This window comes from Leptinotarsa decemlineata, unplaced genomic scaffold (genome assembly GCF_025532065.1).
Source record: "Leptinotarsa decemlineata unplaced genomic scaffold, Ldec_3_MD MMD2_tig00003902_RagTag_RagTag, whole genome shotgun sequence".
In the NCBI taxonomy this organism is placed as follows: domain Eukaryota; kingdom Metazoa; phylum Arthropoda; class Insecta; order Coleoptera; family Chrysomelidae; genus Leptinotarsa; species Leptinotarsa decemlineata.
The window spans coordinates 1,675,747-1,742,202 of NW_027412598.1; the positions used below are offsets into that span (position 1 = coordinate 1,675,747).

The 66,456-nt window shown below is 34.1% G+C and overlaps 1 protein-coding gene and 1 long non-coding RNA gene across 3 annotated transcripts; one reads left to right on the forward strand and one right to left on the reverse strand.

Moving 5' to 3' along the window:
* Positions 1-1,367: 1,367 nt before the first annotated feature.
* Positions 1,368-46,373, reverse strand: LOC111514219 (sorting and assembly machinery component 50 homolog). Of its 2 annotated transcripts, XM_074178505.1 has the most exons (9): positions 46,170-46,372; positions 46,015-46,116; positions 29,809-29,931; positions 29,661-29,756; positions 10,987-11,198; positions 10,826-10,931; positions 10,504-10,773; positions 2,242-2,530; positions 1,368-1,704 (listed from the first exon to the last, which is right to left on the reverse strand). In XM_074178505.1, the coding sequence occupies exons 1-9, from the start codon at positions 46,188-46,190 to the stop codon at positions 1,520-1,522; spliced, it is 1,404 nt and encodes a 467-aa protein (XP_074034606.1). In that variant the 5' UTR covers positions 46,191-46,372; the 3' UTR covers positions 1,368-1,519. The 2 variants fall into 2 exon arrangements, with proteins under 2 accessions (XP_074034606.1, XP_074034607.1); XM_074178506.1 differs by lacking the exons at positions 29,661-29,756; positions 29,809-29,931 and having other exon boundaries at positions 46,170-46,373.
* Positions 46,374-46,890: 517 nt separating this feature from the next.
* Positions 46,891-48,799, forward strand: LOC141483708 (uncharacterized). The gene is made up of 2 exons (XR_012466237.1): positions 46,891-47,394; positions 47,456-48,799. It is a non-coding gene; the product is annotated as an uncharacterized lncRNA (long non-coding RNA).
* Positions 48,800-66,456: the final 17,657 nt, after the last annotated feature.

Consider the following 66,456-nt stretch of genomic DNA (forward strand, 5'->3'; position numbering starts at 1 on the left):
CAGGGATTGGCTCAGAACAATTATAGAGCTACTGACTGTACACTATCCATTGAGAGAACACCTCAACAAAATAGAGTTGTACAACAGAGACCTGTAGGGAATGTAACAAAGGGACAAAAACAGTTCGCCATATTTGTGAGGCACTGGCTCACAGGAGGCAAACAAAGTATAAGACAACCCAAATCAAGTCCAGAAGAATATGACATACATCCAGTCCGGGAGCTGTACAAAATTGCACAGGGTGCAAGATTGTTGGAATGGGTGTCTTAAACACAGTAAGGTCACATATTAAATATTTAATCTGTGGTAAGGTCATGAAGCAGCAGTGTTTATCGAAGACTTGGGAGAAATGGACAAGTCAGGCGGCTCCCAGCTAGTAGAAAATAAAAGACCTTTTTGAATACGAGACCTGTTTCATCAAAACTAGAGAACAGTGTAACACTTTATAGTCCCGATATCAGTAGTTTCCTGTTTGGGGTAAAAGCTAAGGAGACAGAACGCTATTTGCTAATTGAAGGTCAATGTGGAAGCTCAGATAACGCTATTTGCCAATTGAAGGTTAATGTGGAAGCTCAGAAAACCACCGCCGTTTAAAATTATTTTTAAGCGAGGTTTGAGTTTTCTACTCATCACATAGATAGTTCATAGGTCATTTTATCTCCTTCTTGCTAAGATTGTAAAGAAAAACTACATATGGGTAAAAAAATTACGTCATTTTTTCGGATGGCTTCTCAGTTTACTAATGAACAGTGAGAAGGAGCGATAATAGTCAGTATTATCACCTAATCTTAGTTGAGTTTGAGGTATTTTCTCATTATATTTAATGGAGTGGCTGTATACTTTTTTATACACTTCGAGTAACTTTGAAAAATTAGAAAGTAATGAAAAAGAGCCAAAAAGTTTATTTTAGGTGCCTATACTGATAAACACCTAAAATAATCATTTTGGCTTACAGAGAAATGACCCAGTTTCCGAATAAGGAGAAATATAATACCCTCTCAACATTAAATATTATTGGACGAAATCATGAACAATAAAAACATTCCTTTGGTAATTTATTTTTTCTTCGATTTTAAGTTAATTTTGGTAGACTTATGTTATTACCTGGATTTTGAACATTGGCTTCTCTGAATAGAAGAAAAGCTACATTTTTAGTCATCTCCTGATGATGCTAACTTGGTTAGTTTCAGTTCTGGTGTGGAAAAAGTGTTTTCATTGGAAATAATTATGATACAATGTCTCGGTATTAGGCCATTGACAGTTAATGTCATATTATTAAGTAGGGTGTGATATTTTTAGTTTGTAAAAGGAACCATTTCATAATTATGCCAAAGATTCCAGAAACTTAAATATTGAAACGCAACATGTAACAATAATAATTTATTAAAAACATGATTCATAATCTATGACAATGATATTTATTGAAAAATATGCACTGAAAATACTACCGCTTTTAACAAGGAACTTGAGGTCAGTGAGTTGGAAAGGCCTTAATTTTCTTTGATATTGGCAGTTTTACTTACAAAAAGTGGACGCCAATACCAAATTGTATTCCTGGATGTATTTGATCTCCTTTATCAAAAATGTATGGAAAACAGTAGTTCACTTCTAATCTTGCCATATTTCCAAGCCTCAAGGCTACTCCTAATCCATAGGATATTCTGAGATTTTTTTTAAGATTATCCAGAAGGTTACTGTTCTTTGCTAAAACACGTATCAAATACAAATTTTTAAGTCAATATAAATAGTTTCGTTAAAAAAAAAAGAAATTACTGTTCACAAATACAAGAGGAATATTTTTCAACATATCATATTCAAAAAATTATATCATTAAAAATTTCCCAAGTTACATTTCCACAAAAAGTTCTGCATCATAAGAAACATGAATAAAACACTTAAATTTGACGAAAAATTTAAAATTGTTTAATGTTCATTTTATTTCATTCACAGTACTCAAAAAAGTCGTCAAATCGCATATGAAGTTGTAGAAAGCATTCAAAACTCTTTTTATTTTTACCCTGTTCAAGATGATGAAAAAAAGTTTATGACCAATATTGATGTACATCTCTATCTGTGGATGAATCATTATATGGAGGATTATACAAAATTGAGTATTTAATAAAAACACTGAAATTGTAATCATTTGAATGATATGTGAGAAAAAACACCATTAAAATATCAATTACAAAACACAATTAAAATATCAATTACTTTTTATCAAGAAATCTAATTTTTCCCTACCTAGCTGAAAATTGCCTATATTTCCAGCATTCATAAAAAAATGTGTCCTAAACAGATCTCCAAAACCACCTTTCCCAGGCCTGAAAGGTAAAGGTGTGAACAAATGTAGCCCTGCTGCCCAAAATGCCATAGATCCTAAGGCATCACCATCGGAATGAGGCCCAACTCCTCTCATTTCGAAACCTCGAATCGAAAGAGGTCCTCCAAGAAAGTACTTGTCTGGTATGCTTACTTTCATATTTTTATTTAAATTTGCCATGTAGCCGGCTGAAAAACAACCTTGAAGAACCTGAAATTGAAAAATTACATTTTTCTGTTGAGATATAACATCTATCAAATTAAATCAACTGGTCATATATGAAAAATAAACCAATGTGATGAACATTACACTTTCATAAAAATGTATATATACCTAAGAAATAACATTGACATTATCAACAATTGTAACAAATAACATTTAATTTCGGGGTCTCTTATTACTCTCTATTTATTTATTCATTCATGTGTACAGGTATTTTATTAAAACAACGATAAAAATAAAATAAAAACAACAATAAGAATTAATTGGCGCTCCGGGGCGACTTCATTGATTCCAGTGGCGCATTTGCTTTTTCAGCTGCAGGAAAACCCGGAAAAACCTGCAGCACCACATCATCTGAAGATTTTGATCTAACAATGTCCTCTCTCTTATAAAACAAAATGTAGGGTGTCCAGGTACAGGTAATCCCCATAAGGAAAAAGAAATATACAAATACAGTAATTACCTATTAGACACAAATGTTAATATATGAAATTGAAATAATATAAACCTAAAATCAACATCCCAGGTGGTCAAATATTAAATTCTATTGGTAGACTGTTTTAAAAGTATTCAGTGAAATTGCTGTAAAGTTACAATTGAGACGGATGTCTTCTTGCATAAACCTTGACATGGGTAAGAAGTATCCATAGTTAATAAGATGATTAGGGATAGTGAAAAGATCATTGTTTCTGGTCGAACGAACAGGTAATCGGAAAAGACTTCACGTAATACTTCATTACAATTAATGTCACCTGATATAATTTTGAATAAGGTAACGATATCTGTATTTGTTTTACGAAAAGAAAGATTGTTAAGATTCGCAATATCAAGTATTTCCTAATAATTATATTCTCCAAATGTGAGATCATTAGAAGGTTATAAGTCTGGTGACGCATACTCTAAAACAGATCTAGGTAAATAATTCTGGTGGTAACCAACTGTTACATCCATACAATTTCAGAAAACGAAACCAAGAAACTCAAGAGCTTTATTGTTATTGTCTTTATCATCCCAAGAAACATTAGTTGTTTATGACTATTGATTGACTGAATAAACTAAAGATACAAATTCAATAAAATAATGAAATATCAAACAATTGATGGTGGTGTTGAGGTGGGTGGTGAATGAAAGGTTCGCATCAAATATTATAGCCAAATCCCTTGTTTCATTGAGTCGATTTGAACTGACATTGTCAAGAACATAGTTGACGGAGATTTTATTTGTTCTAGAAAACGTTATACAGAAGCAAATATTCCATTTGTTGAGGTGGTATGAAAATTAGCAACTAGAATATGAATCAAAGAGCATAAAAACGACGGAGTGTCATCTGCAATTTATGCAAATGACACTTCTATTCTATATTCTAACAAAGCAAATGCAGCATTAGAAACACAGTCTAATAATATATTGCCAAATTTCTATCAGTGGTTTTGCTGGAATTCTCTTTATCTCAAGGCAAAAAAACACATACAGTATCCTTTCATAATGAACAAAAACAGGTAGCTAATATAGACATAAAAATTGTCAATTATCAAATTGACAAAGTATTGTAACGAATTAAAGAATTAACTGTCTTGAACAAATTTATTTTCAACAATATTTCACTATCACAACTAATTCATATACAACACTTAGCATCTAACGCTTAATTTATCTTCACGGTTAGAATTCTTTCTTTAAACGCACAATTCACTTTCTAAGATTTTCAGACATCCTCTCTGAGCGAGGACCCGACCTTGGTAACGAACGTTCTAGATACCTCAGCGGTTTTGGTACTCATCTATTATTTTCGTGGCGGTTCGTTGATCGCATTCCTTTCGCGGTGAGTCATATGTTTGGTGTCTGAGATAACGGTCAGGGCCGGCTTCAGATTCATTACATTGCCCCCTTCTTAAAGACGTTTCATCCCGAAATGTCATCCTTGGCGTGTGTCGATACCTGTAGGACTCCCCATGGCTGCACTGTGAAGTTCGATGGAAGTAACACTCCACAGTCTTCATGCACGGTCGTGGAAGATGGTTACCGAACACCAAAATCTGGATGCCGCTGGATCTGAAGATCGTTTCCAACATGCTTCTCACAATTCTCCAGTCCAGCCTGCCGAGCCCAGAGGCTAATTACCAATTACTAATTGCCAAGTCCACGAGATTCTGGTCGAGCATCGTCTCCTTCAGTCTAGTAAGACTCCTCCAGACATCTTCATAGGACGGTTTGTCTCAAGAATGCTTTTTGGTCACCAAGTAGAAGATGTTTCTCTGACCCTTCTTCAACTGTAGCACTCCTCCGACTTCTGGATTCTGTTCTCGTAATGTTTGGAGCTGACTGAATTTCTTGTTGAATACGACAGCGATACCTTTGGACATTTGGAGATCCTCTGGCATGTGGTGAGCTAGTGCTTAATCAACTGGAACCTTGAAAAGGTCTCGGGGCTCTTCTCGAGTTACATCATGTACGACCTTCTGTCTGATCGAGTATAAGGACATGAATTACTGGAACGCCATTCCATCCTCTGGTGGTCTGAGGTCGCGAACTTGATCGTGATTTCCAGCATAAGGAGCCAATCTATTAAAATGGACGACCCTAGGCTTTCCTCGAGGTGGCTTATGGATTCAGTAGACGAGGTCATTAATCTTTTTCATGATTTTGTACGGACCTTCCCACGAGTTCCGCAACTTCGGTGATAAACCACGGCGTCGCTTAGGGTTGTACAGCCAAACTAGGGCACCGGTTTCGAATTTTCCAGCATTCGCCTTAATGTCATAGACCTTCTTCATTCTATCGCTGGCACTCCGGATGTTCAGACGGACTCGTTCATGGATGTCGTCCATTCTCTGCCGAAGCTTGCTGACATAGTCTTTCCCCGCAGTGTCTTGTTCTGGCGGCGTCCCAAACTTCAAACTTCAGGTCGTAAGGAAGCCGCAGCTCTCGGCCCATTATAATACTGGCAGAGGTTTGGCCGGTTGACTCGTGCACTGCTGAACGATAAGCCAACAGGAACAGGTGGACGTATTGGTCCCAGTCTCTTTGATGGTCAGAGACTACCTTGGACAAGTGGCGGTTTATGGTCTTATTCATTTATGCAGCTCCAATGAGACACACAATCGACATATCCATTCCTTTACCAGGACGTCAGCGAAGGTAAAGGCTTCCTGGTTGGGCAGGGCATAGGCTTCTGCCCATTTGCTGAAGTAGTCCATGGCTACTAGGATGTATTTGTTCCCATGGTCGGACTCTGGAAACGGGCCGGCGATGTCGATGGCGATTCTGTCAAATGGACTACCCACGTTATACTGACGAGAAAATTGTGGAGCCGGCTAGCGTGCCTAGGGTGTCATCGATTCTTGGAAGAGGGTAGCTGTAATTCTTCGTCACGTGATTTAGTTGGCGATAATCCATGCAGAACCTTGTCAAGCCGTCCTTCTTCACTAACACGACTGGGGAAGACCAGGGGCTGTCAGAAGGTTCGATGACTCCTTCTTTTCCCATATCGCTGACTATCTTGTCTGCCTCTTCTCTCTTGGCAAGAGGGAGTCTTCTAGCTGATTGTCGGATTGGTCGGGCATTCCCAGTGTCGATTCTATGCTAAACCACAATTGTTCTGCCGCCTTTTCCTTCTCTAATATCGAAGATCTCTTGGTACTTCTTGACTAACTCCCTCAGTTTTGATCGGTGAGTTGGTGGTATATCCTTGGAGGAAATGTCAATCAACTTCTCCAACTCTTTAGGCAAGTTGTTGGCTTGGCTAACAGAACACTCCGTATCACAGAGGAAATGGACGAACAGTGTCCCAGCATGGTTCCTTTCTTCAAGGTCACGGAAAGGTAGTTGACATTAATGACCCTGACTGGCACAACTTTATCAACACGCAACATGGTCTTCGCTAGTGCGATTCCTCGTCCAATTTTCTCATCGTGTATCTTGGGCTCGAACATTACCACCTTGCCGCTGCTCGCACTTCCGTCCAAGCGAGCCTCAAGATTCAGCCCTTTCAGGTACGCACACGTCTTCAGCCAACAGGAACCTGATCGTCTCTTCGCTTCTTCCATGAAGCACCAGCTCTTCTCCGCCGACACCTAGGATGCCGTCTTGGAAATTCAGCTCGAACCCTCTGGGAATTCATTATGTCCATTCCAATGATTGCATCGTCCTCGATGTTCGCCACCAATGCACGATGTTTCAATTTTGTGCTGCTCAACACCAATTCAATTGGTATTTCTCCAAGTACATTGACTGGCTCCCCTGTTGCAATGCGTAACTTCCAGCTTGACGGTTCAATTCTTGCCGGTGTTTTGGCAAAGGTTGGCCCAAGAATGGTTCTCGTCGCACCTATATCTAGCAGCATGGTGCAAGGCTCCTTGTTGATGAGGCCGTCTACGAAAACACCTTTGTCTTGTCTTCGGAGAACGGCAACATATGCGTTTTTTACGGGGGCTTGCTGGGTACAGGCCGACGATTGCCCCTCTTATCGACCCCCTCTAGTTTTCCTGATTTGGGAAAACTGGACATTTGCTACGCACATGTCCAATTTTCCCACAGTTACAGCATCTTATTTGTTTCCTCTCAGGCAACACTTCTTTCATTACTTTCCTGAAGGTGGCCTCAATATCAGCAGGCACTTGTCCATCTTCCTCGATAGCTCGAACTTTGCTCTGTTTTGCAGCCTCAAACTCCAGAGCGTTTGTCAGTGCATCCACGAGATGTTTGGGATGAGCTAGTGTCAAGGCCTGCCTCATTTCTTGGTCGCTAAGTCCATCCAAGAATGCCTGAACTGCTAACCGCTCCATTACATTTTCGGGTGTAGCAGGATATGCCAGACGGACCAATCGAGCTATGTCTGCTTCAAACTCCTGTAGGGATTCTCCTGATTTCTGCCAGCGGTTCTTCAGCTGTGAATGGTAAACGTGCTCTAGGTGGGCCTGTCCATACCAAGATGCTTTGCAGAATATTCGTTGCTTCTCCACGCAACGCCAATGTTAATGCTACCACCTTTTCTCCTGCATTCCATCCATTCGCTCTGGCCGCAACTTCAAATTGTCGGCGGAAAATTTGCCCAAGAAGTTTTTCCGTCGAACTGGGGCGGCTTCATGGAGAGCTTTCCTGGTTCAGAACTGGCTTTGAACTCTTTCACTTCCGGAATTGTATTTTCGGTAACCGTTTCTGTGGGGTGGGCAGAATTAACGATTTGGTTTCGCAACTTGCTAATTGTTTCCTTTATCTAGCTGATTTCTACCTCAAATTCGCCTTTGATTTCATCGCCTAATTTTTCTTTCATTCTCTTGATTTCTGCCCCGATTTCATCTTTGATCTCCCCTTTGATTTCCTCTCTGATTTTGTCTATCTCTGTTTCGATGATACCTATTCTTTCTTCGAGTAGACTCGCCACACCACAAAGTTCTTTCTTTAAGCCATCCGCATTTTCTAGAAGCTTCTCCTCCAGACTTACCGAATTTTGTTGAAGTTCATCTTTCAGCGATTTGGTGTTCTCATCGAGTTTGCTCATTATTGAACTCGAATCACCCCCAGAAACTTCGAATAAATATGCTTCCGGATCTTCTCCTGATTCAATCAAGTTATCCCATAGTCTCTTCTGGAGTACTCATAGTACCCATAGTCTCTTCTGGAGAATCTATCTCTCTCTCCTCCAATTCTTGCTTCAATTCAGCGACTTTCAAGTCCACTAGGCGCACTTTCCTCGAACACATTTTGTCTCTTATTGTCTATTTTCCACAAAACTGAAAATGTCCACTTATTTTAATAGAGTCCGAAACACTTATTTATTTTCACAAGTCTATTTTTCGCGAGAAAGGTCTATCAGTTTATGTTTCCGTAGTCCGGTACTGTCCACTTCGCGAAACACAATGAGTCAACAGTCTCTACGCAAACAAATAAGTCTTATAGTCAAGTTCACTGTAATACAAAGAGTGTCCACCAAGCGCTCACAAATTTATTTTTAAAATTAATTTCTGATCACCAATTGTAACGAATTAAAGAATTAACTGTCTTAAACAAATTTATTTTTAACAATATTTCACTATCACAACTAATTTATATACAACACTTAGCACCTAACGCTTAATTTATCTTCACGGTTAGAATTCTTTCTTTAAACGCACGATTCACTTTCTAGATACAGACTCCCTCTCTGAGCGAGGACCCGACCTTTTATATTGGTAACGAACGTTCAGATACCTCTAGGGGTTTCGGTACTCATCTATTCTTTTCGTGGCGGTTCGTCGATCGCATTCCTTTCGCGGTGAGTCATATGTTTGGTGTCTGAGATAACGGTCAGGGCCGGCTTCAGGTTCATTACAGTATTATGTGTGAAATTTTTAGGTGTATGAGTGTCTTGACTGGAGGAGACATTGTGAGGCAGTCGTTTCAAATACGAATTATGTGATTTATATGCTTTGTAATTTTGGATATGTTCTTACTCATGACCAGTTGATTATGCTGTACTTTGCTCGGGCAGAATCTCACTTGAGATATGGCATTGTATTTTGGACAATGACATCTCCCAGAAAAAAAATCGTCGTATTGCTGGTGTATCGAGTACAACCAGTTTTAAAATGTCAACTCTGCCATGTCTGTTTATTTTTGAAGTCTGAATATTTGTATCGTGCAATTTGAAATATTTTAAAACTAATGCTCAAGTGCATTCAGTCAATACAAAACAACATAATGATCTACATATACCTTTTTCAAAAAAAAAAGGTCCTTTTCAATTCTCCATCAATAATTGGCTAAAGGATTTTTATTAAATCACCATTGACTGACTATGAAATCTATTCCTGAACTGAAATTATTCAAATCAGCATTGAAAGAAGTTTTATTGAATCAAGTTTTTTATTCTGTAGATGCGCTGATTTCAGACTTTTTAGATATATATATGTTCCCATTTTGTGATATGAATGTTGTAGACTTAGATATATAGGCTAGGTATTATTTTAATTTTAGGACATTGACTAATCCTATACAAATTATTTTGTCATAAAAAACAGCTTGTATGTTTTTCAATTTTTCAATGAATACGAATTGCAAAAGAGATTGACGAAAATATTTAAAATTTTACAATTTCCACAAGTTGGGATATTATTACTAAAAATGTTTTCATGTTCCTGTAAGAGATGGTTTTAATATACACATTTTTTTTACTATGGGGTATTTATTGTTGACCTCTTTTTATAAATGTTTGTATAGAATCATATTCTGAAAACAATATGCCTGCTGTATTTAATAGTAGATGACATTAGAATATAGTTAACTCACGAATAGATTTCCAGAATCTTTGCAGTCGATTATTTCATGAGGAGTGATAAGGCAACGGACTCTGTTACAGATAAATAGTATGTCCAGAATATAACAGCTCTATAAAGGGAACATTTATACAAAAAAAAATTGGGTACCGTTGTTTCTGATATTGTCAAGATTCAATAGTCTCTCAACATTATTTCTTTTTTTATATTTTTGACACTTAAACTGCGTTTTCCTGAGGCTTGTATTTTGACTCAATATTTATTATTCCCTCTCTATCTTTTCTTTGCTTAGAGGTTTGAAGATTGAGTCACAGTAAGAATTTGTGCAGACTAGTGAACTTTCAATATTTAAAATTCCACTAGAGAATTTATAGAACTTCAAAACTCAACTTACATAATATACTATAATTTACTAAGAGGAAGATTAATCTTCCTCTCGAAGATGATCACTTGGTGATCGAAACACGTGTCGAGGTGTTAAAAATAATGATTTGGTGTTGGGAAAACACTCCAGTAAAATTTAAGTGAAATTATGTCCAATATATTTATACTTGACCTAGTCATAAATTACTTTAATTTTTTATGAAACTTAACTAAGAGAAACTAATGAGTTTTTAAACTTTAGAAAAGAAAATCAATATACCATGATAAATCAGGGAATTTTACAATATCAATTAACAATTTAAAAAATGTGACTGAACTACTCACTATATCCTCCAATATGGCATAGTTTTCTTGTAAGAAAAATTCATTTTTCAAAAAACCCACATCTCCTCCCAGTCCTGCTACCTCTGAGGTAAGCTGGAATAGGGAACCTTCTGATGGAAAAATTATATCATCTCTCAAATCGAGTGATAAAATATGTTTCAATGCCGATTTCAAACTGAGTCCAGATTCTTTTCTAACATCAAAAGAAGCCGTTCTAGTAAGTACGCTTAAGTCCCTAATATTTGCTTCCCATTGAATATTGTGCTTCAGCTGAAAAAAAAAACAATAATAAAAGTATTTCAACTTGTCGAGTACCAATTACCCAAGGAGTTGAGTAGAAACCTATGTCAAAAAGCAGTCCTCTCTCAAGTTGTTTATATCCGGATGTGGGCCATTCAGATTGGGATTGGAACATGCTTGTGGTGATACTACAAAAACATTTATTTCTCAAATTGATAAGGATATAGCTAAAATTCAAATTACGTTGGACGATGCTTTCCTCTTAGTGGTTTTACAAATGCTACGTTGAAGTTACTGGTTTTTTTCGAGCCATGGCTGTATTCTACTTGAACACGTTCCCCTCGACCAAAGAGATTAGGGGCACGCATGCCTATAAGTAAGGCACCTTCATTATTTCCAATGTGAGTGCTGACACCACCTGTTATCCTCTTGTATTCTTTTACATTAAATGTGACCTGAAACAGTTCTCTATTTTTATTGCGTCATACGTTGACTGAAAGAAAGAAAGGAAGGTCAATAAAAATCTATATGAAGTTTAGACAACAGAATTTTTTTGGTAATCTTCATATTCCTCAAAATTGAAGACAGGCTAGTGAAGGAAATTAAATTTGATCAACTCACATTTGATTAAATAATAATTTTCAGTTTTATTTGAATTGAAGGGGTTATATTTTTAGGAGTGATTAATTCTTGGGAAAGAAAGTTTTTGGCTTTCTACTACTCCATCTTGATACAAAAAAATGTGGGATTCTTCCAAAGAATAATCAATGTCTAAATTTATAAGGAAGTAATCAATTTGAAAATAGGTAACTCTATACATGGATGTGTAGTTCATCCAAAGAAGCAACTTTCAGACACAAACTGAAAGAAAGCCCTCCTGAAACAGCTACTTTCATATAAACATTGAATTACACGAAAGAAAAAAATTCTTTCGAAACAAAAACTTTAACATGAACACTGAATGATACAGAAGATACTTTTTTCTACTCAGTTTGTATTCCAAACATTCGTTATGAAATGAAATCCAGATATCATTCACAGGAGTTCTACTTTAAATGAATGGTAATAAATTGCACTTACATGGAACACCATCAATTTTAGTTATTTCAATACATTTACCTCATTGATTTTGACTATTTTATCATTTCTGTAGTTTCTTATTCGGAACCATTAATTGAAAATCGGACTTGGGTTGAAATTCGGTATGTAGGGTCAAAATTGATTTCTAAGCAATTTTTTCAAAAAACTTATTTCGGTATCTCCATCGCGAAGTAGAATATCGCGGGATCGTAGTAGGCTGGGTATAAGGCTGTCACTCGGGCTAAGTATTGCGAAAAAGTGCGGCCCATGAAGGTCTACGCTATTCCAAAAATCAAATCTCTGCTTTCAAAAATGATTAAAATACACCTTAAGTGGGCCACACTGTATATCACCCTATCTTTATAATAAATACAAAGCGATGTTATGATTAAAATTTCCAAGATCTTCGACCATGTCTTGACACCCCAGTTTTGATAATGCATGGTTAGGCAGGATAAGTACACCCACCACGTCAGCGAAATTAAAAACACTTAAAATCAGTGAGTCAAACGATGCTATCAAGGTTTTTTTACTTGGTTAATTTTCATTTCCATTTTTTTTCAAGATTATACCTTTTTTATTCAACTGCCCACATGTGGAAAAAATTTTAGATGACAGTCAATATGCAGCACTGAATTACAAGGACAACCTGTGAATTTAATAACCAACTACTTTCTTTAATTAACAAGACGGGTCTTCGCCTCACAACACTGCAATTGTCACCAATTTTTTGGCTGCAAATTTTGGTAATAATTGGATAGCCAACCGAGGACCAAACCGTTGGCCGGCCAGGTCACCGAACTTAATGCCTGTGGACTTTTACCTCTGGGGAAGGTTGAAAAATCTTATTTTTGAATTGCTGGCCAAATCTAGATACGAATCAGAAGCGGCAGTGATGCAAAATTTTGCTTCTCTCACTCCTATTGAACTAATTAATTCAGCAAAAACATTCAGAAAAGGTGTCGCAGGTGTATAAGAGAAGCTGGTAGATATTTCGAACACCTCCTCTGAAGAAATATATAGTACATATTATGGTTAAGGCCTTGAGCTTAAGGAAGCTATGTAGGCCATAAAAAAGATACATATATAAATCAATTAGAAGAAAATGAATATGAGAATCAATTATTATAAAGCTACTCAAATTTTTAAAAAAATATTTTTTCTAGATATATAAAATTTGAAAAGAAGATAAAGAAAACTATCACAGCATCAATCTCACAGTAATGTTAATACTACTGAAGAGGAGAAAACAGAAAAATATATATACATATATACATTCATACATAAGTAGATGAACAAGGCGGATTCTGGCTCAAAATCCTATGTATTTTCTTATGGAGCTAAACTTTTTGCAATTTTTGGTTCAAACAGGAGTGGGGGGAAACGTGTGACGTCATCGGCGCAGGATGGAACGAGTATCGTAGCGATTTAAGCGTGGAACTCTGCCCCTCGGTACTCCACCTAACCTATCGGCCCCCTTTGGATTCCGCTTCAGCGCTCAGGCCCCCTTGTCACGTGATTTTAATTAAAAAAAGTTTGTAGTTATGAGATTCGAACATGACATTGTTCTTAGCCTCAACACCAACGTAAGATATTGAAGTTAACTGCGAATGTTGGGTATTTACAGTGTTAGTTTTATCGGGACCGAAATTGACTCATTCATTATACTCGACAGCATTTTTTTTTGATTTCCGTAGATTGTAATCGTCATTGTCATATTGAAGATAGGAAAATATACTTAGATTTGGGAAATGATTAATATTTCATGTAAAGATGTGTATGTGTGTGTAAGAGCCCCCATGGTGTTCCGTATGAATTTACGTGGCTTTGCGTATAGGATATTGAGAGATTCATTTGAATAATTTATCGTACAGAATTGTTTCATGTCCTGTTATCAGTAACCACACAAAGATAAGCGCTCGATTCATCGATACACAAGTATATGAAAACAACAAAAGTTATAGAACACACAGAGTCATCTATGAGTCACTAGCTGAACTATCTATTGGTTGAAGAAGGACACTGTAAACACTAGACTCATAAGACTGCATCTGTCAAATGTCAATACATGCCAGCATGGCAGGTTCGGCGTTGCCAGTTGTACAATAAATCATTGTATATGGGGCAATGTAGCGTTGCCGGTTTTGGAATTAATCGTAAACGACTCGATGAAAATTGGAAGCGCGAAAGTGATATATTAATAATAATGAATCAGATTTAAGAAAAAACATTACAGATTAATGAGACTGCATCGTTTCAAAGTGTGATCCCTCAATGTTACAAGGTATTTCAAAATACATCATTGAAAACAAACATGGCGTCGAAGTGTACAGGGTGCGTCAAAATACATCATTTAAGAAAAAACATAACAGTTCCACGAGGCTGTAAGTTTTCAACGTGCGATCCCTCAATGTGTACAAGGTATCTCAAAATACATCATTGAAAAACAAATATGACGTCGAAGTGTACAGGGTGCGTCAAAATATATCATTTAAGGAAAAAAACATGTCGATTTGAAATATGATATTAATGTGTATACAGGGCGTTTCAAAATACATCATTTAAGAAAAAAACATGTCGATTCAACAGAAGTCTAGCGTTCCAACGTGTCGGAAGTCTCGTGTCTTTGTTAACCAAGTGAGCATCATCAGGAGAAGAAGGAGATGACACCAAAGGTTACGTATTGAGGAGTTAACTTTCGAAAATGGGGAAAGCGACCGTTTTACAAACGTCTCGGCTGTTTTCCGTGCGACCGTTTTCCGTGCGTTTTCGATCGTTATTCGTACGTTTTCGATCGTTTTTCGTACGTTTTCGATCGTTTTTCGTGCGTTTTCGACCGTTTTCCGTGCGTTTATTCGTTATCGTTTCATCGTTATTGTCGTAACGGTTTTTCGTGTTTCAATATGACAGTCATTTATCATTTAACGCGTTCCGCTAACCAAGTAAGCATCATCAGGAAATGACTAAAGTCCATGCTCTGTCATATGAAGATTCATTTTGCGAATTTTCAGACTCTTGAACGGAACCTTGTGGAACACTCAACCTAACTTCTGTTACAGAGTAGTGTCGGCCAGCTAATCAGAATGGAGAAATCAAATATCGCTCGATTGATTGTGCTAGATGAAATTGAACTGGAGAATGTGGGTCGAGTAATAATAGTGATAAAACATTGAAACCTTGAAAGTGACGTAGTCAGCGTGGGAGGTGATGGCGTGTGTGATAATTTGTGACAGCACAACTGTCAGAAGGGCTCTAAGTGGTATATTCGCTAATAATGATCGGATCGTCGCGTACAGCACGTCAAATGAAAGGATAAGAAATGCAGAAGTCAACGACGAAGAAAAATCGAAGATGGCGCAACATGTCATAAGGGCACTAAGTCAAATCTTTGTTAATGATAGTTGAATCTCAACGTGCAGTACATCAAATGGAAGGGAAACGAATACAGGCTGATTCACGGTGGATGGCACATTAGACGTTTCTGGTGAACCAGACAACGGATCACTTTCAAAATTTAATGGAGGGCATATTCGGACATTCTCTAGACAACTAAAATATTTTCGACAATGCGGTGTTGCCGCTTCTATTAGAAAGCAGTAGCAACTTTGATTTTTCAAATGGAACACTCTGTATATAATATTATTTTTGGAATCTCCAACAATTGCCCGACAACTTTTCTTGATATTTCCCTATACCTATCTGTTACCGTTTTCGAAATAAAAATTAATTTCAATTTTTTTCTTCGAAAATCATGACTTCTAAAAATGCCGATATCTTTTAGTTAAGAAGTACTATGATATCGAAATTTGGTTTGGAGTTAGGTGATACTTGGACACTTCCCACACGTCAGCCTAATCTCCATTACTTCAATACAGGGTGGTAAAAAAATACAGTTTTTTCGTTTGCTTGAAAAAGTTGCTGAAATTTGATTATTTTAAATGGAACACCCTGTATATTATTGAAAATTCGGAAAGCTGCTGAAATTTGCTTTCTTTCTATGTATATCATACCTATACCTAACTAGTCAAGTTTCGGAATTATGAACATTTATTTGTGAAAATGTCCCTTCAGAATGGTATTTCCATTCGGTATTTGGTAAGCAGGCCATGATTACTATTTGACAGTAGCGTTGTGACATTCTCCTAATAATATCGACATTTTCGTCACTTCAGAAGTTGCAAATATCTTCAAAATGATGGAACAAAACTATTCAAACGAATTTCTTATGAATTTGTTCATTATTTTTGGACAGTGTGACAAAATTATCAGCAGAACATGTAGAAAGTTCAATGAAATGTATACGAATCTACCGCCAATGAACCTCAAGAAATTTATACGAATTCAGAACAATTTCAATATGTTTGGATAAACTTAAAAAAAGCACCAAGAAACTTGAAATTGGAAATATTGATATGAATAATTATAAAAAAGTAAAACAATCATGTGGAATATTTCAAAATATGTTCGAATCGCTGGCCGTTCACTTCCAAGCACTTTAAAATGCGGGTGTTGACTGCTTTCATGGTGGCAGATCTGATTTCATTGGGATCCAAATCTTCAAATGTTTGGGCAATCCTTTCTAACAATTCATCTCTCGAACGCACGGGTATTTTGTAAACTTTTTCTTTAAACATTCCCCACAAATAAAAATCTAATGGATTAAGATCGGGTGATCTCGCTGGCCAATTCCATGGTCCCAAGCGCCTCATCCACCGATCGTCAAATAGTCTATCCAGTTCTGCGCTCACTTCTCTTGTGCAATGTGCAGGAGCTCCGTCTAGTTGGTACCAACAGTTTCGATAATCTTCGAGTGGCAGATTATCCATGAAACTGTCTACAGTATTCTCCAAAATATTCAGGTAGCTTCTGGATGTTAATGACTTCTCGTATATCACGTACCTCAATTTGTTGTCCATCAACATGCAGAAGACATTAAAACTAATTTTTTTTTGAAATCCGGCTTCTTTTGTGACGTGAGGATTTTCACTGGACCAATAATGACGATTTTTTCTATTGAAAATCCCTTCTCTCGAAAATTTCGATTCATCAGTCCAAATAATTTTATTTAAAAAAAGTGGATCTTCTTGAATGCGTGTCAACAACATTTCACAAAATTCTACTCTCTGTTGAGGATCTTGAGGCTTCATTGCTTGAATTTTGGTGAATTTATAATCATGCATTTTATGTCTTCGCAAGATTCTTCGAACCGATGAATATTTTATACCCAAATCTTCTTCAGCACTTCTTATCGATGACTCGAGAAATGCGTGAAAATATGCTAAGACATTAATCTGGTTGTCTTCGAAAGTTACGGGTCGAGGCAAGTTTCTTGGTGCTTTTAAAGTTGATCCAAATGCATTGAAATTGTTCTGAATTCGTATAAATTTCTTGAGGTTCATTGGCGGTAGATTCGGATACATTTCATTGAACTTTCTACATGTTCTGCTGATAATTTTGTCACACTGTCCAAAAATAATAAACAAATTCATAAGAACTTCGTTTGAATAGTTTTGTTCCATCGTTTTGAAGGTATTTGCAACTTCTGAAGTGACGAAAATGTCGATATTATTAGGAGAATGTCACAACGCTACTGTCAAATAGTAATCATGGCCTGCTTACCAAATACCGAATGGAAATACCATTCTGAAGGGACATTTTCACAAATAAATGTTCATAAGTCCGAAACTTGACTAGTTAGGTATAGGTATGATATGCATAGAAAGAAAGCAAATTTCAGCAGCTTTCCGAATTTTCAATAATATACAGGGTGTTCCATTTAAAATAATCAAATTTCAGTAACTTTTTCAACCAAACGAAAAAACTGTATTTTTTTACCGCCCTGTATTGAAGTAACGGAGATTAGGCTGACGTGTGGGAAGTGTCCAAGTATCACCTAACTCCAAACCAAATTTCGATATCATAGTACTTCTTAACTAAAAGATATCGGCATTTTTAGAAGTCATGATTTTCGAAAAAAAAAAATTGAAATTAATTTTTATTTCGAAAACGGTAACAGATAGGTATAGGGAAATATCAAGAAAAGTTGTCGGGCAATTGTTGGAGATTCCAAAAATAATATTATATACAGAGTGTTCCATTTGAAAAATCAAAGTTGCTACTGCTTTCTAATAGAAGCGGCAACACCGCATTGTCGAAAATATTTTAGTTGGCTAGAGAATGTCCGAATATGCCCTCCATTAAATTTTCAAAGTGATCCGTTGTCTGGTTCACCAGAAACGTCTAATGTGCCATCCACCGTAAATCAGCCTGTATAGAGTGTACCGACAGATAAAACAAAGATGGTGTAACGAATATAATATCCAACGCCTAATGTGAAATAGCATAGGAAGAATTGCAAATTCAACAAAAATCACTGAAAAAACTTGGAATTGAAAAATGTTGGGTTATGAACAACTATAAGTTTATTCCAATTGCAGAAGCTTGATGCAAAACGCAGAATTTATTGAATGAAAAAATCATTGTATACTGAAACATATGATATATTTGGATTCCTTAGGGTGAGAAGGATTCGAATCCATCAAAAAACGACCACTTCCGGTCGTCCGATTCCGATGATTTTGACATCAATGCATTCGTTTAGATGTCAAAAAACATAATTAATCATTTTACGAAGTCAAAAGGACCGTATAACCTATTTTCATTATACTAGCAGCAACAGATCGATGTGGGTACTCATTTCAAATGATTTCATTTGTATATTATGAAAAGTATAATATACAGCGTCCAATGTGAAATAGCATAGAAAGAATTGCACATTTAAAGAAAATCATTGAACATATTTGAAATTAAAAGTTGTTGGGTTATGAACAACTACGAGTGTAATGTAATTACAAAAATTTTATTCAAAACACATGATTTGTTGACAAAAAAATGAAAAAATCATCGTATACTGAAACAAATGGTATTTTTGGATTCCTTAGGGTGAAAAGGTTTCGAATCCGTCAAAAACAGGTCACTTTCGGTCGTCCGATTCCGATGATTTTAACATCAATGGATTCGTTTAGATGTCAAAAAACATAGTTAATCATTTTACGAAGCCAAAAGGACCTCATAACCTATTTTCGCTATACTAGTCGCAACAGGTCGATGCGGGTACTTATTTCAAATGATTTAATGTGTAGACTATGAAAAATATAATATCGAGCGCCTAATGTCAAACAGCATAAGAAGAATTGCAAAGAGAATCATTGAAAAAACTTCGGATCGTCACGTACATCATGTCAAATGAAAGAAGAAGAATTGCAGAATTCATCGACAACTAAAAAACAAATATGGTGCAACATGTCATTACATGTCATGGTGCAACATGTCAGAAGGGCACTAACCCACATCTTCATTAATGATAGTTAAATCTCAACCTGTAGCACATCAAATTAAAGGGAAACGAATGCAGAATTCATCGACAGAGAAAAAGCAAACCTGACGCAACATGTCAGAAGGGCACAAAGCCACATTTTCGTTAATAATTGTCGAATCGTCACGTACAGCACGTCAAATGAAAGGAAAAGAAATGCAAAATTCTTCGACAGAGGAAAAACAAAGATGGCGCAGTATGTCAGAGTGACACTAAGCAACATCTTTGTTAATGATAGTTGGATCTCAACGTGCAGCACATCAAATGAAAGGGAAACGAATGCAGAATTCATCGACAGAAAAAAAAACGGAGACGATGCCAAGAGGGCACAAAGTTGTATCTTCACTAATAATAGTCGCATCATCACATCTAGTACTTCAAATAAAATGGGAAAAAAAGCAGAATTCATGTGTTTGTTGCGCTATTCAAATCCAAGGTGACATGGATCAATGTCAACGCTGAATAGGCATCTAACAAAGACTCTTTGATTTTCTTTTGTTTCATTTCAGAATATATCATCACTAATTTTTATATTCATACCCAAGGTGACATTGATCACTGCCAATGTCAAATCTGCATCCGGAGATACGCAGTTCTCAAAGCGACGAAATAAAGGCTCTTTGTTTCATTTTGAAATATGTAATCACTTATAAATATTCACTTTTTTTAGCTGCCCGAGCTTTCGCTAATGTTTATTAGCTTTATCGAGGGCTGTAATATAAAAAGGACATAATATATATATATATATATATATATATATATATATATATATATATATATATATATATATATATATGCTGAACTGGTTTTTCCGGGTATTTGATCCGTGTATGTGATATTATCTCTAATTTCACCGACGTTTCGACAAAATCTCATTTGTCATTATCAAGGTGTGCTGTTACGTGTTCAGAAATTTGTTGACCTTGCTCAACTCACTTCTTACTATAATGGTAAAATGGTATTCGTTATGTGTTCAGAAATAGATTAGTCCATAAACCCTCTACTACCTACTATTTAAACGTTGTTGAGTTTTACCTGCGTTCTTCTTCTTCTTAGTTGACCTCATCTCCCCGTTAAGGTATTGAATATGAAATCTGAAGTTTTCACGGATAGGAATATGCTGAACAAGGTGTGCACACCTTGATAATGACAAATGAGATTTTGTCGAAACGTCGGTGAAATTAGAGATAATATCACATACACGGATCAAATACCCGGAAAAACCAGTTCAGCATATTCCTATCCGTGAAAACTTCAGATTTCATATTCAATACCTTAACGGGGAGATGAGGTCAACTAAGAAGAAGAAGAACGCAGGTAAAACTCAACAACGTTTAAATAGTAGGTAGTAGAGGGTTTATGGACTAATCTATTTCTGAACACATAACGAATACCATTTTACCATTATAGTAAGAAGTGAGTTGAGCAAGGTCAACAAATTTCTGAACACGTAACAGCACACCTTGATAATGACAAATGAGATTTTGTCGAAACGTCGGTGAAATTAGAGATAATATCACATACACGGATCAAATACCCGGAAAAACCAGTTCAGCATATATATATATATATATATATATATATATATATATATATAAAACATAATAAATGATAAAACAGAATACCTATTGGTGTCGCACCAATAGGTGGTTTTCACTTATGTTTCGCTTGCGTTTACGCAGCTATTTTTATCAAGTACTTTCTTGGTTTTTTCTCATTTTGTCTTCAATCGAGGACCGCCTGCCCGGTACTGACGATGCCCAATAGGCTGAAACAGCTGTATAGCGGTGGCTCTTAAATTGAAATCAATATGGGAATGATCAAAGAGTACTTATCTAATCATTTTATATATATATATATATATATATATATATATATATATATATATATATATATATATATATATATATATATATATATATATGCAAGTTCGATCGTGAAGAGAAAGCCAAGTATCAAAGTAGCAGATTTGCCTGTGGAGATGCCGCAGAGGATATTCACTGTCAAAATCGTGAAAGGAAAATTTGGTGAGGCGGTCTTGTTAGATTTGGGAGATAAAGTATCATTTCTGCCCCACCGAGTGACGAAGGCGTATCGCCCTCACTTACAAGAATTTTCATCAGGACAATACGCTATTGTGTTCAAAGGGTTAATGGACATTGGGAAACCGAATCTTGTCGTTTCATTTGAGATTGTACAAAATTAAGGTTAGTATTGTTTCCAATTTTTTCTTTGTTTTATAGGCAAAGAGTTTTTGGGTGTATACAATATTTTTCATTCGGCTCAAAAATTCTTATTCACAGATATGATCCGCATAAAGTAGTGTTTCCGTACAATATTTTTCCTTCACTTAGTGCAGAATATGTGTTTTAAATTCGTTATTTTGAATGACACTTGATTTTTTATTTTCATTATAAGTGTAACAATTACTTAATGAAAGACATTACCCTCTCTGTTGACAAAAATATTTTTAGTGTATGTTTTTATTGAAAAATCGAATTTATTTCAGAATAATACATCAACGTGTGCAGTATCAGTCAGAGTCATCTCAACAACAACATTCAAAATCGTCGCAGCAACCTTTCCAGAACGAGTTTAAAATCCCAACAGTTTCCATTTTTTTCAGTATATAGTTGCACATTATGAGGCTAGAATTCATCGATATTCAGCGATTTGTTGGACAGACTGCGTCTATTCAATATATACACAACCGTAGTGAATTCGGAAGACTTTGAAGATTCATGGTGGTGTATTCCAAAATTGGAGAAATACACGCCGTTCTGTATGGGTGATTCCAAAGGAAATTTGTTCAGCTGCAGTCTCAATAACGTTGATATTTTATATAAATGGCTTTATAATATACTACCAAAATAAATAAAATACATATCACACACATCTTTTTTTGAAACAGGGAAAGTTGTCAAAAATATGTAAAAACAAAAAATTATATATCAGATTTTATAGAGATGAATAAACATCATATTGAAAGATACAAAGTTGACAAAAACAGGACATTTTAGAAATAAAGAAAATAAGTTTGTCTGTCATTTTAAATTCTGATTCGTAAGGTCGATATAACAAAAAGTGGCATTTTATATCTTGAATTTTATTATTTTATTCAGGACATTATTATAGATTATTGACATTTGACATTAAATTTCAATTGTGATATTTGGAAATTCATTTCGTATCGAGGTTTTTTCGAAATTCCCATTCAAAATAGCATCCTTTGATATAGATACCGGACGAGTCTATTATGTGTAGATAACCTGAGTTTCATTTGTTCGGAGTTCTGAGTTCTTGGACATATAAACATAACAAACTAACGATACAGACAAATATGAAAAATCGTCATGAAATAATTCAAATCCATTCAAGTGAATACATGAATTGAAAGATATTTTAACCTCAACTTCGATATTCTGAAACAAAAACACACAGTATTCACAATTCCATCTTTCGTTATTCCAAGTTCATAGTCATCAAAACTGATACGATTATAATATATATAGGAATATAAAACTATCTTCAAATACAGTTGCATGAATGCACATCAAGCATTTTGTCGTAGTACGGTGACCAGGGGCAAAGTTACAACTTCAGCATAATATGAATGTTTATAAATATTAGGAAAGGTCAAGATCATCAACAGGTATTCAAGAAATTCATTCGGTGTGCATTGATCACTAGTAAGAAACGGTTCCAAAGCTTTCGGAATACAATGTAAATAATTTTCTTCATGACTATTCGTTCAATATTAAATATTATTATTTCAAAATATATCGAAATCATAACACGTTTGCGACTGATATATCAGTTACATTTGGAAAGTGAGTTTCAGTTTGGAGAAATAATAGCCCACACATGTTGGAAATTTTGACATAGTGTGGTGAAAATCGTATTGAAAATTCTACGAAAAATAAGCGCATATATACAGAGTGAATCAATATTTGAAATACGTCGGTTGGAATCCCTCAAAACTATTCTCTCTCGAAATTTGGCAGAAATAATGCTGAGCCGTATTGTGGAGTTAACGTTCGAAATTGGGGAAAGTGAAGTATTCAACAGTTTTGCGTGCGACGGTTTTGCGTGCCTTTTCGACCAGTTTACGTGCCTTTATTCGTTATCGTTTCATCGTGATTGTCGTTTTTTTTTCCTATTTCAATATGACAGTCATTTATCACCTAACGCGTTTCGCTAACCAAGTAAGCATCATCAGGAGATGACTAAAGTTCACGCTTTGTCGTATGAAGGTTCGTTTTGCGAATTTTCAGACTCCTGAACGGAACCTTGTGGAACACTCAGCCTAACTTCTGGTACAGAATGGTGTCGTCCGCCAATCAGAATGATGGTGTTAAATGAAATTGAACTGAAGAATGTGGGTCGAATAATAATAATAGTGATAAAATAATAAAACTTAATTTGTATTACAGAGGGGTGTCGGTTAGCCAATCAGAATGGAGGAATCAAATATCGATCGATTAATTGTGTTATAGTCTATTTCAAAAGAGTGTAGAGTAATAAAATCTCATTAAGTATTCAAAAGCGCTACAGGGTGATCCGTCAATAAATTCTGTCACTTCCCTAGTCCGCATTGCAAAATTATGTCGTTTCATAAAGAGCAGGTAGGTATCACCCTGTTTTAAGGGATTTGTCCATTGTTATCGACGGATAAATACTGAGCCAGAGGCGCGCTAGTGGGATAATTGCCAAAAGAATATGCATTCATAAAAATTATATTAAAGGAAATAAAAATTTAATACAGCAGAACAGTGTTATTAAAAAAATATAAAATGTAACAATAAAATATATACGAACCGAAATCGGGAAATACTAACAAACACACACGAACGAACTTTACGTATTGAAACACTTGTGGGGACTTTAAATCAATTTATTCACAAAAACGACAAGAACTTTACTGGATACGTTATTACAATTTGACACTTGAACAATACTAAAACTGTGAACTTCCCTTAACGTTTAACAACACTCTATTTATACCCTAATTGAATGTTCTAGAGATTACTAGATACAATTTTCGAGAACCTTCCGAGAAAATAATTATTCAGACTACCCTTAATTCTAAACCCTAACCTATCACCTGTCACTGATACACTGGTCTCTGTCCAGATTGCTTATCCCGCTACAGTATATTTACAATTCAATTAAATTATTCTACATCAGTATAGTCTTCATCCGAAGAACTGTCATCATCCCCTGGTGTTATAATTATAGGGTCAACCACCTGATCGACCAAGTTGTCCAGTTCCCACATTTTATCTTCCTCTTTTAAAACATGCTGGATTGCTTTTTGCCAGTTTTCTGATGTGATTTCCATAATGGCTTGATCAAACAATACCTTGACATCTTTCATTTTAAATGTGGTATTGTGCCTTGCAACATATCCTTTAACTTGTGCCCATATAAGTTCTATAGGATTTAATTCGCAATGATATGGCGGTAGGCGCAGCACAGTTACTTTATACTTTTCTGCTACATCTTCTACGGCATATTTCATGAAGCGAGATTTATGTTGTTTTACTATGGCTAGTAGTTCCTTCTTTACTGAATTCGTCTCAAACTGAATACCTTTATTTGACAGCCAGTTAATAATTTCTTGCTTTCTCCAAGCTGAAGTTGGTACCTTCTCTAAGCGCCTTGAATGGTAGCTTGCATTATCCATAACCACGACCGAATCAGCTGAAAGAAATTTTAACATTTCCCCGAAGTAGTCTTCGAAGACATCCGAATTCATGTCCTCATGATAATCTCCCGTCCGGCACGACTCAAAGCTTAACAAACCTTCTTTTAAAAATCCGTCTTCGCTTCCAATGTGAGCAATTATAAGCCTCTTCCCTTTTCCCGAAGGCACTTTAATACCCGTCGAAAGGCCTTCTATGAAAGCTTGGCGAGAACTTGTTATATTTTTATCTTGCCACATTTTTTTGACTATATAACCTTCGTTTATCCACGTCTCATCAAGATAAAAAATTTTCTTTTGCTCTCTGCGGTACTGCTTTATAGTTGTCAAATATTTTCGTCTCCAGCAAACAATTTCATCACTTTCCAGTAATAGTGCCTTTCGATTGTGCTTTTCCCAGGCAAAATTCATACTTTTTAAAGTTTTCCATAAAAGTTTTCTGGATATCAAAGGAATATCGTTATCTTGGCTTATCTCGATAAATATTTTTTCAAGAGTGGGTATTTCCTTTTTAAAATAAAACGAATGAACTTTTCTTCGAATGTCACATTTGGTGTCTTCATCTAAGATTTTTATTGGTCTTCCTGGATTTCTCTTGCATGGACTTACCTGGCCTGATATCTTTCTTTCTCGCAATAATTTAAAAATCGTGGACTGTCCAATTCCAGTCATTCGGGCACATCGCTCAACACTTTCTTGCACAGACAAACTAGGGTGATCGTGTTTTATGCAATCATATACATTTAAAATTATAACTTTTTCGCAAACAGATAGCGGAGAATTTTTTACACTTCTTTTCTTTGGAGTAAATGTCCCCATTTTATAACTTTTTCACTATTTCTATATCACAATATCACTGTACGTTTAATTGGTGTAGTAACAATTACTATTATAACTCGAATGTTTAAGACACCATTACAATATATTTAAACCCTTTTTCTTAATTACCTGGGTTTAATAGGTATTGCATGATTGGTGGGCAGGGTCAAAAAGGGATTATTATAATGACATGGCACCTCGGAACTAAGTGTTAACCCTTTTTTGAGAAATCATGCTCAAGTATATGAACCCAAATTGCATATTAAATAAGTTTACAAGAACCACTAAAATTAATCTTAATCTTTTTTTAAGAAATTTTACTTACCTAAATACATGTAGGTACTTAGTTTTAGACCAAATTACTTCCCAAAAATGGCCTTTTATTATTATCTATGTCTGTAATTTTTAATTTACTTTAATTATTAAGTTTAATAATCCTAAGATTTGCCTACGCCCATGGACGACAACGAAATTCAGGCAAATTTTATGACACTTCATGATTTATTACTCTACACTCTTTTGAAATAGACTATAGACGATATTAAACTGGGGAATGTGGGTCGAAAAATAATAATAATAGTGATAAAACATCAAAACTTTGAAAGTGACGTAGTCAGCGTGGGATGTGGCGGCGTGGTAGAAAATGTGTGAGGATTTGTGGAAATGAATGAGTTATTAGAAAAAAAAATGGAGCAACTGTCAGAAGGGCACTAAGTTGTATATTCGCTGATAATAATCGAATCTTCGCGTACAGCACGTCAAATGAAAGGATAAAAAATGCAGAATTCATCGACGAGAGAATATAAAGATGGCGCAACATGTCAGAAAGGCATTAAGTCACAATTTCACTCATGATATTTGGATCTTAACGTGCAGCACATCAAATCAAAGAGAAACGAATGCAGAATGTTATCGACAAAGAAAAAACAAATATGACGCAACATGTCAGAAAGGAACTGAGCCACATCTCCGTTAATGATAATTAAATCTCAACGTGCAGTACATTGAATGAAAAGGAAACGAATGCAGAATTCATCGACAGAGAATAAAACAAAGACGACGTAACATGTGAGAAGGGCAATGAGGGCAAAAAATAGGAGATATAGTACACCAAGTCAGTGAAGAGCGGCATTTTTCTACAGAAAAATGTTTGAATTTCTTCAAATTTTCCAAATATCTGTAACAGAAAGACAAAACTCAGCTGCGGAACGCTTTTATCTACTAAAGTTAAGTATGTGTCGGAATCAACGAAATTGCACGCATCATTCGATACCTAACAAAGCATACCAGAACTTATAGTCACCGTAAGATCTCCGTTGGTATCTTCTAAACATTTCAGCCTTGAGAAAATGCGACGATCAGACTATTATTAACGAAAATATGGTTCAGTGCCCTTTTGGTTACCTCTTTTGTTTTTTATTTGTTGATAAATTCAACATAGCTCCTTTCATTTGATATGCTGTACGTGACGATGCGACTTTTATTAACGAAGACGCGGGTTCGTGCATTTCTGACATATTGCGCCATCTTTGTTTTTTCTTTGTCGACGAGTTTTGCATTCGTTTCCCTTTCATTTGACGTGTCATACATGACGATCCAAATATTATTAACGAAGAAGCAGGTTAGTGCACTTCTGACATGTTGCGCCATCTTTGTTTTTTCTCTGTCGATGAATTCTGCATTCGTTTCCATTTCATTTGATGTGCTGCACGTTGAGAACAAATCATTATTAACGAAAATACGGCTCATTGCCCTTCTCACATGTTACGTCGTCTTTGTTTTATTCTCTGTCGATGAATTCTGCATTCGTTTCCTTTTCATTCAATGTACTGCACGTTGAGATTCAATTATCATTAACGAAGATGTGGCTCAGTTCCTTTCTGACATGTTGCGTCATATTTGTTTTTTCTTTGTCGATACATTCTGCATTCGTTTCTCTTTGATTTGATGTGCTGCACGTTAAGATCCAAATATCATGAGTGAAATTGTGACTTAATGCCTTTCTGACATGTTGCGCCATCTTTATATTCTCTCGTCGATGAATTCTGCATTTTTTATCCTTTCATTTGACGTGCTGTACGCGAAGATTCGATTATTATCAGCGAATATACAACTTAGTGCCCTTCTGACAGTTGCTCCATTTTTTTTTCTAATAACTCATTCATTTCCACAAATTCTCACACATTTTCTACCACGCCGCCACCTCCCACGCTGACTACGTCACTTTCAAAGTTTTGATGTTTTATCACTATTATTATTTTTCGACCCACATTCCCCAGTTTAATATCATCTAACACAATTAATCGACCGATATTTGATTCCTCCATTCTGATTGGCTAACCACTCTGCGTAAACTATTGGTGTCACACCAATAGGTGGGTTTCACTTATGTTTCGCTTGCGTTTACGCAGCTATTTTTATCAAGTACTTTCTTGGTTTTTTCTCATTTTGTCTTCAATATATATATATATATATATATATATATATATATATATATATATATATATATATATATATATATATATATATATATATATATATATATATATATATATATATATATATATATATATATTACAATGTAGGTTTTCACGGATGGTAGAATATGAGTTACTGCTTCGCTTCGAGAGGTGTAACTATATATATATATATATATATATATATATATCATAGATATATCGGGCGGTAGCCAGGCGGTTCGACGTGGGTGCTTTGTTCACTCACTCGAATTGACTGCCGTGTTGGTCGGTGGTTCAAGCCCTAGTCTGAACGATCGATTTTCACTTGCTATCGTCCAACCCGTGTTAGGTTAAAAGGTAGGACCTCGTTAATCCTTGGCTCGCACAAGTTTCAACTTCTGAGGGTTGTCGTTCGTAGGAGTGCGACAGCTGGTTAACGGAAAAACAGATTTTAAACAGACAGACAGATCATCAGCACCAACAGCTTTATTTTTGATTGAGAACAATTGCTTTGATATTTGGTCTTGGATAACTATTCTGAAATTAAATTCATTGACTTGGGTTCTCTTATCATTTTTATAGAATTCAAGAGATACATTCTGGGCATTATTTATAAAGTAGTTATTTAATGTTGTTGATAGTTTCCAACTAATATGAAATTACAATTCTTTTTCAAGTATTTACATTAATGCCATTCAGGTCCTTCTATAGGGGGTTTCAGGATTATTTTGATTTATTTACTACTGGAGGTATGCTATTTTTCTCATTTTTCATTGCCTTATTACAATCGTTTAAGTTTCTACCATGAATTCAGCCTACTGTTCATTTTTACTTTTTATAATATATTATGCAACCCCATAATATATTAATTGTCAATCATCCATGGTGATTTTTATTTATTTATTTATAAACGGGTTACCCCATTACAGTTAAGAAATAACATATATGTTGCGACATTCAACTTATGCACTATATCACATTGAAGTCATATCAGAATACAAAAATATATTTTGTAATCAGGGCTATTCTAATTTCAATTTTTTCATTAATGTCTCTAGTATACAATATAGGATTGAAATCTATTTGCAGTCTGTTAAAAAATCATTATTGCTAATTTCTGAAGTCTCTGTAGACATAATAAAACGGCTGATCAGTCACACGTGTTGATACCACCCTACACATGACACAGAACAGCAAAAAATCCAATTAAGTCATTTTTGTAGCTCCAATTCTGGTTGGTTTCTTAATATCTTGTATGAGGTTGAAGCTGTCTAGTACATCATGCAGTTTATTTTATCAATATCAATATCACACAAAATATTTTCAAATTTAGACCCGAGAACTCCCAGTCTTCAAACGAGTCAAAAAAATCAACTACAGTACATAAGGCACATCCATAACCAAAACCAAAATGATTTGCTTCATTCAAAATTGGTTTTTTTTGGATAACAACCAATTTTCCATTGAAAAAAACTAATACCTCTAAACCATCAGGAGTTGATTTGGGACCTTTGCTTGTATCAACAAAAATGGAAATGTTTTTAAAACAGCCTAGTTCATCTAATTTCACTCGAGCCTGAAAATAAGGAGGAATTGAATAAAAATTTACTACTTTATGTAATACTGACCCTATGCGCCTTCAAAAGAACTTCTTGAAAATCTTTAGCTTTGAATAATTCTTTAATACAGTCCTCTACTATATCATTTCTAGTTCTTGACAATCCATCAATGTTGATTCTGTCTACTCTGGCCTAAGAAGAAAATTGTAAATATAGATAATTATAAATATTATAAATTTAAACTGAAAAGGTAATATTTTTAGAAGTGATTAGTTTTTTGGGAATGATGCAGAAGTATAATAAAGTTCTGAAAGTGAAGGAACATTAAACAATTCACATTTTTTGCAGCCAACTATGGCGAGTGTGCTAACAATTTTTTTGTATGTTGATATGGATTTAGTAATTAGGCAGAATTAGTAAAACAAAGTAGAACCATTGTGATTATGATTCAAATTTGATAGGAAATAAACATCAATTTCAGTATATGATTGTTAGTTACAAAACATCAAATGTTGGACGTTTGAAGAAAAAATTTGTTGTTTTAGATATTATTTGATAGATATTATGAATTTGAATTTCAATAAATTAGAAAACACTTTAACAGTGATTGTTCACAAATATTTCTAAATAGTTAGTTGATGTCTTGATAAAGTTATTTATTTCAATATTAGCATATGAATGACAAACTATTATTCATATAAAAAGTGAAAAAAGTTTAACATATTTTGATGTGTTCAGTATGGACTAAGGTCATTAGCCTAGATTTCTGGGAAGTTATGGAAATAACTCCATGAGCCACCTAGGGAACATCATGGCTATTTAGCTAGGTAACATAGTAGAATTAGGTAATTTACCTAAAACCAGATAAATTCTCATTATAAAAATGTCTGGTCAAGAGTGGTTTTCAACTGGGAAACCTAATCATGAAAGTTACTACCTGCACTGAGATGAAAAAACAGAGGAAAGACGTACAGCATGGTCTAAGGCAGTGGTCGCCAACCTGTCGATCGCGAGCTACCGGTAGCTCGCGGAGGCAATTCTGGTACCTCTCATAACGATTTTAATTTAAAAAATACAAACTGCAAAAATCAGAGAAGCTTCCGAAAATTCCAAAAAAAAATCTATTTGTCATAATATCAAACATAAACAGCGGCAACGTTGCGGTGAGCGATCTGCCGCTGACGCCATCAAGCTAGAATCGACTGGAACCGACCAGCCGGACCAGCGCGTTAGTGTTCGAGAACGATCTGGATTGCTTTGAACGGGATAAATACGCACGGCGCGGCGACATTGCGCTTAGTTTAAAACTGAACGCGTAACCAACGTCCAGCGGTTGGGTTAGTAGAGAACAACAAAAATAATATTATGGCAAGCAGTTGTAAGAAGGTAAAGACATACCACTTTCATTCGGAATGGGAAGAACAATACTTTTTTACAGAAGTTAAAGATAAAAATGTGTGTTTGTTATGTAATACTTCGGTCTCCGTTGCTAAAAAAGGAAATATTGAGAGACATCATAAAACTGTACATTCTAATTTTGAAAAATCATTCCCACTACATTCTGCCGCCAGAAAGGAGAAACTGAAACAGTTAAAAAAGCAGTTAATTGGACAACAATCAATATTTTTAAGAACAGTCGACAAAAATAAGGCTGCAACTGAAACATCGTACCGTGTGTCCCAGATAATTGCACAAAAAAAAAGAAACCTTATGAAAACGGGGAAATGATAAAACAGGCGTTTTAGAAGCTGCTGATTCGTTATTTGCCAACTTTAGAAATAAAGACGAGATAGTTTCAGCTATAAAATCTATGCAACTTTCTGCTAATACAGTGATGAGACGTGTAGAAGTAATGAGCAATGATATTTTTTTACAGTTAAGAACTGACTTAGATAACTGTGTTTATTTTTCACTTCAACTGGACGAATCAACAGATGTCGTTGACACTGCCCAGATGGCCGTGTTCGTCAGGCCAGTGATTTTACGATTAAAGAAGATCTTTTCAAGTTCATTCCACTGAAAGGACACACTACTAGACATGAGTTGTTTTCTCATTCAAAAAATATTATTTCTTCCGAGAAAATTCCAATATCGAAAATGGTAGGCTTGACAACCGATGGCGCTCCAGCTATGGTGGGTTGTGATAAGGGTCTGGTGGCGTTATGTCGTAAAGATGAAACTTTTCCGCAATTTCTCTGTTACCACTGCATTATCCATCAGCAAGCATTATGTGGAAATTTCCTGAAACTAAACAACGTTATGAAACTGGTGGTAAAAATTGTGAACAAGGTTAGAGCTCAAGCGTTACAAAGAAGATTATTCAGAACCTTGGCCGATGAAGTTGACTGTCAATACGGGGACCTACTCCTTCACTCTGAAGTCCGATGGTTAAGTAGAGGACGGGTGCTGAAACGTTTTAATGATGTCCTATCTGGCATAGTTCAATTTTTCAAACAACGCGATGAACCGATTCCGGAACTAGAACATTCAATCTGGCTTAGAGATTTTGGTTTTCTCGTGGACATTACAGATAAATTAAACGAACTTAATTTGCAGCTTCAGGGGAGAGACAAAGAACTAGCGGAAATGATTTCTGATATAAAAGCATTTATCAGAAAGCTGGAGTTTTGGGAAAAAAACCTAATTAACAGCGATGCCAAGCATTTTCCTATTCTTTTAGAAAAAATATCTCAAAATCCATTAGAACCCTATGACAACAAATATGTAGAAATAATTTCTACCCTGAAGAATAACTTCAAAAATCGTTTTAAGGATTTCAATGAAATGGCTTTAGTAGCGCATTTTGTTGTTTCACCCTTTATGGAAATTGATATCCAACAGTTTGCAACTTGTGTTATGCAGAACTTTGGCGAAGACATCGCTGCAACAGAAATGGAAGTCATTGAGTTTCAAAATGATTTAGCCTTAAAATCGTTAGTCTCAAGTACGGAATGTATCTGGCCTATTGTAAGTAAAGACAAATATTCAGTTCTATGCCGTGTTGCCTTGAAAGTGAAAGCATTATTCAGTTCAACCTATTTGTGTGAATCTTCTTCTTCCAATATGAAGTTTATTAAGAACAAATATCGCAATCCACTTACAGATAATTGTATTCGAATGGCTGCATCAAATTATACTGCAAACATTAAAAAAATTATCGATGAGTCTGAGTGTCAGCCTTCTCATTGAACGTGCTTTCTTATTTTTCAATGTTTATGTTTATGATAGTGCGTTACTTTTTTGTTGTTATTATTAACTATTTTTAAATCATACGTGACATGCCGTTGTGGCTGGATAAAAGTTTGTGTTTATTTTTCAAACACCTTCGTTTGATAGATAGGAATGTAGCTATGAACAAGTACATACTAGTAATATTAGTTATTAGTTTATTATTAGTACCTATGTATTATGTATTACCAGTTAAATAGTAAAATAAATACATGTAATGATAAATTAACTGTGGATTATTTCATTTACGTTGCGTTATGTGGCTTCCGTGTGGGTAGCTCGCTGTTTATTCCAAAATAAACAAAGTACCTCAACACATTGAAGAGGTTGGCGACCACTGGTCTAAGGGTAGATTCAGGCATCAGTAGTAAGAGTTCATGTCTTCCATTTGTTACTACTAGAAAACTCACAACTTGTGCATACATATATATATATATATATATATATATATATATATATATATATATATATATATATATATATATATATGTATATATATACCGGGTGTCCCACATTTTATGTGACATGCAATATCTGGTTTGTTGAAGAAGATACACAAAAATGTTTCATACAAAAGTTTTAGGAGTTCATGAGAGCTATATTTTGATATAATTTTTAAATATACAGGGTGTTTGGTGTAGGTGCTACAGACCAAAATTCAATTTTTTAAAATAGAACGCCCTGTATATATATATATATATATATATATATATATATATATATATATATATATATATATATATATATATATATATATATATATATATATATATATATATATATATATATATATATATATATATATATATATATATACATATATATATATATATATCGTCGGCCTAATTGTAAAACCATGTAACTCCACGAAAATCAGTTTCGAGTTTATTATACCAAATTGTTGTAGAAAATGCTCTACACCAATGATATAAACCTCGTACCTCCAAAAAATTCGTTAAATTTAATAAAAAGGAATTTCCAAACCACGTATCTTTTGTTAGGGTTTTTTGTTATTTCCAACCCACTAACTCCTAGTTGTCCATGTGTTAGTAATAGGCATGTCAACAGTGCTCTACCAAGTGGTTTTTTTATTACATATTCAGTTTTTTAACAATCGTGGTTGAATACACTGACGAAGTGAGTACCGTTTTTTTATATTTTTCAAATAGAAAAGTGATTTTCATATTGTGAATAGTTGAATAATATGAGTTAATATGAATTGGAGTTATGCGGTTTGACTAAATCAGAGATTATAGGTTAGAAAACACCGTATTGGAGTAACGTGTTTTGATATAAGCCTCTTTTTATTTCAACTATCGCAGTCATTTCACGTTTAATCGCCGATAATAATTAATGAAATATCTCAAATAATCATAATGTGATAGAAATTATATCTTTTATCAATCATAATCCAAAGGTCCCATATAAATAGAGAGTTATGTGGCTAGCAAATAGGTGATAACTGGAGTTACGTGTTTTGTTAATGCAACATAAATGTTTTGCTTTCTGAAACTTTCCAGTTTTAGATCTATTTGTGGAGTTACGTATTGAGTCACGTATTCGAATTTGAAATACAGAAGCTTTTTTCTACCTGAAATTACCAACTTTGATTTCAGATGAGTTCAAGAGCACGAAAGATATTAAATTTGCTGAAAAATGAAAAACAGGAGGAAAAATCTCTCATGAATCAAGACCATTCCAGTTTTGTTTCCGAAACATCCTCTTTAAAAAAAACTATGATGCATTGAATTGTGATATAATGGAGATCGTACTGATTCTGTTATTGCTAGCCAATATTTATTGTGCAGGCTGATGGATCTCTTGTAGAGATATCTAACGCAGTGACTAGTACTGATACTACCACTGTTATTGCTATAGATTCACTTCCAACTTTGTATGATAGTATGATTCCAAGTGAAGGAATATCAGATAGCAATGTAGTTCCTAATGTAACTGAGGAAACAAATGTTGGGGTTATAGAAGAGAACACGTCAATTATTGACAGCACTGTTTCATGACAAGTTTCTAATGTAATCGAGGAAACCATAAATGGGATTATAGAAGAAAACACGTCAATAATCATCGACAGCACCGTTTCACTTCAAGTTCCTAATGTAATCGAGGAAACAAATAATGGGTTCATAGAAGAGAACACGTCACTTATTGATAGCTCTGTTTCACAAGCAAATGAAAATGAGAATACAATAAATATAGCTGGCGATAACATTAAAGAAGATCAAATAGTGAGCCCAAAGCGTAGAAAAAGGCACAAGGTTAATGAAAGGAAATGGGAGAGCAAGAAAGCAAAGATTTTGATAGAAAAGGGCGAGGAATACCAAGGAAGAAAGCTGATAGATGGAAAGTCAAAATTTTCCGTTATCAAGCCCCAAAGAAAAATGAAAGATGTGAAATGTAAGTGTAAAAGTCTCAAATTCCACTGTGCTTCTTTATCCATTGAGCAGAGGAAAAAAATATTTCAATAATTTTGGGAAATGTCGTGGGAAGCAAAAAGGATTTATGTCAGAGGGTTAATAGATGTGAATTTAACGGGGAGAGCACGTGACAGGAAAGAGCCAGAACAATCGAGGAGACAATTCACTTATCAATTTCATTTGACAGTGGACCACAGCAAATTGCGTGTTTGCAAAAGTACATTTTTAGCAACGCTTGGTATCGGTGATTGGATGGCATTAAATTGGATAAAAGACAGAAAAAGTGATGATATTAATGATAATTAAGTAATAAGTGAAGATGAAGATGGAGATATTACGAAAACAAGAAATAAAAGAAGAAGACCACAGAAAAATGTTAAATCAAAACGAAATTGAATTGATTGAAAAAAATATTTCTATGAAAGAGTTTTTCTCGACACTCCCAAAAGTTGAGAGCCATTATTGTAGATCATCATCAAATAAACTGTATCTTGAACCATGTTGGTCATCAAAGGCAAAATTGTATGAATTTTACTGCAATGATTGGTGTGGGCAGAGAAACATGAACCCATCATCCAGTTGTACGTTCCATAAAATGTTTGAGGACCTGAACCTTAGTCTCTACAGACCAAAAAAAGATCAGTGTGACAGGTGCATTTCATTCAAACATAATCACATTGATAAAAGCAGCTATGACGATCATATGAAAAAAAAGAAGAAGCAAGAAAAGCAAAAGAATTTGACAAAGCTAATGAAGAACATGTCTACACAGTCGATTTACAGTCGTTACTTTTAAGCCCAAAATCCAATGCATCAGCATTATACTATCGAAGCAAATTATCTGTACATAATATGACCTTCTTTGACTTGAGATTTAAGGATGGCTATTGCTACTTATGGAATGAGAGTGAAGGTGAACTCACCGGAAATGAGTTTGCAAGCATTTTGACACACTTCATTGTTTCCCAACTACCTCTAAGAAACAATAGTAATAAAGTGATAATTTTCAGCGATGGTTGCAATTATCAAAATCGTTGTTCTATATTGGCAAATGCACTAATGCATTTAGCAAAACAGTATAATATTGTCATAGAACAAAAATATTCAGAAAAGGGGCACACCCAAATGGAATGTGACTCAATTCATTCAACAATTGAGAGATATCTGAAAAATAGAGATATACATGTTTCAGCTGATTACGCAGAAGTATGTTCCAAGGCCAGAAAGAACCCAGGCCTTATAAAGTTCAATACTTAGACTACACTTTTTTCAAAGATTATACTAAAGCTATGCCATATAAATCAATCAGACCTGGAGTAGGTGTAGGTCAACCAAAGGTAACAGATATTCACTGTCTTTTGTACACAGAAGATGCGAACCCAAACAATCAAAAAACACACGATCTAGAAGGAAAGAAACAACTGCCATGGCGTGTAACAATTCACATTCAATTTGATTTTCCTCAACTGTACACATCCAAACGAAAGATTCCTCGATCAAAATATAATCATCTCCAAGAGCTTAAACAAACAATGCCTTCTGACTACTATTCATTTTACGATGTTTTGCAAACTGATCAACTAAGAAAAATTTAACGTTTTTCCAACTTTGGTTGGTTTGTCTTTGAATTTTTGTGTAATAAACTAATCCAATTAAAATCTGTTTGATTATTGGGACCTTTGAACCATGTAAAATTGGAGAATCGAACACCCCTTTTCATTCATTGTTACTTCATGGAATTAAATATGAACTCTTGTACTATTACGATTTTAACGTAACTCCTAGTTTTGAGATGTAAGCGGATATTTAAGCTCTGTCCAAAACCTTCAACTCCGCATTCCATAACACCTAACTCCAGAAATCAGTATTTACAGAACATGTAACTCACTGAGAAACGATAAAAAAAATAATAATCAACAAAACCTGGTGTGTGACAGATTATTTTCATGTTTCCATACAACAGTGTTTGATTTCGTAAGAAACCATAGAGGAAGTGTCAAATGAGAAAGTTTTATTGCTCTCCTGTAATATAGGCCAAATGGCAGTTATGCGGTTTTACAATTAGGCCGACGATATATATTTTACTTTATGGGAAAAACAACGATATATATATATATATATATATATATATATATATATATATATATATATATATATATATATATATATATATAAAGTTGAGAAACTTAGCGACTGGAGAAATGTACAGTCTCTCAGTCAAAAAATCAAAAACTCTGCTTTACTTTGCCAAGCAAAGTAAAGCATATTGATAATAATGAAAATTGTATCAATCAACTCTCCCTTTAGAGTCAAAGATTATCAAATCATCATGCCCATTGAAAAATGACATTTATGTGAAGGTATGACATTTGTCAAACCAAAAAAAAAACTCCGTTAATGTTCAACTTTTTTCGTCGATTTATATGTTCAATTAATTGTTTTTACTCATTTTTACTGTAAGTATGATTTGTAATTTTATTCATTGGCAAAAAAACCCAAAACCAATAAATTATAGGCCCTGAAGAAGCTTCCTACTAGAAGCGAAAGCTTGGCAAAGTAAAGCAGTAAAGTATATATATATATATATATATATATATATATATATATATATATATATATATATATATATATATATATATATATATATATATATATCCAACTATCAATAGAGCTTCCGTACATTTACAATTTTCTATCAATCGGGCGTCCGGTTTCAATGAGGCGTCCATATATGGACGCCGAATTGTTTCACCATGCCAGGCAGTTCAGAGGTTCCCTATCTTCCATCTGACAAAATTTCAGATGGGCGCCTATTTATCAATTTCATTGTCAAAATTATATGTATTGGCGTATATTCTAGTTGAGTCTTTTTTATTTTGGTGGCGCTCGGGAGGTACGCGTATACTTGTGCCGTATATTTTTCATACATGTGAGCGATTATGAGGCGTCCATATAACTGACAACAATGCAATAGTTTTTGCGAGAGGGAAGTCTCAATGATTTGTTAGAAATATCGTTGATTTGGTATGTTTGTAGGTCGGCGCCGGTTTCATACACAGGGTGACAATTTGAAAACTTACAAGGTCTATCTCTGAGCAACCAAATAAAATATAAGAAATCGCTGAAAACAACTTTCATAATACAAAGGGAGAAACAAATGATGTGATGACTAACTTGTTTTTTCTCTCACACCCTTGCCCCCAGCCACCACAACTTCATATTTTTGAAAGGCAACCACCTACTTGTGATACATTATCTGAAAGCTCTTAAGATATGCTCTTCAATGGTACTCTTCAAAGCTACATTCGATGCAGTAAGTTTTGGTTCATCAAATAAAAGAATTCATTCAGAATAAATTTTATTTTCTATTATTAATTTAGTAAATTTTCAAAAACATGATTTTTACCATCGTAGCATTAATATTAAGACTTGAATATTTTACGCCTCTTCTATTTTTTTTTATTCGTCTCGATAATAGATAGGGATAGATAGGGAAGGAGAGTGGCACCTTGTTTTAGAGGTCTTTCGAATACCTTTACTACTCTGTCAACAGAAAATTTTTGTGACGATTAGTTTTCGAGATAATTTGAAGTTTTAAAGGTATTTGCATTGAGTTCAACTCTTTTTAAAATGAATCAAATTGTTTTTAAGGTGCAAGTTACGTTCAGAACTCTCATAAAAAAAATAAATTTTTGCTTTTTATGACAACCTGCTAATACGTGTCCATTTGATGTCGAATTATTTGTTTATTACGAGGAGATTTCTCCGGGGGATGGGGTTGGTTACCACCATTACATTTTAGGTAAATTGAGTGGCACCTACTTATGAAGGTTGAATTGCCTCTTCAAGAAGTTGTTAATAAGAATCACCGGTTGAATTTCCATCAATGAAAAATGAACCTATAATATGATTGCCTAATATTCCGGCCCAGATATTCAACTTTTGGGGATGTTGGGTATGTATTTCTGCGTATTGTCTTGGGTTTTCATCCGACCAATAACGGCAATTGTAACGGTTCACGCAACCATTTGAATAAAATGAGCTTTCGTCCGAATAACAGATGTTATAAAGCAGTTCGGGATTTTGCATTAATATTTCACTCATGCCCTCACAAAACTCCTGTCTTCGGTCAAAATCATCCTCATTGAGTTCACGAACAAGTTTAATTTTGTAAGGATGGTATTTGTGGTTTTTAAGGATTCTCCATGCGATCATATGGCTTATTCCTGCCATTGCGGATAAACCTCTGGTACTTAACCTGGGATTGGCGATGACTTGACCAAACACTACAATCGCATTATCGTCATTCACTACCCTTCTCTGAACATCACTTTTTTCATTTAAAACCGAACCTGTCTCCCTGAATTTTGTGACCAAATCCAGAACGTGATTTCTGCTTAGGTGTTTACCAGGTTTTTGCTCGTTAAATAAAATTGATGAAACCCTTTCGGCAATAGTGAAAGAAATGTTTAAACAAATAACAATACACGACCCGTTTCAACAAAACAATCGAACGTTGTTATTTAACAAAAAATTGATAAGAAGAACTGCTTAAAATTTTTTTTATTTAGGCATACAAGTTACCGAGTGGTCTGTCTAATGTATTATCAACATGGCAATTTTAACTTCAAATTATCTCGAAAACTAATCGTTACAAAAATTTTCTTTTAACAGAGTTGTGAAGGTATTCGAAAGACCTTTAAAACAAGGTGCCACTCGACCTACTTTCCCCATCTAAATAAAGGTCGTCGGACGCACCTCTCTGAGGGGGTGCGTACTACAAAAAATCTGATTAGTCTGAAAGGTGTCCCCCTTCAATTAGAAATCGACGTGTCCGAGCTTTTTTGAAAATCTTACTTTTTATATTCAAAAACGGCTCTGTTAGGTTTTCGTTGTTACACACTGTATATAGAAGAAAATGTAAATGGCGAAATGTATGATCACATGCTAGAAAGATCTATCGAACCTCGGATAGTTCATGAATTAGAGAATCACAGAGACATACACGGCAATTTATCTTTGAAAGAAAATGTATTACATTTTCAACAGAATGGGGAACCTTATTATTTTGTAGTTCCAGTTATTCAATGGTTAGATAATAATTATGCTGATCAATGTATTGGAAGAAGAGATTCTACTGAATGGCCTCTCACATCCCTGGACCTATCTCCTCTAGATTTTTTCCTCTGGGCCACTTACTTAAAATAGGTTGTTTTAAAGACGACGCAATCTGATTCAATAAAGCCACTGAAGGAAAGAATAATCCAAGAATGCTGAGCTATTTTCAGAGAAACATTTGCCAATGTTTCGGAATGACTTTCGGAAATGAAAATTGCGAAAGTTATAAACAATTTAGTGAAAAATAAAAAATGGGTCCAGTTTTTTGGAAATATCTCAAAAACTAATTGGAATTTTCAAAATCGAAAAAAAAAATTCGAAAAGAGGAAGAAATTTCCTATCGAAAAGTCCTGACTACCGGAACTGTAGGACCAATATTTATAATTTTCCCGGAGCTCTGAAATAGAGCTCTAAATCGGGTGTTTAGCCGCGTGTAGGCCGTGCGTGTTTAGGTTAATTTTACAAAAAAAAATTTATAGCATATAAAATATATAAATTGAGGAATGAAAAAATTCAGTCATATACTCAAAAGATAAATTAACAGTAATCTGTCGGTAAAAAATTTTTAATGCAATTATTAGATTTATTATGCTATTGTTAATTAACAATTTTTTATCACTCGATTATCATTATTGCAAGTGTGATATTTTTCAAACTAAAAGTGTGGAATTTTTTTCCTTCCATAGAGTTATGATTATAACGGTTAGGAATTGATTTACTTCCAAAATATTGAAAAATTATTATTTTTCAGTTATTTATTAACCATTTACTGCATTTTTTAATGAAAAAGTTTAATAAAGAATCGAAAAAATTTTTTTATTCATCATTATTACTGATATGTTTTTTTTAAATCAGAAGCTACATAAAAATATTTTTTTTATTTCATCACTTATTGTTTAAAACTTTGTTATAAATTCGATAAAAAATGGAGTGAATAAAAAAATGCATGGTTTTTTTCATTCATCAATTGCAACTGGAACAAAAATGAAATGAAAACATTCATTTGTTTATAACAAATTGTTTATTCAATACACAATGGAGAATTTTAAAAATTAAATTGTTTTTGTTCCGAATTAAAAACAAGATGAATAATTATTTTAAAAAATTGGTTTCTTAATATTATTAATTGGTGGTAAAAAAATTGTTACTCAACAAATGCGTTTTTTTGCATTGTAAAAATTTCTTCAAGAGACAATTGAAAAAAATCATGATTTTTATCAAAAATTAAGATCCAAAAAAAATTCAATCATGTTATAAACAATGCATTTGTTTATAATAAATTTTTAAACAATGAGTGATAAAAATTTTAAAGAAATATGTTCATCTAACTTCTGATTTGTTGATGATCGAGCGATAGAAAATTGTTAATTAACAATAGCGTAATAAATCGAATAACTGCAATAAACATTTTTTACCGACAGATTATTGTTCATTTATCATTTGAGTATATGCCTGAATTCTTTCATTCCTTAATTTATATATTTTAAATGCTGAAATTTTTTTTAGTAAAAATGGCCCAAACAGGCACGGCTCACGCGCGGCCAGACAGCCGATTTCGAGCTCATTTTCAGGGCTTCGGGAAAATTATATATATTGGTCCTACAGTTCCGGGAGTTGAAACTTTTTTATAGGAAATTTCTTCCTATTTTCGAATTTTCGATTTTGAAAATCTCAATTAGTTTTAGAAATATTTTCAAAAAATTAAATCCATTCTTTATTATTCTCTAAATTGTTTATAACTTTTGCTATTTTCATTTTCGGAAGTCGTCCGTTTTCAAAAACTTTCTAGACGCTATTCCGAATCGAATGACACCTCAACCATAATTTTCGGAGACTGCTGAAGAAAGTTCGGAAAAAAGCACTTCTTGATCAGATTAGTCAAGTTCAAACATAGCTTAACAATCTTTCAACAGCTACAGATTGGGGATGAGAAAAAACAGAGACTCTGTTTTTGCCCATGAAAACACCATAATCATTGGCAGGTTTAGAATTACTGAAACTAGTTCATTGTAGTTGCATAGTAGGTATCTAACTGCAGTAAAACTTAAAGCAGTAGAAAAACAGTGATGAGTGCATCCGATGTTGTTGGGATGATGACAATTTCAACTTCGAGTACGGCATGATTGTTGATCAACAAAATACTAACCATCCAGTATATCGAAAACTGATTCAGGCATTCTACGTATCAAACTCAGATACTAACTCTGACGGTTAAGAATGCGTTAATAATAAATTGTTTTGGTAATAAATGATAAAATTAATTATGAAAAATGTTTCTGTCAATTTGTAGAGAAATGTCAATTATGATTTTCAAAATAGAAAACATTCTCCGAATAATCATTTGAACATTCGAGATATATAAAAAAACGTTCATAAACAATTAAAAATCGTATTTTTTTCTGAATATCATATTATGAAGATAAAAATTTTTTGAATTCCCATACGGTCATACACAATTTATAAACAAATTGCGCTAAAACAGTTTGTTCAACTTACCGAATGTCTTTATTTGATACAGAAACGGATATAATGATAAATATATAGAAAAATTAAAACAATATGTTATGTTACTAAAAAAAATCATAATGAAAAAAATATAATGTTTTTGAACTTTTATAATGTGATCTTGTGGAGCACATTGATAAAAAGAGATTCACGTTCATTACAAGACCAAACACGACTATGATACGATATTTCATCATGGAATCCTAGTGCCTATCTTCCGGCTCCATCATCAGATCAGCTCCAGAGTACCTACCATATTGTCATCAAAATCACATAAAACTGCCAATTTTCATAACGCTACGATCTTTAAAAGATGGTTAAATTAGTTTTCTTAGATTTGACTACATAGTTACATACATACATACAGGTCGACCTAATAAAAGCGTATTAAAAACGAAAAACTCTAGAAAAAATTAAAAAATATTTAGGTCAGTCCTTAAAGAAATATTGAAAAATGCATGACTCGAAAAATCGTATACCATACACGGAAATGAATCTTGACAGGTCTTGATGCCTTCTAGATGGCTATCCTGTGTAGTGTGTATCAGCCAAATGGAATAAATATGACACTGAGTAAATATGACTGTGCTCAACAAAACACTCAGGCACGTCCAATTTTCAACAACCAAATTTTTCAATGCTCAATAACTCAGTTAACGGGAACAACAACTCGACCACGAACTCGGGCTTTGCAACCGTTACCACATCGCCTCTGATAATGTATACCGCAGTAGTAGACGAAACGTCAGGCATAAAAACCTGCAAACCACGCAAACGCTGAAAACAGATTTTACACTGTCATCTACGGCCGTGAATATTTACATTCTTTGGTAATTCATATTATTTATCCTATCGTCTGTCATTTTGGCGTCTTCAACTAGTTTGAATACTTTGAATTCTTGCTGTTTTCTAATGGAAATATACAATGAACTTTTTGTAATTAAAGTTGAACTTTCAATAATCACACCATGCATGTGTCGGTTTCACTTCTCCTATCATTATATTCGGCTCGCTTAAATATCATACAGTGTTAAAATGGAAATATGCCAACCAAGACAAAAATTATCGAATGATATTGAAAATTTCGTTATGGAATAAACTTTTCATGATCAGTCAATATCACTTGGTACCTATGTAAAAATGAAATACATACCGGCTACCTGAAATCCATACGCAATTTGTCGTTGGCACAACGCTTGTTGAAAAACAGATGTGAAGAAATTAAAACCCACTTGCTGCCTACATTTAATGCGGTAAATATTGGCAACGTTGTAAGGATTCCCAATAATCTATTTCATGTATGAAAATATACTTATTGGACTCCCTATTATCAATCAGATGTCTGATGATGGTGTATACTGAGGAGTTCTTATGAATGTTTGACGGACGGACGCTCTACTATCGAATCAATAGTGAACTCAATTTTTTTATGGTGGTAAAAATGTCATGCCAGCCTACAGAAATCAGTTTTCTAGTACTTACCATGAAATATATTCGGTAAATTCTTCAAATTATGATGGACGCCCTATCAGCGCATTCAATGTATGGATGCCATATTGATATCGGGATGTATATATATATATATATATATATATATATATATATATATATATATATATATATATATATATATATATATATATATATATATATATATATATACAGGGTCCTGCAACAGTGGCGCGGTGTTCCATATCTCTATATAGGAAGCAGATAGGAATCTAATTTTCTATAATATTACCTTATTGCTCGAGCTCGACAAAATAAAAATATTGGCGGTCACACAGGGTGTTCGATTTTTTCTGGGCGGATCCCAACTGTGTCTTTTTAAATGGCAACCTATATTTTTTATCGCTTTTTCGGTTTCTTCATAGAAAATAAAATAAACTTTATGTATATCTGCACTTCGAAAATATTGATGGTTTTCGAGATATCTAGCATGACAGGTTTTTTTTTCCAATATTCGTCACTCAGAATATTTGAAATTATAAAGTGGTGCCAAGTCCAGTTGAAATTTTTTTTTGGTCGAATATTCTACATTGGTAACTCTCTCAAACGATATATCTGAAATCGACCTGTGATATACAGGGTATGAAAAACCGCTTGCCAAATATTGTAAATGAAAATTTGCAAAATCTTCCTTATATTAAATGGAACACCCTGTATATTATTGATCCATAAGAAGCGCCAACGAAACCTCTACAAATTTCATTAAGTATTCCCTATGGCTAAGTTCAATAGTTTTTCTTAAATGAGCATTTCTTTCAAAGCGAAATCCATTTGACGACTGATAAGAATATACAAAAAATACCCTTTCCTTAAAATATTGCCCATTCCTAAAATTACCTGTTGCTAGATAAACAAGTTGCGAATTACACCACAAAATGGACGTTCTTGAATAGTTACAATAATTTCAAAAATCTCGGAATTTGTGCCATATTCTTTCGGTCTAAAACAACCTTTCAGCGAATGAAATATTTATTGGAAATCAAGTAGTCTGGCAAATGACAGAACAAAATATTTGGCTGCAAATGAATATTGAAATTTTTAGTCAATCGTGAAGTTGAACTGTCGGTATAATTTCATCAGAATGTTGTTATCAAAAAGTGATTTGATTGATATGATTTTCATATTAGGTGAATCAGACAGGAATTGTTTATTGGCAAGTAGAATTTATTCTCAACGGTATCCAGAGCAACGGTATCTAGAGCATGAATCAATCTTCACAGATTGATTCATGCTCTAGATTTATTAATTTATATCGCACAAGTTTAGGCTTTCGAGAGTTGTAGTTCGTATGGGGGCGACAACAGAAAAAGAGATTTTAAACAGATATTGAGCTAACAAGCAAATAATTATATTGGATAACGTTATATAATCTGAATATTTATTTGTAAAAAACGCAAAATGCAAATCTTTGAAGTCTTGAAGTATTACGTTGAGGATGTTTCAGCACCTGTATCACATAAGCATGAATTCACATAAGGCATACCTTAACTCCTTCAAGATCGATTTCTTTGATTTGTTCTTTTTCTGAATCATCTCGAAATGTGTTTTTTTGGATGTCTTGTACGTCAGTAAAATTTTCTTGGGCCTAAAAAGTTATAGGTTACATTCCACTAGATAATATACTGTTTTCTCCTATACCTTTGCATGTACAGTTCCCATTGTATGTACACAAAGACAAATAATGCAGTTTTAACAAGAAATTTAGGTTAACACATATCTGAATTGGATTGAACAGGTATGAGTATAAAATTATTAAATGAATCTTCTCACAAAATATGACTGAAACAGATTTCAACAATTTATAAATTTATCTGACACTGACAGGGTTTTGACATAGACGGCTATTTTCATGGACCTTTCTATAACAATGGGGATATCAATCATCCGACTTCACGTGACCTTGAAATGAAAGAAAATTTTTTGATTCTCGCATCCTTGTTATCAGGTGAACCAATATAAATATTTAGAGAAAAAGGTGACAAGTACAAAAAGAAATTAGTAACTTTTCAGAAATAATAACACTGATGATCTTCAAACAAGACTCAACCTCTGACGGAAGCACCAAAGTCTTTCGAAGGTTCGAAATAGATGAACACTTCAAGCTAGCAGATCACTATTCGTGTCACAAAGTGTCTAACGATGTATTGAATTTATTGGAGCCTCTGTAGATACCCTACATGTTGTTTTATGAGAGAAAGAACATTGGGAGATCAAGATCTTCAGAGGATGTGGTGCTGCAGGTTTTTCCGGGTTTTCCTGCAGCTGAAAAAGCGATTGCGCCACTGGAATCAATGAAGTCGCCCCGGAGCGAGAATTAATTTTTGTTGTTGCTGTTAGATGTTGTTAGTGGGAAAGAGACGGGTGCCACGTAATCATCGAAACGTATACTGTACGTAGTATAGAGTTCACGGGACGTAATCGATGCATAGAAGGATAGAATGAGTATCGGAAAGAAAACAACGCGGTTGAATTATAAAAATAGTGGTATTATAATAATAATAATGAATGAAAAATCGAATTAAAGAATAAACATGGCGGCGAGGTATTGAGTGCAACGTTAAAGAGAAAAACATGACTGACAACGTTGAAGAAAAAAAAACTTGACCGCTATCGAGGTATACAGGGTGTGTGTAGCGTTTGAGAAAAAAACATGACTGTTAACGTAAAAGACAAAAACGTGGCTGACAACGTGAAAGAAAAAACATGGCTGCCATCGAGGTATACAGGGTGTAGCGTTTGAGAAAAAACATGGCAGTTAAACGGGGCTCTATCGTTATAACGTGTTGAACTCATTAATTTCCATTGCATCCATGATCGAAAATATTGGGCTTCACACATATTGCCATGAATTTGACGTCCTTTGGTACGTTTTCATACAAAATGTTATTGATTATTGCAGTTAAAAGTACAAAATTAATTTTCAGCATTGGCGGCGGAATAATCTACAGTGCAAGGATGAATTCTTCGCAGCGGATATCTCGTTTGAGACACTTTTCGGTTGAGAACTGTCTCGAATATCTAAATTATTTAACCGATTCAAAACAATCTTTTCTACGAAAAATTGAATGTCTTTCTTTAATTCTTGAACACGTTTACAAAACTCTTCAACTTTATGTCTGTATTCTTCAAATATCATTTTATCACTGATTATTTCAACTTTTTAACGACATTAACATTCTTTCAAGAAAAATATAATATCACCCACCTCCCAAATGCCACGTGTTTTCTTCGCCCCCCCCTCCCCTATTTGCCACCTAACATTTGACAAATGACGTGTATTCAAGAACGAAAACACCTATGTAAAACAACGTATTTTGAAATGTCATTGCTGATGAATACTCTGCTTCCTCCCATTGCCTTATTTTCGAGCGTTAACTCCACAACACTTCTGAATATGAAAACATTTCCCATTGGGATGGCACGTTGAAACGCTACACTCTCGTTAAACTGCCATGTTTTTTTCTTTTACGTTAGCAGCTATTTTTTTCTCGAACGCTACACACACCCTGTATACCTCGATAGCAGCCGTGTTTTTTTCTTTAACATTGGCAGCCATGTTTTTTCTTTAACGCTGCATCCAATGCTATGCTTTTTCTTTAATTAGATTTTTCAGACATCATTATTATTCCATTATTTTTATAATTCAACCGCGTTGTTATATTTCAACTGAATCGCTTCGATACTCATTCTATCCTTATATGCATCGATTACGTCCAGTGAACTATACTACGTATAGACTTCTTGATGGTGGGCCTCCCGGCACACAAGGAACCTGTACTCCAAATGGATGGACTTCAGGTGAGGTATTCCTCGATTGATGCATTTTTTGTGGAACATGTTCGATCTACCCCTGAGAAAAAAAACGGAAAAAAAGTTGAACAGCCAAAGAAAATTAAAGTATTTGTATATATTGTTTTTTTTGCGTCGAAATATACATTGAAAAAGATGATAATCAGATTGAAAATTGGATTCGATACGACGTTTGTCAACTCTGGTGTCACGGAGAATGTTCTGCTTTTGATGGCACTAAAGAGTATATTTGTGATAACTTTCAATTTTAATTTTATAAATATTTAAGTTCAAGTTATGTTTATTAAATGTATTACTCACGTTTTCAGATATTAAAATGTGTGTATTCATTTTGCCCGAGGAATCCGGGAAAAGTGAATAATTTCCTTCTTCATAAAATTTTATTTGCAGGTAATTGTTTAATTATAAAGGGTGACTGATGATGGTTATTGTAAATAAATGAAGACTGATTTGTGCTAGTTATTTTGTTTTTGTCTCCTATACCTTTTCTGCTAAAGCCTTAGATATCTTAAGGTATCCACTTTGCCCGACCTTCCCCTAACGATATGAAGCTGAAATTGACGAAAATATTCTTATTGATCATCATTTAAATTTCGTGTAGTAGTTTTTCATTCTAGTTTGAAGGGCTTGCCTCAGGGCTTTATTATATTTTGGCTTTTTGGACTGTTTTGAGTGGTTTATATATGTTATGTGGTTCACACTGAATTTATATTTTTGAAAAGCAATAAACTTTATTGAATACAATTGTTTACAATAAAGACATTTAAAAGTGATTCAAGATTTCGACGAACTTGGATAGTCGCGAAGTTGTTCAAGAATGCGGCGTCCTCTTGTTCTCCCATATTTATTTATAGGATCAGGAACTGCTGATGTAGATATGCGTTTCTTCGAATGTTCTAGAAAAACCTTGGAAATGTGCTGAATATGCTGAGTCATTTCCTGGGTAACTGCGTAGTGGCTGATGTAATGTTTGTTTATTATGGTGCAATCCTTAGACAAAGGGTGCATTGACTTTTCTAATATAACAACTTCCCACTTGAAAAGAAAGTTGATGCGGTGCTGCAACTTTCAGTCAAGCAAATGTTTTATTTGAGCTTAATTCAATTTCTTCCACAATTGGTTCCTCTAGGTGGATACTGGGTCTTCTTTCTGGAGCTGGGAGTAATCTTCGTAATGAGGCGAAAGTTCTTCTGGGTCAGGTAGAAGAATCATTCTCGATCTGAAACAAAACTTGGTTTCAGTCTATCGAAATTGACTTTTGTTGTTTGGTTAGTTTTAGGGTTTCTCAGTAATGCTGAGTTTTTGAAAACTTCTATTACTTCAAAAGGTCCATTGAATTTATTTTCTAACTTATTTTTGATTTGGGACTCTTTTATGTATACTTTATCACCTATATTATAAGTTTTTGATTCATGGTGTAAGTTACTATCAAATCTTATTTTAGCTTTTTCTTTCTTTCTTTCAGTATTTGTGCGTGCTACTTGGTAATAATATTCCATACGATTATTAAGATCTCTGACATACTTCGTCATAAGGTCTTTTTGATTATATAAGGTTTCTGGGGGTCTACCGGATGTGTGTCCAAATATTAATTCATAAGGACTAAATCCGTGGGTTTTGTTTAAACTGTTGTTAAAACATATATAACATCATAGGGTATAATAGAAAATGGGTGGTCTTTGGGGTTTTCTGCTAGATTTACTCTTATCATTTTCATTAGGGTGGCATGGAATCTTTCAAGTGAACCATTTGATTGTGGATGGTCAACACTGGGAAACGTTAGTTTAATATTATAGAGTAAACATATGTCTTTTAATAGATAATTGTTGAATTCTTTTCCTGAATCGGCATGGATTCTTAATGGTATTCCATAATGTTGGAAATATAGTAATAATGTGTTTACAACTGATTTCGCTGTTTTATCAGATATAGGGTATGCTTGAGTGAATTTTGTAAGTTCATCTCGAATTGTAAGAAGATAATTCTTCGTTGGAATTTCTGAAATGTCTATATTGATTCTTTCAAAACTTGTTTTGGGGGTTTCCGTGATTACTAACGGATTTTCTAAGTTTTTCCTGCAGATTTTCGTTTTTTGACATACCTCACAGGCTTTAATAAAATTTTCAACATCTTTTGTTATACTATTCCAGTTGTATTTTTGCTTTATCCTTCTTAAGGTTTCATTTATTCCACGGGGTAAATTATTTTTACCGTTATGGAACTGATCTAGTATAATTGGAATCTGATCTTTGTCAGGGGTCGTTACAATGTTTTGACATATTTGGAATTTTATGTAATCTTTGTCGGCTAAAATATAGGATCACATTTCTTGTATTGGGAATCCTACATTTGTTTCGAGTTGGTATACTCTGTTTGGTACGAATAAATTTTGATCTTTGTATAGGGAGCTAAACAAGTATTCTATTGTTCCGTCATGGTCAAAAGGTAATGGGATCAAATAATATTTTCGATATTTCACCGTTTTACTAGACACAACATTGATCTTGTTATAGAAGAAATCGGGATATTCTTCAAAAATGTCTTCGAGTATTTTGTCATGGATTTCTGTAAGTTTGTTTCTTTGCAGAAAACAATTATGTCTTTATGTTTTTTGTCTAAGAATTGGTCATTAGTGAAAATAAATTTGGAATAATCAATTAGTGATTTTGATTAGTAAAGTTTTGTGAAGTTTTTCAATTCTTCAAAAATTGTTTTCTGACCTATTTCAGTTTCAGTATCTGAAATTTCTTCGTTTTCATTTTGATTTTCATTTTCGATTGCTTCATTTTCAATTGCGAAAACTTTTGAATGAAATTTTGCGCATTCTTTGAAATAATTTATTTTAATTCTAGACAAGGCGTCAGCGTTTTTGTGTATTTTTCCGGGTCTATAAATTACATTGAATTGATTTGAATTGAGGAGTGATTAATTTTTGGGAAAGAAAGTTTTTGGCTTTTTACTACTCCATCTTGATACAAAAAACAAGGATGAGAGAATCTTCCAAGGAAAGGAAGAAAGTAATCAATTTTTAAATAAGTAACTCTATACATGGATGTGTAGATCATGCAAAGAAGTAAATTTCAGACACAAACTGAAAGAAAGTCCTTCTGAAACAGCTCCTTTCATATAAACATTGAATTACACGAAAGAAAAAATTCTTTCGAAACGAATACTTCTATATGAACACTGAATTATACAGAAGATATTTTTCTCTACTCAGTTTGTATTTCAAACATTCGTTGTGGAATAAAAATCAGATATCATTCACATGAGTTCTACTTTAAATGAATGGTAATAAATTGCACTTCACCTTCACTGGTATACACCGATGTTTCGCCTTAAGACACTTGCCACAAGGCTCTTCAGTTCCAAATTGGATAACATTATAGAAAATACACACAGTTCATTCATGAATTACGATTTTTATTGTCACGGAATAAGCTTGATCTGCTTATGTCATCGATGACATCGTAATGTCATTCATTCACCTATTTGATTTAATCCCAGCCAAGAGGAATCTTATTTGAATTGAAGAGGTTATATTTTTGGGAGTGATTAATTTTTGGGAAAGAAAGTTTTTGGCTTTCTACTACTCCATCTTGATACAAAAAACAAGGATGGGAGAATCTTCCAAGGAAAGGAAGGAAGTAATCAATTTTTAAATAAGTAACTCTATACATGGATGTGTAGATCATGCAAAGAAGTAAATTTCAGAGACAAACTGAAAGAAAGTCCTCCTGAAACAGCTACTTTCATATAAACATTGAATTACACGAAGGAAAAAATTCTTTCGAAACAAATACTTCTATATGAACACTGAATTATACAGAAGATACTTTTCTCTACTCAGTTTGTATTTCAAACATTCGTTGTGGAATAAAAATCAGATATCATTCACATGAGTTCTACTTTAAATGAATGGTAATAAATTGCACTTATATGGTATACACCGATGTTTCGCCTTAAGACACTTGCCACAAGGCTCTTCAGTACCAAATTGAATGAATGACATCGTAATGTCATTCATTCACCTATTTGATTTAATCCCAGCCAAGAGGAATCTTACTTGAATTGAAGGGGTTATATTTTTAGGAGTGATTAATTTTTGGGAAAGAAAGTTTTTGGCTTTCTACTACTCCATCTTGATACAAAAAACAAGGACGAGGGAATCTACCAAGGACAGAAAGGAAGTAATCAATTTTAAAATAAGTAACTCTATACATGGATGTGTAGATCATGCAAAGAAGTAACTTTCAGACACAAACAGATCAAGCTTATTCCGTGACATTAAAAATAGTAATTCATGAATGAACTGTGTGTATTTTCTATAATGTTATCCAATTTGGTACTGAAGAGCCTTGTGGCAAGTGTCTTAAGGCGAAACATCGGTGAATACCAGTGAGGGTGACAGTGTTCCATGTAAGTGCAATTTATTACCATTCATTTAAAGTAGAACTCATGTGAATGTTTGAAATACAAACTGAGTAGAGAAAAGTATCTTATGTATAATTCAGTGTTCATATAGAAGTATGTGTTTCGTGTAATTCAATGTTTATATGAAAGTAGCTGTTTCAGGAGGTCTTTCTTTCAGTTTGTGTCTGAAAGTTACTTCTTTGCATGATCTACACATCCATGTATAGAGTTACTTATTTTAAAATTGATTACTTCCTTCCTTTCCTTGGAAGATTCCCTCATCCTTGCTTTTTGTATCAAGATGAAGTAGTAGAAAGCCAAAAACTTTCCCAAAAATTGAATTGATATTCTTCTAATTTCAATCGCCATCTGACTAATCGGCTTTAATTGAAAATAACCACGTTAAAGGGCGATGGTCTACTATAAAATTGAATTTTCTTCCAGAAAGGTAAGGACGAAAATGTTTAACTGCCCGTACCATAGCTAGTATAATTCTCTTTCTATGGTAGAGTATTTTGTCTCGGCTGGACATAATGTTTTGGATGTATAGACGATAGGTGAATCTTTTCTTATGGGTCCTTGAGATAATACTGCTCCTATTGCATAGGAAGATGCGTCTGTTGTTAAAATAAAGGGTTCGTCAAAATTAGGGTATATTAGAATTGGGGTTGACGTTAATGCTTTTTTCAGTTCTTGGAATGCAAGTTTACATTCATTATCAAAATTAAATTTCACATTTTTTTGTAATAAGTGTGTCATTGGTTTAGATGTTTTGGAAAAATTTGGGATAAATTTTCGATAATAGCCTGCTAAACCTAAAAATTGTTTTAATTCTTTAACGTTTATAGGCTCTGGAAAGTCTATTATACAATTAACCTTTTCTGGGTTTGGTTTTACTCCCTCTTTGGTTATATAAGGTGTCCTAAATATGCAATTTCTTGTCTTAAAAATTCGCATTCATCGGGTTGTATTTTTAAATTAGTTTTTCGTAAACGTTTGAATGCTAGTTTTGAAATTTGCAAGTGTTCGTCAATTGTTGGGGAACAAATTATTATGTCGTCCATATTAGACCAGACATCTTTCGTTTCTAAGTCCGGTTAATATATGGTCTAAAATATGTTGAAGGGTGGAGGGTGAGTTTTTCATCCCGAATGGTATCCTCAGGAATTCGTAGAGGACATTTTCTACGGAAAATGCAGTTTTTCTAGGTCTTTAGGATCCATTTCAATTTGGTAGAATCCTGATGCTAAGTCAAGTGTGGTAAAGTATTGACACTTTCCTAATTGGTCTAAAAGGTCTGAAATATTAGGTAGAGGATATTTATCATCTATAGTGATTTCATTTAATTTCCTATAATCAATTACAACGCGCCATTTCTGTTTTTCAGATGCGTCAAGATTTTTAGGTACTATCCAAACTGGGGCTGACCAAGGTGAGACTGATGGTCGTATTATATTTTGTTCTAGTAGTTTTGAAATTTGAGTTTTCACTTCATTTTTATGAATGTGTGGATACCTATAAGAGACTGGTTGTTCATTATCTTTTAGTTTTACAGAATGTTTTATTTCACTCGTGAATGTAAAAGGGTCTCCTTCTATATAAAATATGTCTGAGAATTCTAAACAAAGGTTCTCAATTAGTTCTTTTTCTTTTTCATTTAAATGTTCTAAACGAAGCAAACTTTATTTCTGTTGAACGATTTGGAAAAATTTCACTGAAATTATTTTGAATTTTATTTTCATTAAATTTTTCAAATTGTAAGTCTGGAAAGTCAATGGATTTTTCAATTGCGTTTTCATTCACAATTGTTACTAAAAATTCTCCTTTTTCATTTATTTTTAGAAGGGCATTTGGAAGTCTGACTTTTTCTTTTTCAGCAGCTAACAGTATAGCTTCTGTATTTCTAAGTTTCGATTTTAATTTAAATACTTTTTCTATTCTTGGTTCGATTTTTATGTTATTGATGAGGATTTCATCTTTTAAGTATTTGTAATAGTCTTATTTACTTTCGAAAAAATAATTATCAGGGTCATACTCAAAGATATCATTTATTTCAGCAATTGATGTTTCAGGGTTCAGAGTGACTTTATTTTGATTTTGTTTCTCTTCCGGTTTTTGGTCATCAATCATTTCTGTTATTTTTCTTAGCGGGAGTGTGCCATAATTTAATTTTATTTGTTGATCTTTTATGTCTACTACTCCTTCAGAATGTTTAAAAAAATCGCATCCTAAAATTCCGTCAAAATCGATATCTAAATCGTGAATATAAACTTTATGTTCAATTTTATATTTTCCAAAAGGTAATAATACGGATTCAGTAATTGTTACTTAACCAGTTACTCCGGAGTAACCAGTTACTCCGGTTATTTGAATATTTTCTTTAAATCTTTGGGAAAGAAAGTTTTTGGCTTTCTACTACTCCATCTTTATACAAAAAAAGAAGAAGGATGAGGGAGTCTTCCAAAGAAAGGAAGGAAGTAACTCTATACATGGATGTGTAGATCATGCAAGGATACACATCCATGTATAGAGTTACTTCCTTCCTTTCTTTGGAAGACTCCCTCATCCTTCTTCTTTTTTGTATCAAGATGGAGTAGTAGAAAGCCAAAAACTTTCTTCCCCAAAAATTAATCACTCCTAAAAAATATAACCCCTTCAATTCTTTAAATCGTTTTGAATAATTTTCTACAGTTTTCTGTATACTAGGTTTGTCGTAATTGGGGTTGATATTGTCTGTTGGTAGTTTGTATACATGGGTTCTCTATATGAGGGTTGTCTATAGACAGGGTATTGTGAAAATCCTCATAGAATTGTTCTTCTTCATATTGTTTTTGGTTTTGGAAATAATAATTGTTTTCATCGTAAAATGAATTGTTTTCCAAACTGTATTCATCTTGATTCTGGTTGTCATTATAAAAGTATTCGTTTTGGTTATACTCATTATCGCCATTATAATCATTATAATCGTGATAATGGGTTCTCATGTTATTAGTTGTTTTTGGGGATTTTTCTGAATTACTGTAGGCCTATTTTGTGGTTGACCGTAATTCTGTTGTCTAAATTGATTCGTTTGATTTGGTTGTATACGTTGTTGTACTTGGAAGTTTGGTCTTGGAATATATGATTGTTGGTAGTTTTGAGGTCTTTGAAAACCTTGTTGAAAGCTTTGACTTTGGTTTTGATTTCCAAAGGGTCTCATTGGATTTTGATTTTGTGTATAATTGCTATAGAAATTATTTTGGGTGTTTGTCATTTGTCTTGGTCTGTTTTGACTTTGATTTGAGGGTAGACGTGTGTTTAATCTTTGATTTTCAAAGTATGAGAGCTGTATCTCACGTTTTATTCTAATTGCTGCTTCTAACATCGTTGTTGGATTACTTGCTCGTATTATGTGACCTAGTTTGGGTTCTAATCCTGTCAATAAGGTATTTAATATCATTGACTCGATCAGTATTGATTGTGCAATTTTTTGTTCATGAGTCAAGTTCGAGGCTTGAATGCAAGATACCATTTTTGCATTGTGACTTTGTAATCTAGAGAAGAATGTCAGTGCATTTTCTCCATTTCCTTGTTTTATTCTCTGAAGGTCTTGAATTAGTGACGTTAGATCTCGCGTATCACCAAAGTGAGAATTTAATAAACCTCTGATCTCTTGATAAGTTCCTGGGTTTCTGGAATTTATCAATTGAGCAGCTTCTCCTCTCAATTTATTTCTAATATGTATTGTGAGTAAAGTTTTTTGTTGATCTACTGCCATGCGTTCGGCATGATCGCAAGCATTTATGAAATTTCCTAGCGAAATTGAATCGCCATCATATTCGGGAACAATTGAAAATATTTCAGAAAGTTTGTAGGGTTCAATTGGATCATTATTTTCAGCCATTTTTGAATTTGTAATTCAAAATTTCAACTTCAATTGTGATGATAATTCAAAGTGTACTCACGCTTTTCCTTATCCTAGTTTCTTATGCTATTCTTCTTGTTTTTCGTTGTGGCTTCTGGTTGTTTGGTGTGGCGGGATGAAGTCTTACTTCATGAGCTCTGGCTACAGCAAGATAAGCAGCGTTCGACGACTTACGCGTGTTTCCTGGACTGATTTCTTCACAACGGATGGGCAACGGCGACGACTTATGCGGGTTTCTTGATGCTGAAGAGACCGTCCTGTCCACTGGGTTAGTGCTTGTTCTTCTTTTTGTCGAAAATCTGGAGACTACCGCTGTTTGGATATGAGCGTTTCTCAAGATCCGTACGACTGCGCCAATTTGTTATGTGGTTCACACTGAATTTATATTTTTAAAAAGCAATAAACTTTATTGAATACAATTGTTTACAATAAAGACATTTGACAAAAGTGATTCAAAATTTCGACGAACTTGGATAGTCGCGAAGTTGTTCAAGAATGCGGCGTCCTCTTATTCTCCCATATTTATAGGATCAGGAACTGTTGATGTAGATATGCGTTTCTTCGAATGTTCTAGAAAAACCTTGGAAATGTGCTGAGTCTGATGCGTAGAGGTTGATGCAATGTTTGTTTATTATGGTGCAATCCTTAGACAAAGGGTGCATTGATTTTTATAATATAACATACGATGATGCATTGGTAAACATAGTTTCCGATACTGCAACTGACTCTTAGACAGGATAACTTGATCAACAAAGACTCCCGCCAAGGTGGAGCTGTAAATTTATTTGCAGGGTATTCCTTGCTGCTGAAAGGCGATTGCACCATATGAAAAATGAGGATTACTTACGTTTTTTTTTCAATTTTTGATCATCTTAACACTTTTCTATAAATGTATCACTTTTGTTTTTATTAATTTAAGTTCAACTATTTCTGCATTATATAGGGATTTTGAGATTCGGACTGGATATTTTAGATTGGTTTTTCTGAAAACATTGAATATTGAGACCTTTTTTCTTTTTTAAACGGTTTTATTTAGCTTGCCCTGCTTGTTTGTTTGTTTATGTATATGTTTGGATAAAATTTAGTAATTGAAGTTTGACCCTCTTCCTGAAATTTGGTACACACAGAATTTAATAAATTCTGTATCATTGTGAATCCAAGATGGCCGCAGCTACAAAATGGCGGATTGCTTCACAAGTACCTCAATATGGGTATCAAATGTGACTAGTAGAATAGTAGTACACTTCGAAAAATATGCAAATTCACGATCGCCACAGCTACAAAATGGTGGGTTACATATTTTTTCAGAACTACTTCAATATGGGTATCAAATGACAGTGCTTGACTAGTAGAATAGTAGTACACTTTGAAAAAGATGCAAATTCAAGATGGCCACAGCTACATATGGCGGATTATATATTTTTTTTCACAACTACCTCAGTATGGGTATCAAATGACTGGGCTTGACTAGTAGAATAATAGTACACTTTGAAAAAGATGCAAATTCTAGATGGCCGCAGCTACGAAATGGCGGATTACATATCTATCACCTTGTGATATTGGTAGATCACCAAAGACGGTTTCATGACACCAGCCAATGAGAGCGTAACAATTTGTCACATGACCAGTTGTTGTTCGGTGTACGACAGAGAATCGAGCAGCGTTATCGCGGTTTGAAAGATAACGATTCGAGCGCGCCTGGAATGAGAACAATAATGAATGGGTATACAGGCTGTTGATGGAAAAGTAATGGTGAATTGGGAATGGTCATATCGTGTAAAGTCCAAATCGACAATAAAATGGTCACTTCCAGTCGTCCGATTTCGATAATTTCGACATCAATGGATTCGTCTCGATGTCAAGAAACATAATTAAGTATTTGCAGAAGTGTTTAAAGCGTAGGAAGTTAACTTTGTTATTATTGAAGATGGCAGGGGTTGCGGGTACTCTAACGTCACAATTTTCACTGGAGAACATGAAGATGAAAAACATATGATTGTAGCATGCATTTTATTCATTTTGGTAATACATTATGAAGCCATTTGTATAGAATACCTGCATTTCGGAGACTGCAATTATATTTGGTTCGGTTGTGACGTACAGCACGTCAAAATTAAAGGGGAAGTACTGCAGAATTAATCGACAAAGAAAAAACAAAGAAGGCGGTCAGAAGGGCATTAAGCGATATCTTCATTAAGAATAGTGGCATCATCACGGACAGTACATCAAATGAAAGGAAAAGGAATGCAGAATACATTGATAGAGAAAAACAAAGATTAAGGCCAGAAGGGCACTAAGCCACATTTTCGTTAACCAAGTTAGTATCATTAGGAGGAGTTAACCAGATATAGGTAAACATGATAGAAAAATGTATATAGGGTGTCGTTTGAGAAAGAAATGTGGTAACGAGGATCTAGGAGGATATAATGCGAGAAAACGTTCAGTTTTGTCGCGAAAACACGCATGAAAATTTCACAAAATTTCGATGCGTCAAAATAGCCAGTTTAGTCACTTGAATCGCAACGAAAAAAACGCATTTTTCAAACCATCATTTCATGCAAAAACCCATATGATTTACATCGTAACATGCTACGAAAAATAATGCAAAATTGACACTAAAATCGCGTCAAAAAAAGTCAAAAATTTGATGCGATGAAACGTTCATTTTCGCCACAAAAAACGTATCGAAAATTCAACAAAAATTCACGAACTCCAATCGCTTCGAAAAAACGCTATTTTTGCCGCATATTTTCCAAAAAAAAAAATAAAATAAACGCATATAGAGTAACTTAGTGCTTCAAAATACGTCTCAAACAAATAACGCATGACAGAAAATCGTTTATGATATAAACTAGAACAGATTGCGTTCATTTATGCCGCGATTATCGCGTCAATGGTATCCTTAGTAATTTGCGTATCTTCATTTTTAAATTGTGCATATATTCAACTATCCAAAATGTGAGTATTCTCCATGCCTTTTTTCATTTCACAAGTTTTTTGTTTCAATTTTTAAAATAAAATTTCAATATCCTTGCTGAAAATCAATTGTACACTTTCTGGTTATTTTTTGAAAAAATTAAACGAATCTGAGATAGTTGATCACAAGTATTTCAGTACACCTAATACTATCGTGGATTCAGGAAAGGATTTGTAAGAGCTGTTCAAGTTGGCGTGTAAAAAATTAAGCGTGATAGCGACACGGTTGAATTATAAAAATAATGTTATAATAATAACGAAGAAAAAAATCGGCTTGAAGAAAAAAAAACATGACGGCGGGCATTCAGTAAAGCGTTGAAGAAAAAAACATAGCTGCCATCGAGGTATACAGGGTGTCTCAAAATACGCCATTAAAAAACATGACAGTTTAACAGGGCTTTATCGTTTTAGCCTGTCTACACGGTGTATCATTTAAGAAAAAACATGGCAGTTTAACAGAGCTCTATCTTTTTAGCGTGTGATTCTTCATTGCGTATGGAGTGTCTCAAATACGTCATTTCAGGAACATGACAAGACTCTCATGCTGTTTTGTCATTTTCCAAAGAGAGACTGAGACACAGTGTCTTTCGACAGTCAGAGTCTCTGCATACGAGTATGATGATTCAAATGAGTGACCTGAAAGAAGGCCTTTTAAACATCGTAATTCAACCCTACTGTGGTCCAACAACTATTTGGTATCAAACTTCAAAAGGTGAATAAACACCTTGGAGTGAGCCAATTCTGTCAAAAGTCTTGCCATACAGGTGTTCAACCTTTGTTTGGCAACGACTAAAGCGATACCAATGACAGGTTCTGATCCTATGAAGCTGCTTGCAAACCCTCCTTTGCAAGAAAGTCGAAAGCCTCAGTGACTTCCATAACAATATGGCCACAGCAGAGACAATCTGTTAAGCCGTCCTATCGAGGAGAGTCGTTTTTGACAATTTATAGTTGCTCAGTATGAACCACGAGCTTCCAACACCGCTTGACTGTCCGAGAAAATGTTTATTGTTTTGTGTATGAGGTTGGATTTTTCCAATCTCTCCGAACACCATTCAATAGCGTGAATTTCCACTTGAAATACAATCGATATCTCTGTCCTGGGTCTGCGACTGAAAACCACCTACACCATTCCGCATCCAATAACTCTCATAATTACTTTTCACAACACTCCTCAATTTTTTTTCTTTTACAACATGCTATCTTTTAAACTCATGGCGATCATGTTTTTCAATCGAGAACAACACCCTGTATACCCAATTTCGTTCTCATAAGCACGCTCGAATTGTTATCTCTCAAACATCACCGCAATCACTGATAAATCGCTTCCGACTCTGTCATAATTGTTTTTCTTAATATAACTTCGAACAAAACTAAATATGTTGCATATGTTTCTGCAAATTTGTTGGTCGGTTTCGAGGCAAACGTCACAGCATTGGCGAAAAATACACAAATTCGGCTCGTGAAGTATCGATCCATCGTCCTGCATACTTTCCTGACGAGTCTCCAGAGTATAAAAGATGAATAAGAGATTATCAGTCGGAGGCTTTTTTGTTGAATGTAACAAAGGTGGTTGGCGGGACATTGTTTTCTTACAAATTTTGCAGAAGATCGCTCCGAAGACGTAAGAACGATTAGTCGGTACAATTTTGAAATATTCCTCGCATCTTCTTATTTTTCCTCAAATTTTATTCCGAACATGATTTTCGAAACAGACTTGACTTCGAAAAGATCTTTTGTATGACTCGCAGGGGATTTTCACTGGATTATTAGGACAAAGCCGTTGAAGCCTGACACGAAAAACAAGTACCGCCGCACCAATGGTTTCTCTTATGATCGAAAGGAACATGACATTCTTCACAGTAATAATAAAAGCAGAATGCTGCAGTAAGGGACAACATGGCGACATTCAGTGCAGCGTTAAAGAAAAAAATATGTTTGCCATCGAGGTTTACAGGATGTTTCATCATTTAAGAAAAAAGCATGACGTCAATGTGTACAGGATGTCTCAAAATAAATACGCCATTCAAGAAAAAACATGTGTGATTCTTCAATGTATACAGGGTGTCTCATTCAAGAAAAAACATGCCAGTTTAACTGGGCTCTATCGTTTTAGCGTGTGATTCTTCAATCAGTACAGGGTGTCTCAAAATACGACATTTAAGGAATATGACAGTTTAACGGGACTCTTATCGTTTTAACGTACGATTTTTCAATGTGTTCAGGGTGTATCATTTAAGAAAAAACATGGCAGTTTAATGGGGCTATATCGTTTTAGCGTGTGATTCTTCAATCAGTACAGGGTGTCTCAAAATACGACATTTAAGGAATATGACAGTTTAACGGGACTCTTATCGTTTTAGCGTGCGATTCTTCATTGTGTACAGGGTGTCTCATTTAAGAAAAAACATGGCAGTTCAACGGGGGCTCTATTGTTTTACCGTGTGATTCTTCAGTGTGTACAGGGTGTCTCAAATACGTCATTTAAGAAAATATGACAGTTTAGAGGGTTCTATCGTTTTAACGCGCGATTCTTCAATGTGTACAGGGTGTCTCAAAATACGCCATTTGATAAAAAACGTCGTTTCTGGCTCAAAATCCAATGTGTTTTCTTATGGAGCTTAGGTTTACTCATTTTCAGACCTCGTAGCGGAACCTTGCGGAATATCCAACTCGAGGTAGATGTGACATGTGTAAGAGTTATACGATGCAATATATATGTTTATATGAGAAAGAAGTGCATATTAAGTCAACGTGGAGTAGAGAAACATCAAAGATGGTGACATACCGAAAGAGCACTAAGCGACATCTTCGTTAATGATAGCCGCATCGTCACGTACAGCATATCAAATGAAAGAAAAAGAAATGCAAAATTCATCGACGGAGAAAATATGAAGATTGCGGCCAGAAGGGCATTAAGTAACATCTTCGTTAATAATAATCACATCGTCACGTACAGCACGTCAAATGAAAGGAGGAGAAATGCAGAATTCATCGACAGAGAGAAACAAATATTGCGACCAGAAGGTCACTAAGTCACATGTCTGTTAATAATAGTAGCATCATATTGCATGATTTCGAACCAAAATATTGAAACTTTGTTCCCCAATTGATTTCATATATATATATATATATATATATATATATATATATATATATATATATATATATAATATATATATAATATATAATATATATATATATATATATATACATCCCGATATCAATATGGCATCCATACATTGAATGCGCTGATAGGGCGTCCATCATAATTTGAAGAATTTACCGAATATATTTCATGGTAAGTACTAGAAAACTGATTTCTGTAGGCTGGCATGACATTTTTACCACCATAAAAAAATTGAGTTCACTATTGATTCGATAGTAGAGCGTCCGTCCGTCAAACATTCATAAGAACTCCTCAGTATACACCATCATCAGACATCTGATTGATAATAGGGAGTCCAATAAGTATATTTTCATACATGAAATAGATTATTGGGAATCCTTACAACGTTGCCAATATTTACCGCATTAAATGTAGGCAGCAAGTGGGTTTTAATTTCTTCACATCTGTTTTTCAACAAGCGTTGTGCCAACGACAAATTGCGTATGGATTTCAGGTAGCCGGTATGTATTTCATTTTTACATAGGTACCAAGTGATATTGACTGATCATGAAAAGTTTATTCCATAACGAAATTTTCAATATCATTCGATAATTTTTGTCTTGGTTGGCATATTTCCATTTTAACACTGTATGATATTTAAGCGAGCCGAATATAATGATAGGAGAAGTGAAACCGACACATGCATGGTGTGATTATTGAAAGTTCAACTTTAATTACAAAAAGTTCATTGTATATTTCCATTAGAAAACAGCAAAAATTCAAAGTATTCAAACTAGTTGAAGACGCCAAAATGACAGACGATAGGATAAATAATATAAATTACCAAAGAATGTAAATATTCACGGCCGTAGATGACAGTGTAAAATCTGTTTTCAGCGTTTGCGTGGTTTGCAGGTTTTTATGCCTGACGTTTCGTCTACTACTGCGGTATACATTATCAGAGGCGATGTGGTAACGGTTGCAAAGCCCGAGTTCGTGGTCGAGTTGTTGTTCCCGTTAACTGAGTTATTGAGCATTGAAAAATTTGGTTGTTGAAAATTGGACGTGCCTGAGTGTTTTGTTGAGCACAGTCATATTTACTCAGTGTCATATTTATTCCATTTGGCTGATACACACTACACAGGATAGCCATCTAGAAGGCATCAAGACCTGTCAAGATTCATTTCCGTGTATGGTATACGATTTTTCGAGTCATGCATTTTTCAATATTTCTTTAAGGACTGACCTAAATATTTTTTAATTTTTTCTAGAGTTTTTCGTTTTTAATACGCTTTTATTAGGTCGACCTGTATGTATGTATGTAACTATGTAGTCAAATCTAAGAAAACTAATTTAACCATCTTTTAAAGATCGTAGCGTTATGAAAATTGGCAGTTTTATGTGATTTTGATGACAATATGGTAGGTACTCTGGAGCTGATCTGATGATGGAGCCGGAAGATAGGCACTAGGATTCCATGATGAAATATCGTATCATAGTCGTGTTTGGTCTTGTAATGAACGTGAATCTCTTTTTATCAATGTGCTCCACAAGATCACATTATAAAAGTTCAAAAACATTATATTTTTTTCATTATGATTTTTTTTAGTAACATAACATATTGTTTTAATTTTTCTATATATTTATCATTATATCCGTTTCTGTATCAAATAAAGACATTCGGTAAGTTGAACAAACTGTTTTAGCGCAATTTGTTTATAAATTGTGTATGACCGTATGGGAATTCAAAAAATTTTTATCTTCATAATATGATATTCAGAAAAAAATACGATTTTTAATTGTTTATGAACGTTTTTTATATATCTCGAATGTTCAAATGATTATTCGGAGAATGTTTTCTATTTTGAAAATCATAATTGACATTTCTCTACAAATTGACAGAAACATTTTTCATAATTAATTTTATCATTTATTACCAAAACAATTTATTATTAACGCATTCTTAACCGTCAGAGTTAGTATCTGAGTTTGATACGTAGAATGCCTGAATCAGTTTTCGATATACTGGATGGTTAGTATTTTGTTGATCAACAATCATGCCGTACTCGAAGTTGAAATTGTCATCATCCCAACAACATCGGATGCACTCATCACTGTTTTTCTACTGCTTTAAGTTTTACTGCAGTTAGATACCTACTATGCAACTACAATGAACTAGTTTCAGTAATTCTAAACCTGCCAATGATTATGGTGTTTTCATGGGCAAAAACAGAGTCTCTGTTTTTTCTCATCCCCAATCTGTAGCTGTTGAAAGATTGTTGAGCTATGTTTGAACTTGACTAATCTGATCAAGAAGTGCTTTTTTCCGAACTTTCTTCAGCAGTCTCCGAAAATTATGGTTGAGGTGTCATTCGATTCGGAATAGCGTCTAGAAAGTTTTTGAAAACGGACGACTTCCGAAAATGAAAATAGCAAAAGTTATAAACAATTTAGAGAATAATAAAGAATGGATTTAATTTTTTGAAAATATTTCTAAAACTAATTGAGATTTTCAAAATCGAAAATTCGAAAATAGGAAGAAATTTCCTATAAAAAAGTTTCAACTCCCGGAACTGTAGGACCAATATATATAATTTTCCCGAAGCCCTGAAAATGAGCTCGAAATCGGCTGTCTGGCCGCGCGTGAGCCGTGCCTGTTTGGGCCATTTTTACTAAAAAAAATTTCAGCATTTAAAATATATAAATTAAGGAATGAAAGAATTCAGGCATATACTCAAATGATAAATGAACAATAATCTGTCGGTAAAAAATGTTTATTGCAGTTATTCGATTTATTACGCTATTGTTAATTAACAATTTTCTATCGCTCGATCATCAACAAATCAGAAGTTAGATGAACATATTTCTTTAAAATTTTTATCACTCATTGTTTAAAAATTTATTATAAACAAATGCATTGTTTATAACGTGATTTAATTTTTTTTGGATCTTAATTTTTGATAAAAATCATGATTTTTTTCAATTGTCTCTTGAAGAAATTTTTACAATGCAAAAAAACGCATTTGTTGAGTAACAATTTTTTTACCACCAATTAATAATATTAAGAAACCAATTTTTTAAAATAATTATTCATCTTGTTTTTAATTCGGAACAAAAACAATTTAATTTTTAAAATTCTCCATTGTGTATTGAATAAACAATTTGTTATAAACAAATGAATGTTTTCATTTCATTTTTGTTCCAGTTGCAATTGATGAATGAAAAAAACCATGCATTTTTTTATTCACTCCATTTTTTATCGAATTTATAACAAAGTTTTAAACAATAAGTGATGAAATAAAAAAAATATTTTTATGTAGCTTCTGATTTGAAAAAAAAATATACTAATAATAATAATCAAAAAAAAAATTGTTCTTCGATTATTTAATAAACTTTTTAATTCAAAAATGCAGTAAATGGTTAATAAATAACTGAAAAATAATAATTTTTCAATATTTTGGAAGTAAATCAATTCCTAACCGTTATAATCATAACTCTATGGAAGGAAAAAAATTCCACACTTTTAGTTTGAAAAATATCACACTTGCAATAATGATAATCGAGTGATAAAAAATTGTTAATTAACAATAGCATAATAAATCTAATAATTGCATTAAAAATTTTTTACCGACAGATTACTGTTAATTTATCTTTTGAGTATATGACTGAATTTTTTCATTCCTCAATTTATATATTTTATATGCTATAAATTT

Bases quoted from the DNA above. Each gene is read 5' to 3' on its own strand.
- LOC111514219 (XM_074178505.1), bottom strand. From the start codon at position 46,190: ATGGGAACTGTACATGCAAAG. The intron at 11,199-29,660 runs GTATTAGTTTTT...GAACTGTTTCAG, and splicing joins CAACTCCTGATGGTTTAGAG to GTCACATTTAATGTAAAAGA. The intron at 10,932-10,986 runs GTAATTTGAATT...ATGTTTTTGTAG, and splicing joins AGAGGAAAGCATCGTCCAAC to TATCACCACAAGCATGTTCC.